Source organism: Neltuma alba, unplaced genomic scaffold (assembly GCF_004799145.2).
Source record: "Neltuma alba isolate B1F8T4 unplaced genomic scaffold, ASM479914v2 tig00010382_pilon, whole genome shotgun sequence".
NCBI lineage: Eukaryota > Viridiplantae > Streptophyta > Magnoliopsida > Fabales > Fabaceae > Neltuma > Neltuma alba.
The window spans coordinates 409889-481977 of record NW_021635286.1 but is presented as its reverse complement, the minus strand read 5'-3'; the positions used below and the strand labels follow the sequence as shown (position 1 = coordinate 481977).

Below are 72089 nucleotides of genomic sequence, written 5' to 3'. Positions count from 1 at the left end.
AGATTCTGACCATTAACGTTGAAAAATCATTATAAATCATATACTTGGCCATTTTTAACATATTAGCTATCAATTTGAAGCTCAGGATGTAATATTTCATCATACCAAATTTCATGATTTAATACATTTGGGAACATAATCAAAAAGTCACGTGAACTGGTCAGGGTCACTGTGCTTCCAGCACTGTTAGTTTAATATGTACATGACCAAACTATTATCACGAAATTTTGTGGCTAAACTCCACAAATCAACCTTCAATCTACAGCTTCCCCTTGGAGGATTCAGGTCCTAAAATGTTACATTATTTTTGGGGGATGAGATTTTTGAAAATCCCAATAGCAAATTAACCAACTATAACACCAAGCAATCATCATTATTATGCATGATCATATTAGCTACTATTGGTGAACAAACATGCTTATCATTTGGCAAACTTAAACATGCAAAGGCCAAAGCAAGATACTATAAAGAGCAGCCATATAACAATCAAGAAAGCTCAACCACAATAATAGTAATTAACCATACAATAATCAACAATGCTAGTTAGTGGTAGTAGCTAGGTTTAACTTACTACCTTGTTCCAAAAGTCTTAGCCTTTCTTCCTTCTCCTCTTTCCCTTGGCAAATATCAAACCCTAACCATGTGATCCAACAAAAATGGCAGCAAGAATCATTATCCAACCATGAAAAAGCAAGAACATACATCAAAATGATTCTTGAACTATAAAGTTCCCTCCTTTGTTCACTAGTTTTAGATTTGGTTCTCTTTAACCCTAAAAATCACTCCTTAACTTGTTCCTACATGGATTTTCATGTAGATTCCAAAAATGGGCTTAGATTTATGAAAATAAATTTGCTTCTTCCAGCCGCACCTTGACCGAACCACTAGAGGTTTTGACCCAAAATTTTCAGCTTTGCTTTTAAGCTTCCAACACTTGTTTCTTCTACTCTACCCTACACCATTCCTCATTTTAAGCATCATGGAAGCCTTAAAACAATGAAAAGCTCATCCTAGGGTCCAGTTCTTCACTTGGCCGAAAATAACTCTCACAAAAACAACCATGAAAAATGCTTTAAAATCACTTAAACTCACTTGCCAACACTAGGATCTAGCTTGTGTTGTTGTGTCTTAGCAAGTGTTATTATCAAAACTTCTTTTCCCTTTTTATTAATCAGTTTGGTCCACATTAAGAGAGGGAAGAGACAGATTTTAAACCATAAAAATGAAAGAAAACAAAGTAAGAACACCTCTAGTACCAAGATCTAACCTTGCAACTTGCTTGAATGACCAAAGGTGCTCCCTTCCTTCTTGTTTTCTCTCAAACTCTCTCTTTTTCTCCTATTTTCTCCCTTGCACGACTTGAACATCTGAAAATGGGGAGAGAAGAGCTTGATTAATGCTTCAAAATATCCCAACCACCTTCTTTAATGATAGTCCAAGTGTCATTACCCTATTAAGTCTTGATTCCTCTTTCCTAATTAACATAATTCCAAATGAAACTAATTACTAAAGTCAAGATCCTCTCCATTTATGGAATGACACTTGGCTAATTCAAATCTTCTCCTTCAAGAGCTTGACACTTGGCTCATTAGGATCCCTTGGATTTGCAAGACACCAATCTTGCTTTATCGGTATACTTTAGGCTCTGAGTTTAACTTCTTTTCTATAATTATAGTAACTTAGTCTCTGTAATTATTGTCTGTCAGATCCTTAATTTATTCTCCTCATTATTATCTTCCCAAATTGCCCTCTTTGTCCCAAAATTAATTTCCTAATATTTAAGTAAAAAGGAAAATTAATTTCCTTCTCTTTAGGGATTTTTCCACTTTTCACATTTATTTGGAAAAATCTTGGACACTTGAGGATTTCTATTTAATTCCATAATTCCTTATAATTCCTTGGGATCTCATAGGAATTTTCTTAGAATTTTATTCCTCTTAAAATATTTATTTGGAATTTTCCAAATAAAATCCCTCAATTAGCCTAAATCACCCTTAAATTCTCTTATAATTTCTCTAAGGGTAATTTGGTTATAAAACCAACTTTATAATTTCATATAACTCTCAAAGGATATTATCCCTATTTTCCTTAATTTTCCATGGCTTGAAAATATTTTTCCTTATTTACATTTGACCAATTTTCTTTAATTAGTCAATTTCCTATAATTGGCTTGGAAAATTACTGTAATTATTTTCCACCAAAATTCTTTGACTTTTTCTTATTATTTTTAATCCTCAATAATTTGAGAATATTTCTTATCTCTAATTATCATAATGCTGGATGTGACACATAGAACTTGAAATCACTCAATTTCAATTTTTCTACAATTAGTAATGAATTTTTGAAGTTTGCCATATTTTTGGGTTAAAATGAATAGTAATCCGTAAAAGAAAATTTTCAAACTTGTTTTTTCATAACTTGTAGTCTTCAAAAGTAATTCCAAATGCTTCCGCAAGGCAAGTTAATTGGTATAAACATAAGGTGTTACAAATTTCATTCTCATGCGTGCAAAATCACTCAAATAAAATGGCTGCCAGTTCATGGCCCAAATGGTAGAATTTCACAAAGCCATTCACCATTCTATAATCCTTGACCGAAAGCGTGAGTGTTTCTATGAAGCCATGCCGAATACTGAGGTAATGTGGGAATTTCATTCGCATGCGCGCCAAATCACTGAAATGAAATGGCTATCAGTTCGTGGCCCAAATAGTGGAATTTTGCAAAGCCATTAATCATTCTAGAATCCTTACATGAAAATGTGTTTTTTTTATGAAGCCACGTCGAATTCCGAGGCAATGCAAGAATTTCATTCTCATACGTGCGAAATCACTCAAATGAAATGGCTGTCAGTTGTAACATCCAGACTTTTAGGCCTAGAAGCATCAAAAGTAGCCTGAATTGGATAAGCTACTAGACCCTTTTTGAGCAGAAGTCCCAGAGATGAGAAAGGAAGTCAAAGCAGTTTCAGGGACTAAACTGCAAAGTAAAAGTTTTTCAGGGGCTTCAGTATAATCAAGGTCAGAGACTCCAGTAAAGTCTCGAAGGCCTAGAGAGAGAAAAGAGACTAGATATAGGCCAAAGGTTAAGTTAGAAGCCTCAAAGAGAGGATTATATGGAGTTAAGTCCAAGCAGGGACTAAACTGTAAATTCAAAAAGTTATGACTAACAGGGGTAAAAATGGAAGAGCGTACAGAAAATGCCAAGAAAATCCCATAAAATGGGAAATAATATTCTAAGACTCTTCTATGAAGAGAAAAGACGAAAATACCCTTGAGATAGCTTAGATGGAATTTATGAGGTTGTGGCCAGTAAAAAGTATACCATTTGAGGTAATTATTTAAAATAACAAGAGGCCTCAAAAATGTATATAACAATGAGATTAAATGGTTAGAAGGTTGTACTAATTTATAAAATTAGTCCCGTAACCAAAAGGCTAGTGGAGTGGCTTTAATAAATTAAAGAGCCGGTTTTGCCGATAAAAGGGTATTTTAGTAAATGAATGTTATGCAAGGCTTAAAGGAAGTCTTATGGCCTAAGAAAATTCATAGATACTCTCTAGAATTAAGGGGAATTTATGGATCTGATAGAAAATAATTATAGAGGCCAGAGTACTGTAATTATAGAAAAGAAGTTAAACCCGGAGTAAAAGTGCACCGATAAAGTGTTAATCAGAGTCTTGCACTTTACTTGGTCAACAAGTCGCCACTTGTCAAGCCTTTAATGGATGGTAATTAAAGCTTTCCAAGTGTCAAGCTAACAATGGAGAGGATCTTGACTTTGGAATGTAATTATATTATGAATTAAGTTAATTAAGAGAGAGGTTTCAAGAAGACTTAGACATTTGACACTTGGACTTTCATTAAATGTGGTAGATGAGATATTTTGAGAGCACTAAGGAGTTCATCTCTCCCATAAATCAGATGGAAATTTCGTCCAAGGCAAAGAGGAGAGGAAAAGAGAGGGTTTTGGAAGGAGAACCAAGGAAAGCTATCAACTTTGGTTATCAATCAAGGATGCAAGGTGAGATCTTAGTTCTAGATGTGTTCTTGTCTTGTTTTCCTTCTCTTTTAAGATCGAAAAATCTGTCTTCTCTCCCTTTTGATGGCTGGTCAAAATGGTTGATGAGTGGGGAAGGGAGTTTGGTTGTTAGATCTTGCTAGAACACCTCAAAGTATGGTAGATCCAAGTGGATCTATGTGAAAATTGGAAGAATTACGTACTGATTTGATGCCTATTTCGAATTAGTTACTGTCCATATCTGGTTATAAAATTTGGCATGCTTAAATTATACTCTGTGAGCTTTAAATCCATGGGTATAACACTTCATTTGGATATGTGTACGATTTATGGTGATTTTTCAAAGTTAGGGTTTGAAATATGGAAACAGTGTTGAACTTTTGAAAGAGTTTCGAGTTCTGTACAATTCCGGTACTATTCGGCATAGAATGGGTTCCTGAAACTATTTTTCCTTTCAATTTAACTTAAGGATATTTCAGTGAGACTTGGAAGCACTCAATTTGGATTTTTCTAGATTTAATTATGAATTTTCAAAGTTGAGGAAAAATTCTGGAGTTTCTGCGTGAACAGTACCCGCGAACCAAAATTTCCAGATTTGGTATTCTTGAATCTAAGGCCATCTAAAGTGGTCCTAATTGACAAGAAATGGATTTTAAGGATGGGAAATGATAAGATTTATATTAGAAAAGTTAGAAAGAAAACCCTAAGACTAAGAGAAAGAGTTGAGGTTCAAGAAAGCTAGTCTTGAACTTTATATAATCTAATGGTCCTAATGGATTGTGTGATCATTATAGTTATGTTTAGGACCTTTGGATCATCCAAGAGGATGTTTGGTGATGTTGACCGAATGTCCACATGGTTGGAAAGTCAAGGGAGTCAAAGAAAAAGTAAGAGGAAAGCTTGAGATGCAAGGTAGTGAACTTACCCTTTATGTGCTTGACATGGTATGCTCATGTGTTGGTTTATATTTGTTGTTTGAATGATGTTGTGATATGATGATTGTTGCTGGAAATGTTGTTTTTAATATGTTCTCGTGGCCATGCATTTTTATACCAAGCATAAAGCATAATGGCATGTCACTAGTTAACTTAAGTTTATGAAAAACTACATACCATACACTAGCATCCATCTTGTGCATGTATGTGGAAATGTTTGCTACTGAGATTCCTCCGAATCTCACCCCTTCGTAACCAACCATTTAGGTCAATCAATGATGTGCACTAATGGCATGAGAAGCAAGGAGAAGAAGTGGAGAATTATTGATGCTAATAATTGATACTAATATTCAATGTATAATTCTCCTATGTTATAATTATGTTGTGAATGCCATGTATTTAATTATAAAGCTTATGGCATGTATAGGAATGTATGAGCATGAATGGGAAAAAGTAAGCCCATGTTAGGTATGCCAAAGGGATAAAACGTAGGTCATGGAGCAGTTAGTTTCGAGCTTCAGTTTGACCTATCATATGAATGAGTTAAGCTACGAAATTTGGTATACTTATAGTGCACATCCCAAGCTTTGAAATGACTGGTGAATCACCTCATTTGGATGTGTATACGAAGAGATATGAATTTTCAAAGTTAAGGTGGAGAATCTGGAAAGTCCAGATTTTACCAAACAAATAGTAATCTTAATCCAATAAACTGTACGTTTTCAGTGAGGGTGAGTTCAGTTGAATATTTTTTCCTTAAAGAACATTGAAAGAGCTTTTTGTAGAATTTTGGAACACCTCCATACGATGTTTCTAGAATTAGTTATGATTTTTCAAAGTTGGACCTGTATTCTGAAAACTGGATAGTGAACAGTAATTTTCCGAAAATTAACGTCCCAGATTGAAAATTTTAAGTGTAAGACCATCCAACATGGTCTGGAATGGTTCTAAATGAATACTAAGGTACTATATAAGTAAGGTGTGACATTTTTGGTATCAGAGCAGAGGTTCTGGCATAGGAAGAAGAGAACTATCTACAAGAATTTAGAAAAGCCCAGTTTAGGTTAGAGCTAGTAGTGGAATACTAGCTAAGGTCCAACTAAGGTTATGCATTGGAGGTGAATGCTCTAGGGAAAATAAGTAATAAGGATCTTTAAATGAAGGTGGGATCCTCTGTTAGAAAGGTACAGATAAAATGATGATGAGAAGTTATACGCAGAGGAAGGTAGCCATTGTGTAAAGATAAAGAGACTTCCCTCTAAAGAAAAGGGGATAATGGCTCATAAGTCAGAGAGAGGTATGAGTCTAAACCCTAGACGAAAAGGGTCAAGTGGCAACCTAAGTTAGATACAGTTACTGTAGCCTTGACACAAGGTTAAGGCAGCACGATCAAAGTAGTTATCTTTGATTCCTAAATAGATATAAAAAGGTCAGAAGAGCTAAAGATCACTTTCTGCCGCCGGTAATCCCTGAGGATAAGGGAAAGCAAAAGTGCTAATAGCCTAGAGTTGTGAGCCAGACCCTTCCTTCATTGCTTGAAAGGAAGTAGTTGACTTAGTTGGGGATTACAGTGAGGCTAGGACATGGAAGTCCTTCAGGCAGCAGTGAAGGTTACGATGAACAAAGCTAAGTAAAACTAGCAGAAGTAAGAGAAAGTATGTTTTGTCATGATGAACCAAAGAAAGTGGTGGCGAATAAGAATTCTGGTCATGACGAATAGAGATAGTGACTCTCAAATACTGAGGTGGTATCTTGCACGACTTGATGGACTATAAGGTCCCTGAGAGTAAGACTGATAGAGCTCAGAGAGAGGGTTGTAGCCACTATTTAAAAGCTATCAGATTCCCCCTCAAGAGGAAGAGTAATGATGAGTTGAACAAGATAGTTAGGGGTTGAGTCTGTACACCGCTAAGAGGGTGTAGTGGCCACCTAAGCTGGGCAAACTCTTGAAGCCTCGTTAGAGATGGGGCACTATGATAGAGTAGCTTTCTCAAGTTCCTGAATAGATAAATAGGAACATGGAGATAGTGAAGTCAAGGTAGATAACCCTAGTGGAATTCTTAGGGATTAAAAAGAAGAGAAAGAGATGAGAATAAGATACATAGCTATGTGGGGAACTAGCATTATGAGGTCGGCATGTTCCTGATGATGTTAAGAGATACTCAGTCACTTAGGGTTAGGTTGAGAGGCACCCTTCATAGAGGATATGGTCTTGGCTACCAGTCTTCCTAGAGAAAGCAGGGAACTAGTCCTCGGAGTCAGAATTGACACTGCTCTAGATAGAGCAAGATACCCTATACGAGTAGGAAAGGGAAGCAGCCGAGGCAAGGCAAGTGGAGTTGACTTCACCCCAATGGAAGCATGACTAGCCAAGAATAAAGCTGGGGTTCAATGTCCCTGAGCTTAGCAGAGAAGGGCAAATAGAAAGAAAAAGAACCTCAAAAGTCCTCTCCCTATAACTTCTAGAAACAGCTGCGAACAGAAAAGAGGCTCCCTCTTGTAGGGATAAGATGTCCGGCTAGCATGCTATGGATATAGCAACCAGTAAAAGCTCACACTCCTTGCATTAAAATGTCAGACATTATGCATGTTAGAGTATGCTTGTACTGAAAAGTAAAGTAGAGGAAAGAGAAGTTGCATAAGTCCTCTCTCTGTACCGTTCTAAAGTAGTAAGAGACGGTAAGAGCAGCTGGAGGAGTAAGAGAACTCCTAAGACAGATTGGCTTAGGCCTAAAGAGACAAATAGGTGGCCTGGGGAATTGACAGGAGGTTTAAGAAATGGTATTGGTTCTTGGAACAGTTTTTGGGGAATTATTAGTATGGTGACCAACTGAGTGGAGATGACTTCACTTAGTCCTATGGTCTAAGTCTCCCAGAGATTGGTACCTATTTGGGAAGATGAGGACCAGGGATGAGTTGAGGATGTGGAAACCTCCTTCAGTTGTAAACCAGTACTGAGAGAGTACCCATGATTTCCTTCCAGATAACCTTATCATTAATTAAGCTGGATTCAATTTCCTTCTGATTAATAGAGGAAAGCCAAAGTTAGAGGAGTTAGAGCCATAAGACCTGAAAAAGAGACATTAGGCTAGTTCTAAATACAGGAAGAACCCATGTGATATAGAGACAGACTGAGTATTGACGGGTAAATTCTTAACATAAGACGAGAGACAAGAATGTAAGCTGAACAGACCTAACTAAAGATAGAATAAGAAGGGCCTAAGACAACAAGGTACTAGGGTTCGCGCCTATCAGCACTATTCAGTTAAGCGTGCTTAGGCGAAAGTAACCCAACAATAAGTAACCGTTGGGAAGTTCTTGTAGAGGTCCTGACTAAGGTATAAGCAGAGTATTGGTTCAAGCAAAGCCCGGTGTGAGAGAAAACCTAATTAGAAAAGTAACGGATGACTAGGATTGGTCCAATTGAGATTATGATAGTGAGGTGTTTTCTTCAAGGGAAATAGATATAGAAGAGAAGTAAGAAATGACAGAGAGTAACCTGAGAGATAGGTAGTCGCTGCTATGAGACTCCCCCTCAGGAGAGGAATGGTTGGGCTAAGAGAGCTTGACCAGGGAATGAGTCAAAGTTGAAAGACGTCTCTAGAGGGTAATGGCTAAGAGTATGGTAAGCCAATAAGGAATAGGAGTCTAGACCCTAATAGGGAAGCAGGGTGACAACCTAAGCCTTGGGTAATTAGTTAAAGGTGCCTGACTGGAAGGTCACACAGCGGAGATGTTTTAATGATCAATGCCTGCTGTGTAATATGGTCACTTTATGATTAGCATATGACCATAGAAGTAATGGGTAAAGGTACAGTAACCAGTAAGAGGTATAAGTCAATGCCCTAGTAAGGGAACTGAATGTCAACCTGTACCTTAAGTAATCAATATGACCTCGATAGAGGCATGGTAACAGAATGAGATGTGTTGAGGTTTGTTCAAATCCCTAAATAGAGGTAGAAATCCCTAAGGGATAATGAACTAAGAGGGACAGAGATTAGATGATAATAAATGAAAGGTCAATGATGACCTAGGTACCTGACCTAGATACCACACAGCAAGGTGATTAAATGTTCGCTGTGATGGATGAGGGTATGGTGATCAATACCTGACCATAAGAATAATTGGTCAAGAGGTAAAGAAAGTTAGAAAGAGTAAAGTGAGGCAAGATCCCTCTTGAGGATGGAGATAAAAGGAAATGAATAAGAACATGATAGTGGATGGTTGCATTGGGAACTAATAGACAAAGAGAGATAAGTAAGTTCCTTGTGATACCTAGAGCTCGATGATGCTTAGATATATGATAATGTTAAGGACTAAAACGATATTCTTTTATGTCTCTAAGGTATCCAAGAGTGTGCAACCATGGCAATTAGGCCATTAAGGAATCTAAGAAATGAGATTCCTATAGATAGATGCCACTGCTTATAAGATTGAGTAATCTAGTAGAGAGGCTCCCTTTGATAGGGATATGGTATTTGAGGAATGTACCCTAGCCAAGATTGCATATAAGGAAAGTCTTGACCATGAAGTAACTCTCTAAGATTGGGAAGTGGTTCTCCGAATCAGAGTGACGCTGCTCTAGTACGAGTAAGCTATCCTCTGAAGGAATGAAATAGAAAGCAAGTGGTTGAGTTGACGATGCTCCAGTTAAAGCAATCTGTCCTCCCACAGGAAAAGTAGAAGCAGCCGAGATAAGGCACAGGACGGACCTTACCCCAGAGAGAGAGAGTGAAATTGGTTAAGACAACAGAAGTGTGATATGCTAACAGGTGCTCCTCGAGCTTAACAGGGTACTACGAAATACTAAAGTATAACGAGAATGTGATGATATAAGTCCTCTCCCGATACTGTTTGAATTATTAAGAGACAGTAAGGACTACAGAGTCCTAAGACAAGGCAGGCCGGCATTGATGCAACGGCAAGTTAGTGGGCTCTAGAGATGAGCCAGTGCCTAGGGATTCGAAAGACACCAGAAAAGGAAAGTGGTCTAAGGAAGCTAAAACTAAGGTCTAAAGAAATATAGGAAGACTAAGAATGTCAGGAGTTGACAAAAAGGATTGAGTAAGGCCTAAGAAGACAATACTGATATCTGTGATCAGTCTTGGGGAATAATTAGTCAAGTTACTAGCTGAGTGGAGGTGACTTATTTTATTACTCAACTCTATGGTCTAGAGTCTTCTAGAGATCCTAAGATGGCTCAGATTGATGATAGTATTCTAGGGTCATAGTAGATCCTGAAGAGGCTTACGGTAGAGCGCAGTAGCTCCCGAGGTCATAGTAGACCAAGCCTAAGAGAAAATAGCTGAGCCATAAGGGTAAGAGTATAGTACCTCTTTGGGAAGACAATGACCAAAGATGAGTTTAAGATACTGAAATCTTCCACAGCGGTGGACTAATATAGAGAGAGTACCCTTGACTTGTTCTAGATACCTCTATTGTTGATTAGACTATGCTCAATTCTGTTCTAGTCAATGAAGAAAAGAAAGGAGATACGCCCTTAAAGTAAAGAGGAATGATAGGGTACCGAAAAGAATAGATAAATGCGGTATTAAGAGAACCCAAAATGTCATGGTATAGTAAAATACCATGAAGACAAGCACACTATCATGGTATTATTATGAAAGAATGAGCCTAAAGTATCGGAAAAATGTGAGCAGTGGTGACAAAATGCTTAAAAGCAAAGGCCATGCTCATATGAATGACAAAAAAAAAGTTTAGAACGACGAGTTATGTAAGTATGAAGCCAGGGTGGAAACATGGAAATGAGGTATAATGAAAAGTTGAAAAGGTCAGAGTTAAGTATAAGTAGGGATATTCTCCTCAGGTAACCTCTCATTAAGGGTAAGAATAGAGGTTTGACCCGAAATTTCGAGGACGAAATTTTTTTTTGAGAGGGGGAGAATTGTAACATCCAAACTTTTAGGCCTAGAAGCATCAAAAGTAGCCTAAATTGGATAAGCTACTAGACCCTTTTTGAGCAGAAGTCCCAGAGATGAGAAAGGAAGTCAAAGCAGTTTCAGGGACTAAACTGCAAAGTAAAAGTTTTTCAGGGGCTTCAGTATAATCAAGGTAAGAGATTCCAGTAAAGTCTCGAAGGCCTAGAGAGAGAAAAGAGACTAGATATAGGCCAAAGGTTAAGTTAGAAGCCTCAAAGAGAGGATTATATGGAGTTAAGTCCAAGCAGGGACTAAACTGTAAATTCAAAAAGTTATGACTAACAGGGGTAAAAATGGAAGAGTGTACAGAAAATTCCAAGAAAATCCCAGAAAATGGGAAATAATATTCTAAAACTCTTCTATGAAGAGAAAAGATGAAAATACCCTTGAGATAGCTTAGATGGAATTTATGAGGTTGTGGCCAGTAAAAAGTATACCATTTGAGGTAATTATTTAAAATAGTAAAAGACCTCAAAAATGTATATAAAAATGAGATTAAATGGTTAGAAGGTTTTACTAATTTATAAAATTAGTCCCGCAACCAAAAGGCCAGTGGAGTGGCTTTAATAAATTAAAGAGCCCGTTTTGTCGATAAAAGGGTATTTTAGTAAATGAATTTTATGCAAGGCTTAAAGGAAGTGTTATGGCCTAAGAAAATTCATAGATACTCTCTAGAATTAAAGGGAATTTATGGATTTGACAGAAAATAATTACAGAGGCCAGAGTACTGTATTATAGAAAAGAAGTTAAACCCGGAGTAAAAGTGCACTGATAAAGTGTTAATCAGAGTCTTGCACTTTACTTGGCCCACAAGTCGCCACTTGTCAAGCCTTTAATGGATGGTAATTAAAGTTTTCCAAGTGTCAAGCTACCAATGGAGAGGATCTTGACTTTGGAATGTAATTATATTATGAATTAAGTTAATTAAGAGAGAGGTTTCAAGAAGGCTTAGGCATTTGACACTTGGACTTTCATTAAATGTGGTAGATGAGATATTTTGAGAGCACTAAGGAGTTCATCTCTCCCATAAATCAGATGGAAATTTCGTCCAAGGCAAAGAGGAGAGGAAAAGAGAGGGTTTTGGAAGGAGAACCAAGGAAAGCTATCAACTTTGGTCATCAATCAAGGATGCAAGGTGAGATCTTAGTTCTAGATGTGTTCTTGTCTTGTTTTCCTTCTCTTTTAAGATCAAAAAATCTGTCTTCTCTCCCTTTTGATGGCTGGTTGAAATGGTTGATGAGTGGGGAAGGGAGTTTGGTTGTTAGATCTTGCTAGAACACCTCAAAGTATGGTAGATCCAAGTGGATCTATGTGAAAATTGGAAGAATTACGTACTGATTTGATGCCTATTTCGAATTAGTTACTGTCTATATCTGGTTCTAAAATTTGGGATGCTTAAATTATACTCTGTGAGCTTTAAATCCATGGGTATAACACTTCATTTGGATATGTGTACGATTTATGGTGATTTTTCAAAGTTAGGATTTGAAATATGGAAACAGTGTTGAACTTTTGAAAGAGTTTCGAGTTCCGTACAATTGTGGTACTGTTCAGCATAGAATTGGTTCCTGAAACTATTTTTCCTTTCAATTTAACTTAAGGATATTTCAGTGAGACTTGGAAGCACTCAATTTGGATTTTTCTAGATTTAATTATGAATTTTCAAAATTGAGGAAAAATTCTGGAGTTTCTGCGTGAACAGTACCCGCGAACCAAAATTTTCAGATTTGGTATTCTTGAATCTAAGGCCATCTAAAGTGGTCCTAATTGACAAGAAATGGATCTTAAAGATGGTAAATGATAAGATTTATATTAGAAAAGTTAGAAAGAAAACCCTAAGACTAAGAGAAAGGGTTGAGGTTCAAGAAAGCTAGTCTTGAACTTTATGTAATCTAATGGTCCTAATGGATTGTGTGATCATTATAGTTATGTTTAGGACCTTTGGATCATCCAAGAGGATGTTTGGTGATGTTGACCGAATGCCCACATGGTTAGAAAGTCAAGGGAGTCAAAGAAAAAGTAAGAGGAAAGCTTGAGGTGCAAGGTAGTGAACTTACCCTTTATGTGCTTGACATGGTATGCTCATGATGTTATGACATGATGATTGTTGCTGGAAATGTTGTTTTTAATATGTTCTCATGGCCATGCATTTTTATACCAAGCATAAAGCATGATGGCATGTCACTAGTTAACTTAAGTTTATGAAAAACTACATACCATACACTAGCATCCATCTTGTGCATGTATGTGGTAATGTTTGCTACTGAGATTCCCTCGAATCTCACCCCTTCGTAACCAACCATTTAGGTCAATCAATGATGTGCACTAATGGCATGAGAAGCAAGGAGAAGAAGTGGAGAATTATTGATGCTAATGATTGATACTAATATTCAATGTATAATTCTCCTATGTTATAATTATGTTGTGAATGCCATGTATTTAATTATAAAGCTTATGGCATGTATAGGAATGTATGAGCATGGATGGAAAAAAGTAAGCCCATGTTAGGTATGCCAAAGGGATAAAACGTAGGTCATGGAGCAGTTAGTTTCGAGCTTTATTTTGACCTATCATATGAATGAGTTAAGCTACGAAATTTGGTATACTTATAGTGCACATCCCAAGCTTTAAAATGAGTGGTGAATCACCTCATTTGGATGTGTATACGAAGAGATATGAATTTTCAAAGTTAAGGCGGAGAATCTGGAAAGTCCAGATTTTACCAAACAAATAGTAATCTTAATCCAATAAACTGTACGTTTTCAGTGAGGGTGAGTTCAGTTGAATATTTTTTCCTTAAAGAACATTGAAAGAGCTTTTTGTAGAATTTTGGAACACCTCCATACGATGTTTCTAGAATTAGTTATGATTTTTCAAAGTTGGACCTATATTCTGAAAACTGGACAGTGAACAGTAATTTTCTGAAAATTAACATCCCAGATTGAAATTTTTAAGTGTAAGACCATCCAACATGGTCTGGAATGGTTCTAAATGAATGCTAAGGTACTATATAAGTAAGATGTGACATCAGTTCATGGCCAAATGGTGGAATTTCACAAAGCCATTCATCATTCTTCAATCCTTGAGCACAATCGTGAGTTCTTCTGTGAAGCCGCGCCGAATTCTAAGGCAATGTGAGAATTTCATTCTCATGCATGCCAAATCACTGAAATGAAATGGCTATTAGTTCATGACCCAATTGGTGAAATTTCCTAAAGCCCCTCACCATTCTAGAATCCTTTAGCGAAAATGTAAGGTTTTTTGTGAAGCCACATCGAATTCTGAGGCAATATGGGAACGTCTGGCCCAACTGGTGGAATTTCACAAAGCCATTCACCATTCTAGAATACTTGAGCGATTTTTGTGAAGCCACTCTGAATTCCGAGGCAATATGAGAATTTCATTCCCATGCGTGCAAAATCAATTAAATGAAATGGCTTTCAGTTCATGGCCCAAGTCGTGGAATTTCCTAAAGCCATTGAAAGAGAGCCTTTCTTATCGTTCGCTTAGGGGTTCTCACTCAAAAATTTATCCAAGCTATGCAGTAATGCAAACTCGGGTCGTTTCTCTTTTGGGAGCCTTAGTTAGTTATCTAGGTTAGACTAAATGTTATGTAGAGTAATGAAAAATGGGGGTTTTTAGGTTTTAACATTTAATGAAATGCCAAAACTAAATGCAATTAAATCAAATCTAAGTTACTATGTTTTTGGATTTTTCTAAGATAGTAGTAATGTAGTGGAAATTAATGATATGTAATCTCTTGAACATGGCTTTGAAGCAATCATAGTTCAAAATAATTTTGGGAGTAAAAATCACCAAGTTTTCTAAATGAAAAACCTTAAAGAACTCTTTAAGTCTAGGATCTTAATCAATGGCACCCATTTCATAAGATCCTATTAAGCTCACTTAGTGTGTGTATTAAGATTAATTAATGCACTTGGTTAAATGCAAGCCTAGATTAACTCAACAATCACACAATACCATGCAAGAAAGAGAGTATCAAAAGAGTTGCATAGAAACATATATGTAACCACATATATTGAAGCTCAAATTCAACATAGGCTGAATAATGAGAGTCTCCTCTCATCATACCTAAAATAGGGTTTCTAACTCGAAAATTGTGTGCATGGGTCGGTTTCTGGGGATGGGTAGGTCAAAATTTCCCGAAATGGTCGGGTCTGAGATTTGCTGATACGAGAGGTTCGCCGCGGTGAAACATGGCAGAGAGCCTTGCTTCAACAGATGATTTTCGCCGCGGCGAATTCATATGTGTGCCGCGGTGAACTTAGGCAGAGGATCCTTTCCTGCTTCTTGTGCCTTGAGTTCTTCAATTCTGGTCCAAATATTTAGTGTCCTACAATAAAAAAGCAACAAATTGAAGTATCAATTGTCCTAGAAATCAATTGAATCCAATTAATAACCAATTATGACAATTTAATCCTCAAAATGACACTAACTTAAAGTAAGGACTCTAAATTTAAATTAAGCACAATTATCATTAAAAAGGGCCAGAAAATATCACAAAATCATGGATAATGAAATGAAAAGATAATAATATCTTGAGCTCAATCAAATTCCCCTACACTTAGACCTTTGTACTCCTGGACAAAGCTCAAGAATAATTCAAAGTGACACTAGCACAAAGAGAAACACTACCATGCTTAAAGATGAAAGCAGAAGATTAGAAAGAAACTCTCACAGGGTTGACATCAGTAAACAAGGATATGCTAAGAAAATGAGCACAATGGATAATTAACTCAGAAGATTGATCAAGAAAGATCTAACTCACGGATAAGTGTTTCACTCTTAACTCACTTGTTTTAGGGTTATTTCACTCCAAGTCTACTAAATCCAATTTCTACCATAGGCTTGTAATAATTCTACCTCTCTACCACAGGAAGCAAACTTTGTAAATCAAGAGGACTTTTAAGGTTTAGAACTTGAATGAAGGCCAAGTGAAATGAATGGGATGAGAATGAAAATGAAAATGAGTACAAGCGTACAAATTATTAAGACAGAATTAATCTAAATAAAAGCAAGGGAAGAAGCTACTTAGTTTTTATTCTATAATTTTTATATCTTTATCCTTTCTTTTCTTTACTCTTTTTTTTTTGCCTTTTTTTTAACAATAAATTACAAGATAATTGCATGCATGTACTCAAAATGAAGGCTCAAAGGGGTTCACAATGGTGAAATGATTGGGCTTGTGTTTGGGAAACGAGGGTTTGAAATCAAATGCCTCTATCAGATTTACAAAAATTAATTCACTAAGCTTCGATTAAGAATTAAAACAAGTTCTAGAGAAATATGAAATAAGTAGATTCACTCAATTTAATAACTTTAGGCCCAAAGATCCTTCCAACAAGGTTAAAATCTCAATTAATCAATCTCAAGGGTTAACATCAACATAGTCATGATTTCAAAGCATATCATCATTTACTATCTGTCAAAACATGAGAATAACTAGCCTAAGTTCATCCCTCATTTAAAAGCATGGAAAATTTTCTAAAAGCAATAGTACAATTTGAACTTTTCTGATAATTTTAAAAGGGATGCAGGAGTATAAAGAATCTAAGCCAGGAAAAATTTCTGGAAACCAGTTGAAATTGCAAAGAATTAATTATTTGAATAATATATTTTTTTCTTCTTCTTTTTTTTATTTTAAAGAAAGGTGATCGCCACGGCTAACTATTGAGGTTGCCGCGGCGAACTGAGGCAGAGACGAAATCTGGGGAAAGGGTTGGCTTTCGCCGTGGCGAAACATAAGTTGGCCGCGGCGAAAGTATCCCGAGAGAAAATTAACATGAAAGAAAGGGGGGCTTTGCCGCGGCGAAGGTTGGCAGAAACGAAAAATCCTGTGCAATTTCAACTCTTCAGCAACTAAACTCAAAATATTCACAATTCAACCACTTTATAAGTTCAAAAACACCTCAAAATCAAATAGATGCATGGATGCATGAGAAATATTTGCTAGAATCCACAATAAGTCCCTCCCCCACACTTAATCACAACATTGTCCTCAAGGTGAGAATCAATGACAGCAAATACCAGAAATGAAGCAGGGGGAAAATAAAGCAAAGATCATAACAAACCAATTAAGAAACATCCATCTAAACAAGTTCAAGACTAAGGAGCGCAATAAAGGTTCAGAAATATCCAGCCTCAAAACAACAGAAAAAGAACAAATGAAAACAACAGAAACACAGAGACGAAAAACTAAAGCTGCTACTCAGGATCATCTGCCCTGGATCCTGATGGTCCTGCACCGGATGTGCTTGCTCCGTCCATACCCATACTGCTCTGTGGCTCCTCCTCCTCAGCCGGTAAGGCAAAGTTCAACCGGTCTGCGATCAATACATCAATACGGCGGCGGTATCGACGATCTCGGTCATACAATGCATCACGATCCTTTTGCCGCTTAATCTCCCGGAGGAGTGTAACGAGTAATTGGTGAACTTCCTCAGACAGCTCATCAATGTCATCCGCAAGTGTGTCTAAGGTGACTGGCTGGGAAGGCTCAGGAGCATCTTGGCCTTCCTCGGCTGGCTCAGTAGCTGCCTGGCCTGCACTAACATCGTAAACAGGGTGGATAGGTGGGTGGGGTCCAAGAGTGGGCTGTTTGAGGCGCTTATACCGGAATAGAGGTGCAGGTTCGAAATAGCTGTCATTATCAAATGAAGGAACTCCGCACTTGCAGAAAATGTCAGAGACAAGGTGGGGAAAGATGATGCTATTGGTGAGTTTTTTGGTGTTGACGGAATCGTGGAGGGCGAATTGGATAATGTCAACTACATCGAAAGTTTTTCCGGTCATGAGGAGAAAAACAATAAGGGCTTGGTGTTTAGGAAGATTCTGGAGATGGGAAGTGGGCAAGATGTTATTGCAGACCAGGTGCAGCCATGGCCTCGCCTCAGGCCGAAAATCAAACGTTTCAAGTACAGCTCAGCAGTGCGGGGACGATGCCAAGTGGCACCATCCCGACATAGGGTCTGGACAATTTCATCATAAGGATAATGATCTCGATAATGTGAGTAATGGGAATGACGGACTTCAGGAAGCTGGTAGTGGTTGGCTATGTTAAAAGTAGTGAAGGAATAATTCACAAGGTGGTCACGGAAGGGAATGGATAGCATGCCATGAAGGCGGGCGTAGGTGTAAAAGTGGCGGACGAAGGTATCATTGCCTATTTCTCGTGGGCGAACCAATTCAAGCATTTGGGATTCCTGGAGTCTTTGGACAAAGGGGTGGTCTGATGGTTCAAGGGGAAAGGGTCTCTCCTTAAGGAGGGGGCGCTTGTCGACTAACTTATAGATGTCATCATAAGATACGGCTTCCTCAGAGTCAGAGTCAGACACGGGTAAGGGTTCAGGATTTTTAGTGCGAGGCATTTTCCTGTAGCAACAAACAATAAGAACACTAAACACAACACAAACAACCACAACCTAAACAACCCAGAAAAAACCAAAACTACAACCTAGACAGTAGCAAATGGTTAGTTAATGATTCATAGGTTTTTAGAGGACCAAAAGTTTTCAAAATTAAGTAAAGAGATTAAAGAAAAACACAATGTACTATGAATCATTAGATAACCTACAGCTACGTAACTACAAACTAACCACAAAAGAACCCAACCTAACAACAACACAAAGCTAGAATAACTAAGCAAACTAACAACTAAAAAGAATTAAACTAAAAGAAAGAACAAGGGAGGAAAGAAACATACCAAGAGGGGAGGGAGAGAGACGCATGGCGAAGCAGAGAAAGAGATAGAGGGAACGGAAAATTTGAAGAAGGGAGAAGAGAAAAGAAGGGGGGGCGACGGGTTAGAGGGAGATAAACAAGGAGGGGGAAGCTGATGTGTCACATCCAGAAATATGGTATTTGGGAAATAGGAATATTCATAAATAATTAAGGGTAAAAAATGACAAGGAGTAATAGAAGAATTTTGGGTGGAAAATAATTATTATAATTTTCCAAGCCAATTATGAAAAGTTTGACTAATTAAGGAAAATTGGTCAAGAGTAAATAGGGGAAAAATAATTCCAAGTCTCAGAAAATTAAGGAAAAATAAGGACAAGGTTCCTTGAGAATTATATGGAATTATAAAATTGGTTTTATGACCAATTTTCCCTTAGAGAAATTACAAAGGAATTTAAGGGCAATTTAAGCTAATTTAAGGTCCTTATTTGGAAAATTCCAAATAAATATATTTAAGAAGGATAAAATCCCAAGAAAATTCCTATGAAATCCCAAGGAATTATAAGAGATTATGAAATTAAAAGAAGACCCTCAAGTATCCAGGATTTTTTTCAATTCTTTGGAAAAGTGGAAAAATCACTAAAGAGAAGGAAAATAGTTTTCCTTTTTATTTAATTATTGGGAAATTAAATTTGAGACAAAGAGGGCAATTTGGGAAGATAAAAATAAGGAGAATAATTTATGGATCTGAGAGAAAATAATTACAGAGGCCAGAGCACTGTAATTATAGAAAAGAAGTTAAACCCGGAGTAAAAGTACACCGATAAAGTGTTGATTGGAGCCTTGCACTTTACTTGGCCCATAAGCTACCACTTGTCAAGCCTTTAATGGATGATAATTAGAGCTTTCCAAGTGTCAAGCTACCAATGGAGAGGATCTTGACTTTGGAATTTAATTACAATGTGAATTAAGTTAATTAAAGAGAAAATGTAAGACTAAGTAGGCTTATGACACTTGGCTCTTCATTAATTATGGTAGATGGGATATTTTGATAGCATTGATGAGCTCATCTCTCCCCTAAATCAGATGGGAATTTCGTGCAAGGCATGAAGAGAGGGAAAAGGAGAGAGTTTTGAGGAAAACCAAGAGAAAGGCATCAACTTTGGTCATACAATCAAGGTTCAAGGTGAGTTCTTGGCTTTAGATGTGTTCTTGCCTTGTTTTCTTTCTCTTTTATGGTTGAAAATATGTCTTCTCTCCCTCTTTTGATGCTGGCTGAACTGGTTGTTTAAGGGGAAAGGGAGTTTTGCTCATCACACTTGTTAAAATACTACAACACAAGCTAGATCATAGTGTTTGCAAGTGATTATAGTTGGTTTTGAAGCATTTTTCATGGTTACTTCCTTGAGTGTCATTTTCGGCCAAGACAAGATCTGAACCCTAGGATGTGTTTTTCAAAGTTTTGAGGCTTCCATTGTGTTCAAAATGAAAAATGGTGTAGGGTAAACCTAAAGAACAAGTGTTGGAAGCCATAGAAGCAAAGTTGCAATTTTTGAGTTTTAAACCCTAAGGGTTCGGTCAAGCTGAAACTGGAAGAGGAAAATTTATTTTGTTAAATCTAAGTAGATATTTGGAATCTACATGAAAAACCATGTAGGAAAGGGTCAAGAGGGAATTTTTAGGGTTTATGGAAAACAACTCTAAAAATTCAAGAAACAAAGATAGAGGCTTTGAGGGGTTTAGGAGCTTCTTGAGTTATGTGATTGATTTTTATGTGGAATGTTTAATAATACTTGCTGCCCTTTTTAGGGATTGCCATGTTAGGGTTTGGCATTTGTGGAAGCAAGAAAGAAGAACAAGAAAAATCAAAGAGCATTGGATTAAGGTAGTAAGATTTAATTAGCCTTAATGTTGAATGTTGCATTGATTGCTATGCAATTTCATGTGCTATTATGTGGTTGAACTAAATGATGATGATGATGATGATTGTGTAGCTATACTCCTTGCTTTATATGCCTTGGCTATTGCATGTTAGAGTGCTACATGTATGAGGTAAAGTAGTTCCCTATTAATAGCAAAAGGTTGAAATGCTTGTGATTGATGCATGTAATGTTTTGGTTGATTGATCTTGCTACTGGGATTTTCAAAAATCTCATCCCCTAAAAATAATGTAATATTTTAGGGCCTGAACTTCTCAAGAGCAAGCTGCAGAATGGAGGCTAATTATGGTGTCATACCATGAAATTTTCGTGGACATTTGGTTATGTATAATTATTAATGGTTGGTGCTGTAACCCTTAAGCAGGATGTTAGTTTAGAGCCACGGTTTATTTAGTTACTGAACGAATTTCTGCACAAAATTTGGTATGCTTATAGTTGACGTCCTGAACTTCTGATTGATAGGCAGCACGTTAAAAATGGACAAGTATACAATTTTTAATGATTTTTCAAAGTTGAGGTTCAGAATCTGGAATAAGGATTTTTGGCAAATGGACAGTGTTACCTTTCATAAAAACCTGACGCTTTTTCATAAGGAATTGGATCATGAGAGTATTTTTCCTTGAAAAAGGACTTAAATATATTTAAATATAATTTTGAACCACCCCATTTGGAATTTTTTGGAATAAGTTATGAATTTTTGAAGTTGGGCCAGAAAACTGGATTTTTACCCGATGAACAGTAAAAATCCGAAAATCAGCTTTTTTTATAAATTTTTAAGCCCAAGACCATCCAATGTGGTCTAAAATGGTTTTTATTAAACCCTAAGTGGATCCAATAGTAAGGTGTGACATGATGGGTATGGAGAAGGAAGGCAGAGGGAGCGCCGACTGCGGTTGAGGAAAAGGGAGAAGTCGAAGAGATTGAGCAGGGGAAGAAGGAGAGTCGAATAGGGGGGCTGACGGTTTTGAATATTTAGAGTGGGTAAAGGGGGTTTAATGGGGTGGGGGTGCGAAAAGACGGAAATGGGTTGAAGGAAAGAAGGATGGGTGACTCAGAACGGGGGCAAAACGGTAAAATCACACGGAAAATCAGGGAAAAACGAAACCGCTCAGCGTAGAAACGGCGGGTTCGCCGCAGCGAAGCATTGGTTCACCACGGCGAACAATGCCCAAACCGAAAAACAAAGGGGAAGAAGGACGTTTCACCGCGGCGATAGTACATGTTCGCCGTGGCGAATACTTCTTGAGAGGAACACACAGGGACTGGCGACCTTCGCCGCGGCGAAACATCACCGAGAGCAACACAAGAGAAAACGAACCACTTCGCCGCGGCGAAGCGTCACAGGAAGCACAGAACAGTACAGTAAACACTTAAACACAGAGAAACACAACACTAAACAACAGACGAAGCTGGATACTTCAAAAACTTTAAAGTCCAACAAAAGAGATCAGAAGGTGCTCAATAAATCCATGATTAAGCAGTACACCACAGACAAACTTTCTCAATCAATCTGAATCATATAATTCAATATAAGCACCAAATCATCAAGCACAAAACAAGATAAGATAGAGATCAAAACTTCCAGGGGGTCTTATTGAATTTAACAAATAACTATACTACTTTCCTACTGAAAAGGGTTTCTCCCCCACACTCATTCAACATACAATGCACTAAACATAGCAAGATTAATAATTAAGCAAAAACATGTAAATGAGTGAAGGAAAGAAACTACCAGGGATCTAAGGAGGCTTTTAGTTCTCATGGTAGAGCTTCAGTTGATGGCCATTAACTTTAAGCTTTACTCCAGTTTCCTCATTAAGAAGCTCCACCATTCCAAAATGATGCACCTTTGTGACTGTGTAAGGCCCATCCCAGCGGGTATTGAACTTTCCTTGCTTAAAAGTGAATCTGGCCTTAAACACCAGTACCTTGTCTCCCTCCTTGAAATTCTTCCATAGGAGACCTTTATCATGCACGAGTTTTGTCTTCTCCTTGTAAAGTCGAGAGCTCTCATAAGCCTCCAATCTCAACTCCTCTAACTCTTGCAGCTGCAACTTTCTCTCCATCCCAGAAGATTCCAAATTCATGTTACATTGTTTGACTGCCCAATATGCTTTATGCTTCAATTCTACAGGTAGGTGGCATGCTTTGCCAAAGACTAAGCGATAAGGAGACATTCCAATAGGTGACTTATAAGCAGTTCTATAGGCCCACAATGCTTCCTCTAATCTTAGGCTCCAATCTTTCTTGGATGGTTTGACTATCTTCTCCAGTACTTGTTTGACCTCTCGATTTGAAACTTCAGCTTGGCCATTGGTTTGGGGGTGATATGCACTGGAGACTTTGTGGGTGACACCAAATTTAGAAAACAAGTTATCTACTACCTTATTACAAAAATGTGTACCTCTATCACTCACCACAGCCCTTGGAATCCCAAACCTACAGAAAAAGTTGGACTTAAGGAACTTAGAGACCGCCTGGGCATCATCTTTCCTAGTAGGTACAGCCTCTATCCATTTGGAAACGTAATCAACAGCTAGAAGAATGTATATAAAACCAAAGGATGGAGGAAAGGGACCTATGAAATCAATTCCCCAAACATCAAAAATTTCACAAAAAAGTAAAGGTTGTTGAGGCATTTCGTGTCTTTTACCTAACCCTCCAAAATGTTGACATTTGTCACAAGACCGACAAAAGTCATAAGAATCTTTAAAAAGGGTTGGCCAATAAAAACCAGAATCTAGAATCTTTCTAGATGTTCTCCTTGCACTGAAATGACCACCACAAACCATTGAATGGCAAGCTGCAATGATAGACTCAAACTCTTCACTAGGCACACACTTTCTTATAACTTGGTCACTACATATCCGCCATAAGTGAGGGGCATCCCAAATGTAGTGTCTTGATTTGCTTCAAAGTTTTTGTGCCTGAAATTTAGACATAAAAGGAGGGGTGAGTCCAGTTATAAGATAATTAACAATATGCGCATACCAAGGCTCTTTAACAGCTAAGGCACATAATACTGAATCAGGAAAGGAATCATAGGTGAGTTCAGAAGAGTCTACTCCCCGTGTATCATCAGGTAGCCTACTTAAGTGATCGGCTACATGGTTCTCAGCCCCTGCTCGATCGTTTATTTCAATGTCAAATTCCTGAAGAAGTAATGTCCACCTAATCAATCTTGGCTTCAATTGTGGTTTCTTAAGAAGATAGTGAACAGCTACATGATCAGTGAAAACAGTCACATGAGAGTTTAACAAGTAAGGTCTAAACTTCTCTAAAGCGAAAACAACTGTAAATAGCTCTTTTTCTGTTGTTGTATAGTTGACTTGAGCTGCATCCAGTGTTTTCAAGGCATAGGCAATGACTCTTGAGAGCTTCTCCTCCCTCTGGCCTAACATAGCTCCTACAGCAAAATTAGAAGCGTCACATGAAATTTCAAAGGGCAGGGTCCAGTTGGGTGCAACAAGAATAGGAGGAGAAATAAGTTTAGACTTCAAATCATCAAAAGCAACTCTACAAGAATCATCAAAATCAAATTTCACATCTTTTTGTAAAAGCTTTGAGAGAGGTAAAGCAATCTTGCTAAAATCTTTTATAAACCGCCTATAGAATCCCGCATGACCCAAAAATGATCTAATATCTTTAACACAAGCAGGATAAGGCAAAGAAGATATAACCTCAATCTTAGCTTTATCAACTTCAATTCCCTTTTTAGAAATCAAATGCCCTAGCACTATCCCTTCATTGACCATAAAATGACACTTTTTAAAGTTTAAAATCAAATTCTTTTCAATGCATCTTTTTAAAACCTTTTCAAGACTAGCAAGACAATCATCAAAAGAACCACCATAAACAATAAAATCATCCATAAAGACTTCCATACATTCCTCTAATAATTCACAGAATATAGCCATCATACAACGTTGGAAAGTCCCTGGAGCATTACATAACCCAAAAGGCAACCTATGATAGGCGAAGGTATTAAAAGGGCATGTGAAAGTGGTTTTATCTTGGTCCTCCGGTGCAATAGGTACTTGAAAGTACCCAGAGAAACCATCTAGAAAACAGTAATGAGATTTGCCTGCAAGTCTCTCAAGCATCTGGTCTATGAAAGGAAGAGGAAAATGATCTTTTCGTGTGGCATCATTGAGTTTTCTATAATCTATGCACACACGCCAGGAATTCTGAACTCTTGTAGGAATAAGCTCATCCATATCATTTCTAACAACAGTAACCCCACTCTTTTTAGGCACTACATGTATTGGACTAACCCACTCACTATCAGATATGGGATAGATGATCCCAGCACTTAGAAGTTTGGTAATTTCCTTCTTAACCACATCAAGAATCAGGGGGTTTAGTCTTCTCTAGGGTTGTCTCACTGATTTTGAACCTTCACTAAGCAAGATTCTATGTGTGCAAATGGCTGGACTAATTCCAGGAATGTCCGCTAAAGTCCACCCAATAGCCCTCTTATGCTCTCTCAAAACAGTAAGGAGTCTTTCTTCCTCAACCTTAGACATGGAGTTAGCTATAATGACAGGTAATCGCTCATCAGACTCTAGAAAAGCATATTTCACAGTAGGGGGTAGGGGTTTCAACTCAAGAGTAGGTGGTTGCACAATAGAGGGAATCAGTTTATGAAGTTTAAGAGAGAAAAGATTGCTCCCCTTTCCTTCATCCAGTGAAAGTTCCTCAACCTTGCAGATAGCTTCCTCTCCAAGCGTTGAACCAACTTCTAGTTGAGCTACAGCAACGCCTTTGGAGGTCTACTATCATCATTCCTCCAGCCTAATCGAGGGTTTGATTTCCATCCCTCGTTGTAAGTGTTAGAGTAGGGGTCCCACTTTTGATTTGGGACGGCCTTGGAAGACTGCAGACACTTCCTCATAGCGACTTGGACAAACGCTAGAAATATGCATGACTGATCCACATGTTTCACAACTAGGCACTGTAATGTCCATAGGAGCAGATGGGTGATGCACACTCATATTCTTCAATTCAGCAGTGATAAAAGACAATTGAGATGTCACTTGGCTTCCCAAAGAATCTACTTTTGATTCCAAAGCGTCCATTCTTCTGCTGTGTACCGAAGCAGCTCCCATCTCATGTACTCCTCTAGTATCTCTCACACAATGTTGTTGATGATTCAGGGCCATCTTCTTTATCAAATCCCAAGCCTCCTCAGTAGTGGAGTCTATCAAAGACCCTCCCGATGCAGCATCCAACATACCCTTCTCTTGGTTCTTCAACCCATCATAGAAGTATTGCACCAGTTGTTCATCCAGAATTTGATGATGTGGGCATCTTAAAAGTAGGTCCTGGAATCTATTCCAGTAATCATAAAGGGATTCATCGTAGTCTTGCTTGGCAGAATAAATCTCCTTCCTCATTGATGAAGTATGAGAAGCCGGAAAGTATTTCTCCAAAAATGCCTTCCTTAAGTTCCCCCCAACTGTGGTATGCATCAGCTACATGTCTTGGAAGGCTCATGTACCATTCCCTAGCCTTGCCTTCCAAGGACAGATGAAAAACCTTCCATAGCACTTGGTCCAATGATGCTCCCACAGGCTTCATACTCTGACAAATCATGGAAAGAGATTGCAGATAGAGGTATGGGTCTTCTCCTGTCAAGCCATGAAATTTTGGAAGAGAGTTAATCAATAAACCTTTAATCTCAAAGTTAACTTCAAAATTTGGACAAGCCACAGTAAAAGGATCAAAATTTACATCAGAAGTTGTGGCTTCTTTAATTGTTCTTCTCCTAGGGTTTCCATTATTTTCTCCTACTCTCTCTTGTTCTCCATTCCCTCCATTCCCTCCATTCCTCACTTGGTTGGCATTGGGGTTAGGATGAGGTTGGTTTTGTGGTAATTCAGCCATTATCTCTTCGTCAGTAGGTTCACTCTCACTACTAGATAGGCTAGATTCCACAGAAATATTCTCTTGCTCAATCACCAACTCACTTGTCCCCTCAATTGTTTTCTCTTTTCTTATCTCTCTGAGTCTTCTCTCAATCTCAGGGTTATAGGGCACAAGTTTTGTTTTCCGTGGCATGCAAGATAAAAGTCACAAGAGAAAGAGCAAACAAAAATGACTTGCAGCACACAAAGTCAACTAAAAGCATGCAATGTGATGAATGCAAGTGTATGGTTAAGTATGCAGTGTATGGATGAGTATGAGTATGTATGGGTGGGTATAAGTATGTATGCACAGATAAAGAAGCAAAGTGTAAGTTTTAAAATTTCCAGAAAGGTTCGCTGCGACAAAATAAGATGTTGGCTGTGGCGAAAGTTGGCAGAGGTGACCAGGTATCTGATTGTAGGGAGTTGGCCGTGGCGAAAACAGAGGTTGGCCGCAGCGAAAGTATCCCGAGAGAAATCCTTCAGTTTTTCAAAGAGTTGGCCGTGGCGAAATAACAAGTTGGCCGCGGCGAAAGTATCCCGAGAGGATTCCCTCGGTAATTCAAACAGTTGGCCGCGGCGAAAGTTGACAGAATGCTTATCAGATACTGGACTCCACTGATGCAATGTGAGAGATGCTGAAAATCAAGAAAATCAGTATATTTGTTTGTATTTCCAAAAATTTTGATGCTATACAAGATGAAAACCTATACTATGAACAAATATGCAACTAAACTACCCTAAATGCTACCCAAAAAGATCAAAACTTCAATTGACAATCAAATAGCACAAGCTAACCTAGAGAACCAATTTCTTGGCTCCCCGGTAACAGCGCCACTTGAAAGAGAGCCTTTCTTATCGTTCGCTTAGGGGTTCTCACTCAAAAATTTATCCAAGCTATGCAGTAATGCAAACTCGGGTCGTTTCTCTTTTGGGAGCCTTAGTTAGTTATCTAGGTTAGACTAAATGTTATGCAGAGTAATGAAAAAGGGGGGTTTTTGGGTTTTTAACATTTAATGAAATGCCAAAACTAAATGCAATTAAATCAAATCTAAGTTACTATGTTTTTGGATTTTTCTAAGATAGTAGTAATGTAGTGGAAATTAATGATATGTAATCTCTTGAACATGGCTTTGAAGCAATCATAGTTCAAAATAATTTTGGGAGTAAAAATCACCAAGTTTTCTAAATGAAAAACCTTAAAGAACTCTTTAAGTCTAGGATCTTAATCAATGGCACCCATTTCATAAGATCCTATTAAGCTCACTTAGTGTGTGTATTAAGATTAATTAATGCACTTGGTTAAATGCAAGCCTAGATTAACTCAACAATCACACAATACCATGCAAGAAAGAGAGTATCAAAAGAGTTGCATAGAAACATATATGTAACCACATATATTGAAGCTCAAATTCAACATTAACTAATCCAATACACAAGATAATCATCCAGAATTGATTACAACCATAATCAAAATAGTTCAGCCCAAATTTATAAATCCTAAGACCTAGAAATTCATAAATAAAGAACTAGAACTTATGGATGAAGCTAACTCCCCTTTGAAGCTCTTGGAACTCATGCTTCTTCCACCATATTCAAGAGTTGAGAAGCTTAGCTCGTCATAACTCTTGAATCAGCTCCAACTAGGTATTGTTCTTCAGCCATGACAGTAGCAGATGGAAGAAATAGAAATGAGGATTAGGGTTTCTGAGGGAGAGATGAGAGAAGAAGATGATAGAAACGTAGGTGGAGGCTGAATAATGAGAGTCTCCTCTCATCATACCCAAAATAGGGTTTCTAACTCGAAAATTGTGTGCATGGGTTAGTTTCTGGGGATGGGTAGGTCAAAATTTCTCGAAATGGTCGGGTCTAAGATTTGCTGATACGAGAGGTTCGCCTCGGCGAAACATGGCAGAGAGCCTTGCTTCAACAGATGATTTTCGCTGCGGCGAATTCATATGTGTGCCGCGGCGAACTTAGGCAGAGGATCCTTTCCTGCTTCTTGTGCCTTGAGTTCTTCAATTCTGGCCCCAATCTTTAGTGTCCTATAATAAAAAAGCAACAAATTGAAGTATTAATTATCCTAGAAATCAATTGAATCCAATTAATAACCAATTATGACAATTTAATCCTCAAAATGACACTAACTTAAAGTAAGGACTCTAAATCTAAATTAAGCACAATTATCATTAAAAAGGGCCAGAAAATATCACAAAATCATGGATAATGAAATGAAAAGATAATAATATCTTGAGCTCAATCAGCCATTCACCATTCTGAAATCCTTGCGCGAAAACTTGAGTTTTTTCGTGAAGCCACGTCGATTCTGAGGTAATATGAGAATTTCATTCTCATGCGTGCGAAATCACTCAAATAAAATGGCTGCCAATTCATGGCCCAAATGATAGAATTTCACAAAGCCATTCACCATTCTATACTCCTTGAATGAAATAGTTAGTGTTTCTATGAAGCCATGCCGAATTCAGAGCTAATGTGAGAATTTCATTCTCATGTGCACCAAATCATTCTCATACCAAGAAGTGTTCAATATGGAGGTCTTGAAGCCCAAGAAATTCTCATCCAGTTAGAGGCCCAACTAGCCCTCCAAAGTGCTCAAAGTATTTATAGCTTCAGAATGCTTACATGGAGGATGATATCCTTTATTACTTGGATGATGACATGGACACATGCGGAGCTTGACGTTACATATGGAAGGCCACCCCGAAAGCCACCATGGCACGTGAGTCATTAGAGTGTAAACACTTGGACCTTAAGAAAAACAAGAGCGTGTTCTAAGAGCCCAAAAGGAGATTTGAAGCCAATTCCTATGTAATTAAAGGCCCAACACAATTATATGTACCTGGAGGAGTCCATTAGAGCTATAATCTTTTAAATTGAGGCACAAATGCATTGTGTTATGGACCATAGGAGTTCCAGAACGTGATTCAACCATATTCAAGCCCAAATGGGTATCTAAAAGGCCCATACATGCTTATGGACGTGAATAGCAATTATGAAGACCTATTTGGAAGATTCAAGAAGCATCAAGAGTGATCTTATATGATATTAAATAGGATTCTATTTGTTTTAATTAGTTTCCTATTTTACAGTTTCGTATTTTGTATTGATTGCTTCTTGAAGGCAAAGGCTTACTTATTTTGTATTGCATTAATGAGTAGAGAGTCAAATAATATCCTTCTCATTAATGAAGGGATCCTACTAGGTAGTGTGTGATCTAGATTATTCTATCTTGACTAGCAAGTTAGAGTATTCTAGAAAGTCTTTTGATTTTCCTAATTTTGTTATATTTTCGCATATATTTTTGATGCATTTTATTTACTTAGTGTTTTAGGCTCTAAAAACTTATATTGGGCTTTTAGGGCTTAGGTTATCAATTAGGGTTTTTATTTTAGGGTTTTCAAGAGTCTTAGTCTATAAATAATTCAGTATGTACTCTTTTTAGAGGGAGAAGATTTTGAATAATTAATAAAATGAGAATTTTATTTCTCTTTGTGTGAGCCTTGCTTGCATCCTTGTATTCTCGTGAGAATACTCAACAGTATCAAGGGATTGATCAACCTTGTGGTGTCTTCATGGCTAGGGTTGTAAGAGACAGGTTCTCTTAAGGTCTTACCTAGATCAACTTTCCGTTCATTACTTGATTCTAGCCGATCCGTACGTCCCTACATATCAACAAGTGGTTTGGTATTGTTTAGAAAAGATTTCATGGTTATGATTCAGCCACTTCAAGAACCCTAACAGAGAATGAGATTATCAAAGTTTTGAGGCTTCCATGATGTTTAAAAAGAAAAATGGTGTAGGATAAACCTAAAGAATAAGGGTTGGAACCATTAAAATCAAAGTTGCAATTTTGGAACCTAAACCCTAAAGCATTCGGTCGCTTTGAATCTACAAGAAGGAGTTTTATTTTCTTAAATCTAAATACATATTTGGAATCTACATGAAAAATCATGTAGAGATGAACCAAGAGAGGATTTTATGGGTTAAGGAAACAAAGCTCAAAAATTAAAGAACAAAGATTAAAGCTTCAAGGGCTAAGGAGTTACTTGAGTTTTGTTATTGATTTTTATATGATTGTGTTGGCAATTTTGCTGCCCCTTTTATGGATTGTTATGTTAGGGTTTGTTATTTGTGGAGGAAAGGAAGAAGATCAAAGAATCAAAGAGCTTTTGGATCAAGGTAGTAAGATTTAATTAACTTTAATGTTGATTATTGCATTAATTGCTATGTAATTTCATGTGTAATTATGTGGTTAAGCTAAATGATGATGATGATGATGATTGTGTATCTATACTCTTTGCTTTAAGTTCCTTGGTTATTGCATGTTAGAGTGCTACATGTATGAGGTTAAGTAGTTCTCTACTAATAGCAAAAGGTTGGAATGCTTGTAATTGATGCATGTGATGTTATTGTTAATTATTCTTGCTATTGGGATTTCATTGAAATCTCACCCTCCCAAAATAACCCAACATTTTAGGACCTAAATCATTCAAAGGGAAGCTGCAAATTCAAGGGTAAATGTGGTGGTGAATCATGGAAACAGTTATATTTTGGTTATGTATAAGTATGAATGTGGTGATGCTGTAACCCTAAGGAGGCTGTCAACTTGGAGTAGCATTTTGATTAAGCTTCTGAATGAATTTTTCTATGAAATTTGGCATGCTTAAAGATCACATCTCGAGCTTCAATTTAATAGGTAGCACTTTAAAAATGGACAACTGTGTGATTTTTGGTGATTTTTCTAGATTAAGGTATGAATTTTTTAAATTGGTACAGAAAACTGGATTTTACCATATGAATAGTAAAAATCCAAAACCAGCGTCCTCAACGTGATTTTTTAAGCTGAAAACCATCCAATGTGGTCTAAAATGGTTCTAAATGAACTCTAAATCAATTTGATAGTAAGGTGTGATATTTTTGGTATCAGAACGAAGGTTCTAGCATAGGATAGAATGCTTTGCTTAGATAATGTGTCAGTTGAAAGAAAAATTGACATATTTTGCAAGAATCAAGATGGAAAATACTATGGATTAGGATGCTAGGTCCAAAGGTTAAGTGAACTAGGGAGAGACACCCTATAAGGGAAAGCCTTTGAAGATAAAGAAGGAAGACCTAACTGAGTGGATGAAGGATCTCAGCCCAGGACACTCGTCCATAGGGTCTAACCTAAAAATGAATTTGGTGAAACACCATGGGTATGGTGTTCAGATAGGATCTATATTGGTTTCAAGCCAACCATTAAAAATTCATGAGTGCAATTTCTCTTAGCCTAGTCAACCTTTCCTTCCAGGCTCCTACCCAAGTGACATAGCTGACCCTAATACTGTACCACCAGTACCCTCAGTACCTGCAGTACCTATCCTTGTTCCAACAGAGCTTAAGATCCATAGTCAGGATCAGCTGAGAGAGAAGTTGGAATTCTTGGGTCATCATATCAAGAAAGATGAGGATCAACAAGACCTGAACATTTACCTAGATTACCTTCAGGGAGTGAAGGTGTTATATCAGACTCATGGACCAGGTAATCCTTATCTAGATACTGAAGACTGGATTTATACGATGACAAAAATGCTTCCATGCATACACACTCTTATGGGTGCATGAGTTCTATTGCCTGGATCAGATAGTGGGATTAGGTATTGAGGATTATATCCAGTGCCTCAAAAGCTTTGTTATGATTCACTACTTTTAGACAGTCAGATCCTCGTAACACTAACGTAGAACTTGTTTTGGTACAGCTAACCATAGTAGGTTAGTCTAGCGTGCTGGGTTATATGCTTGTTTTTCTTCTTGGCATGTATGTACTGAACTTGCTGCTTTTGCTAAATGTATGGATATTGCTTATGTATGCATGGTTGTTAAGTGAAATCCAAGCATGTTGTTCATTTCTTGTTCCTTTGTTATGCGTTCCATTCAGTTAGCGTAATGGTTAGAACCAAAAGAAATGCTTTGCTAGAGAGACCCTCAGTACACAACGCAAGGGTCCCTCCCGATCTACTACGGTTAATTTTGGATTGCTTAGAACAGCAATAAAAAGCTATTGAAGGGATGAGGGTGGCAGAAACTCACCATGAACAAGAAAGTGATGCCGCGATAGCTGCAGCGGTAGCAACGGCAGTAGCTAACCTCAATAGGAGGTAGCCAGAAAAAGAAATTTCCATAACTCAAGCATCAGAATAGCTGCCTAAACCAGTAATGCCAGCAGTAGACACTGACAGCATCTAGCAATGGGTGACTCATTTTTGTAAGCATAATCCGCCATCCTTTGATGGAGTGTTTGACGTCCAAGCGGCAGAGGACTGGATTAATCGCTTAGAAAAGACTTTCAAAATTTTGGACTATCTGAATGAGCAGAAAGTCCAAATGGCAATCTACAAGCTAGAAAAGGATGCCGACTATTAGTGGAAGAACACTGAACTCATTCTTGATGCTCGGAACATAAGAGTGACATGGGAAGTGTTCCTGGAGCATTTTTATGAAAAGTACTTCCTGCGGTCAGTCAGGGACAAAAGGGAAGTGGAATTCTTGACCCTAAAGTAGAAGGATAATGAGCTGTTTGACAAGTACCTGGCTAAGTTTATCCATCTCTCTTACTACTCTAGCTACCTTCGTTACTGAGACAATGAGAGGTGGACGACGGAGAAGATGGTCAGAGGACTGAAGCAGTCCTTAAGGGAAATGATTGCTCCTAGGCAGTTTGAGTACTTCAACAAGGCGGTTGAAGCCTGCTGAATCACAGAGAACAGCTTAAACCATAACCTGATCGTTAAGGTTACAGAGAAGGGAGATCAGGGCAGTACCTCTTTTAATTCCAACAAGAAGAGGAAAAAGCTATGAAACAACTGAAGAGGGAAAAAGGGAGACAAGCCACCAAAGGGCAAGGAATGTGCAAAGTGTGGCAAGAATCATGGTGACAGGCCATGTGTGGCTGGACAGAATGTTGCTAAACGTGCGGCAAGCCTAGATATTTTTAAGAGAATGCCCGCAGAACACAGAGAAGCCATGACCACGTACCCAAGGATGAGTGTTTGCCCTCACAGGGGAAGAAGCCCTAAAGTCTCTGCAAATGATCTAAGGTATGATCATTATTAACAACTCCCCAGTGATTGCAATATTTGATATGGGTGCTAGTCATTCTTTTATCTCGTATGTCTATATTAAAAGACTTGGCTTGGTTATTAATACTATTACATTGCATTAGATTGGATATGTATGCCTTCCATGAAATTGATATGGTAATTGGATTGGATTGGTTGTCGTTCCATAACGATAAGGACAAAACCCTGATCCTAACCCTAAGAGAAATAGAGATGAATCTGAAAGTTAGGTTAAACTTCATAACGGAAGCCAAGCAGGCAATGCTACGATGAACGAAGCTAGGTAAGGCTAGTAGAGGTTAAGAGAAAAGTGTGTTTCATCATGATGAACTAAGGGAATTGGTGGTAATGAATGAATACAGAAGTGACTACCAGAGGAGGTGGTAACGTTCATCACTACAACCAAGGATTATGGTCACGATGAACAAACACAATAACTCTCAGATGTTGAGGTGGTATCTCAACAAGACATAATGACTCTTAGAGGTCGTAGAGAGTAAGATTAGTAAAGGTTAGAAAGAGAGAGGTAGCCACTATTTAGAGTTATCAGATATTGCAATCACTGGGGAGTTGAACAAGACAGTTAGGAGTTGAGTCTGTACACCACTAAGAAGGTGTAGTAGCCACCTAAGTTGGACAAACTCTTACAGCCTCGTTAAGGCTGGGGCAACATGATAGAGTAGCTATCTCAAGTCCCGGAGTAGATGAATAGGAACTGGGAGATGGTGAAGTCGGGATGGAGAGCCCTAATGAAATTTCTTAAGGATCAAGAAGAAGAGAAAGAGACAATAGCTATGCAGGGAACTAGCTTAAGAGGTTGGCATGTTCCCGATGATGTGAAGAGATACTCAGTCACTTGGGGTTAGGTTGAGAGGCACCCTTTTTAGGGGATAAGGTCTTGGCCAGGAGTCTTCCTAGAGAAAGTGGGAATTGGTTCTCCAAGTTAGAATTGATGTTGCTCAAGATGGAGCAAGATACCTTATTCGAGTAGGAAAGGGAAGTAGCTGAGGCAAGGCAAGCAGAGTTGACCTTACCCAATGGAAGCATAACTAGCCAAGAATAAAGCTAAGGTTAAATGTCCCTGAGCTTAGCAGAGTACTAGAACACGTAGAAAGAAGAAGAACCTCATAAGTCCTCTCCCTATAACTTCCAGAATTAGTTGTGAACAAAAAGAGAGGATCCCTCTTATAGGGATAAGATGTCTGGATAGCACGTCACAAGCATGGCAACCAGTAAGAGCTTACACTCCTTGCATTGAAATGTCAAGCATTATGCATGTTAGAGTATGCTCATACTGAAAAGTGAAGTAGAGGAAAGAGAAGTTGCATAAGTCCTCTCTCTGTACCGTTCTAAAATAGTTAAGAGACAGTAAGAGCAGCTGGAGGAGTAAAAGAACTCCTAAGGTAGATTGGCTTAGGTACCTAAAGAGACAAATAGGTGGCCTGGAGAATTGACATGAGGCCTAAGAGAATGCTATTGGTTCTTGAAATAGTTTTAGGGAATTATCAGTTAGGTGACCAACTGAGTAAAGGTGACTTAGTCCTATGGTCTAAAGTCTCCCAAAGATCTTAATGTAGCTCAGACTAACGATAGTATTCTAGGGTTCTAGTGGATCCTGAAGAGGCTTACAGTAGAGCATAGTAGCTCCTGAGGTCATGGTGGACCAAGCCTAAAGGAAGTGGTTGAGCTATAAGAGTAAGAGCATAGTACCTCTTTGGGAAGATAAGGACCAGGGATAAGTTGGAGATATGGAAACCTCCTTCAGTTGTAAACCAGTACTCAGAGAGTACCCATGACTTGAAACATCATTCTTTTAACCCCTCAGAGTATGCGTTTGGAAGCGTTATAGTTCAAGAAGATAACAAAATAAGCCCGTAGATTGAAAATTTGCAACTGGTTCTTGGGTTACTGTTCACTGGTTAAATTCCAGATTTTTGGTCCAACTTTGAAAAATCATAACTAATTCTATAAAAATCATATTGAGGTGCTCTAAAATTCTAGTCAAAGCTCCTTCAATTCTCTATAGGAGAAAATATCAAACTGGACTTATCTCAAGCCAATTCATACAGTTTAATCCATGAAAATCACTGTTCATTTAGAAAATTCTGGAATTTCCAGTTTTCTTGGCTCAACTTTGGAAATTTGTATCTCTTAGTATACACATCCAATTAAGGTAATCTAGCTATCATTTTAAATCTTGGGATACATATAATACGTTTGCGAAGTTTCATGGCTTAACTCGTACATTTGATAGGTCAAACTGGAGCTGGAAGCTGACTACTCCAGGACCTACGTTTTATCCAGTAGACAATTCTTACTTTAATTCTTTTTATTACTTTAGCCCTAGCCTTTTTGGCTCAACTTTGGAAATTTGTATCTCTTAGTATACACATCCAATTAAGGTAATCTACCTATCATTTTAAAACTTGGGATGTGTATAATATCCTTCTTTTAACCCCTCAGAGAATATGTTTGGAAGCATTATAGTTCAAGCAGATAACAAAGCCCATAGATTGAATATTTGCAACTGGTTCTTGGGTTACTGTTCGCTGGTTAAATTCCAGATTTTCGGTCCAACTTTGAAAAATCATAACTAATTCTATAAAAATCGTATTGAGGTGCTCCAAAATTCTAGTCAAAGCTCTTTAAATTCTCTACAGAAAAAAAAATCAAACTAGACTTATCTCAAGCCAATTTGTACAATTTAATCCATAAAAATCACTGTTCATTTGGAAAATTTTGGAATTTCCAGTTTTCTTGGCTTAACTTTGGAAATTTATATCTCTTAGTATACACATCCAATTAAGTTAATCTACCTATCATTTTAAATCTTGGATGTGTATAATATGTTTGCCAAGTTTCATGGCTTAACTCGTACATTTGATAGGTCAAACTGGAGTTGGAAGCTGATTGCTCCAGGACCTACGTTTTATAAATTAGACAATTCTTGCTGTAATTCTTTTTATTACTTTGACATGCATAGCTTGGCCCTATCCTTTCCCATTCATTCTTGTACATTTTCATTCATGCCATAAATATTCTAAACAAATACATTGCATCATTGGCATCCATATACATAATTTACATAAACAAATCATATGAGGATCGTTGAACGATGTAACCTTTCATACAACCATATCACGTCCCTTTTGTCACATGACATTTTGGTCATGGATGAGGCATAGAGAACGTCATTCTCCTATTCATGACCGTTACTTTCTCTATCCCTGAGTAGTCTGAGTATAGAAACGGAACTACCTTTCCATTATAGTATGGCCATACATTTCTCAGACTCACTCATCGAGGGGCCCAGTAATATCTCTCTACGAATGTGAGGGACAAATTCCATCTTGACCATTCACATTCCTCCGCATGAAAAACCACTAAGCCTGAACATAGTCTTTATGATCACTCGATCAAAAGTAACTTTTGACTAGGTCAAAGCTGAGCGTTTCTCATGTAGGAATCCATGATGATCTCAGGTCAAAGGGCACAGTGACATGGTTTGTATATGAGAGAAGCTTATGACTTAGCCCATGTAGCTCTCTCATGGCGGGTCGGTCCAACACCTTCTACTCTTACGTGTGCCTATGACTTTGATTTATATCTCTATATATCTTCAAAGTCATACTGGTCTTATTTCATCTCTGCTCCCACATAGATGACCGACCAGGGACATTTAGGATAAACCATGAGTTATCCGAGGATAGTCATCACAGTAAACATGCAAATAATATGATAACATAATTAATAAATTCATAAATCAACAATGTTCATAGCATAATGATTGGCCCCTAGGGCACAATTTCCAACAGAACCCACAACCGATCTCAATATACGCACCCCAAGAACATAAACAAAGGTCTGGTGATCCACTTAAACCCTTGAACACGGGAGAACAAGGACCCGAAGTGTTGAAAGACGCCATAAGGTTGATCAAGCCTTGATAAGTCTGTTAGTTCAATAAAGAACCCTAGAGAGAACCCCTCTCAAGTCAGAAATTGCAAAATGCAAGTTTTTCATTCAAGTTCCAAATCTGCTCCAAAATGAGGGTTACAATATCTTATAGAGGATACATTCAGAAATCTGACCTAAAAAGCATTAAATGCAATCTAGAAAATCAAAATATAAATTCATAAGGACTTGATTTAGGTAACTTGGAAAATCAAAAGTCAAATCTGCCAACTAATTATGAATTTTCGCTCAAATGCATTTAATAAGATATAATTAGCATATCAAGCCCAAAATATGATTAATTAGGCCCAAATGAGTCTTCTCATGTGTTGTACTTGATCCAAGCTCCTTAAATTGAAGTCTCCAAGCCCAAGATATGATCAGCAGTTCCATTTTCAGCCCAAATAACATTAGTGACGTCGTCAGCATTTTTATCCAGATTTGATGCTCCAACAAATGCCATTTGCTTTGTCAAGGTGTCTTGCACTAGCCCACTCAAAGCTTCCTTAATTCTTTTAGCTCTTGCTCTTGTGATTGGTCTAGTTGGGATTTGCAATGGATCATTGGAAGTTGAGGAGTTAGCTTGCTGTATCGCATCATTCCCTCTCTCCTAAAAAGGATTCGACCTCGAATCATCACCTGCATCAAAAGGAGATAAATCAGCCACACTGAAAGTAGCACTAACATTATACTCACCAGGTAAATCAATTTTGTAAGCATTATCATTGATTCTTTCAAGCACTTGAAATGGACCATCTCCTCTTGGAGCTAATTTGGACTTTCTTTGAGCTAGAAATCTTTCTTTCCTTATATGCACCCACACCTAATCAACAGGTTCAAAGAGAACACACCTTCTTCCTTTGTTAACCGTGGATGCATATTGCTCATTTTTCTTTTCAATTTGTTATTTCACTTTTTGATTAAGTTGTTTCACTATTTCAGCTTTCTTTGTCCCATCAAGACTTGCCCTCTCATCAATAGGCAATGGTAATAAATTCAAGGGAGGTAGTGGATTAAAACCATACACTATTTCAAAAGGAGAATAATCAGTAGATGAATGCACACTCTTATTGTAAGCAAACTCAATGAATGACAAGCAATTTTCCCAATTCTTCAAGTTCTTTTGAATCACAGTTCTAAGCAATTGAGTTAACGTTCTATTAACTACTTCAGTTTGACCATCAGTTTATGGATGACAAGCAGTAGAAAACAATAATTTAGTACCTAGCTTACCCCATAAAACCCTCCAAAAATGACTCAAGAATTTTGTATCCCTATCAGAAATAATACTTTTAGGAACACCATGAAGTCTTACAATTTCCTTAAAGAACAAATTAGCAATATATGTGGCATCATCAATTTTATGGCAAGGAATGAAATGTGCCGTTTTAGAAAATCTATCAACAACCACAAATATGGAATCCGTACCTTTTCTTGACCTAGGTAAACCCAAAATAAAATCCATTGATATATCTACTTAAGGTTCACTAGGCACAGGTAATGGGGTGTACAAACCATGTGGCAAGACTCTAGATTTAGCCTTTTAACAAGTTATGCATTTAGCACAGATTCCTTCCACATCACATTTCATTTTAGGCCAAGAGAAATGTTCATGCAAAATATCTAAAGTCTTTTTCACACCAAAGTGACCCATTAATCTGTAGGGAATTGAAAGACGACGCGCAGCGGAAAAATCAACTCGAAATTATAAAACTTTCAATCCCTTTCCGGATCTACCGATCGCGTTTAAGTCAGGTAGTAAGAAGCATTACCTTTAGGCGTTCGATTCCCTGGTGACTCGATGATTCGGCCGTTCAGGATGCTTCTGCTCCCCTCCTTTGTCGTTCGAAGTCGACAACTCCGGTCGGCTTCCTCTACCGGTATCCACACGAGTAGCCCTCAGTCTCGAACGGCGTGCTAGCGCCTATGTCCGTCTAGGGTTTTAGGAATCCGTCCTCTCTCCTCTTCCTTAGGCCGTCTCTTATCTGTTGGTTCTCTCTCTCTTAAACCCTAGCTCCTCACATCAAATATATAGGATGCTATAGGTTTAATTAATAATATTTAATTTCGAAATTAACTCTAAATTAATTCCGAAATTAATACAATATCAAATATTGCCTAATCAGATAAGAGAACAATTAAATAAATATGGTTTAAATTAAATCCGTCTCACTGATTTAATTCACCTATTTATTTAATAAAGAGATGACGGAATTAATTTGTATATATTTAATTTATCCTTATAAATTAAATCTAACAATTAATATCTCTTATATTTATATATATATACGAATATATATATATATATACACGTCCACCCTATATTATTCATTGAATCTGGACATATCTTAGATTCAATGAATCTGGACATCATAACTCGTGTCGGGCTATTTTGTGTGCGACCCTGTAGGCCCATATGAAGTTGGCAGTGGGCCATTAACTATAATGACTCACAAGTCATAAGCGGTCTCTAGCAAGACATCATGACTACCCAAATCATATGAGGATCATTGAACGATGCAACCTTTCATACAACCATATCACGTCCCTTTTGTCTCACGACATTTTGGTCATGGATGAGGCATGGAGAACGTCATCCTTCTATTCATGACCGTTACTTTCCCGATCCCTGAGTAGTCTGAGTATAGAAATGGAACTACCTTTCCATTATAGTATGGCCATACATTTCTCAGACTCACTCATCGAGGGGCCCAGTAATGTCTCTCTACGAATGTGAGGGACAAATTCCATCTTGACCATTCACATTCCTCCGCATGAAAAACCACTAAGCCTGAACATAGTCTTTATGATCACTCGGTCAAAAGTGACTTTTGACTAGGTCAAAGCTAAGCGTTTCTTATGTAGGAATCCATGATGATCTCAGGTCAAAGGACACAGTGACATGGTTTGTATATGAGAGAGGCTTATGACTTAACCCATGCAGCTCTCTCATAGCGGGTCGGTCCAACACCTTGTACTCTTACATGTGCCTATGACTTTAATTTGTATCTCTATATATCTTTAAAGTCATACTGGTCTTTATTTCATCTTTGCTCCCACATAGATGACCGACCAGGGACATTTAGGATAAACCATGAGTTATCCAAGGATAGTTACCACAGTAAACATGCAAATAATATGATAACGTAATTAATAAATTCATAAATTAACAATGTTCAAAACATAATGATTGGCCCCTAGGGCACAATTTCCAACATAATCCTCCCCCATGTGCTTCTCTCACAAGCAATTCCCGCAAAGAACATTGAGGCACACACAATTTGTTTTCTTTAAACAAGTACCCATCAATCTTATAAAACTTTTCAAATGCTTTCTTTTCACAAGCAAGAAACACTTCAGCAAAATCAGCATCAGTGGCATACAATTCCTTGATATATTCAAAACCAAGTAATCTAGCATTTAAAGTAGTAAGAAGAGTATACCTTCTTGACAATGCATCAGCCACCACATTTTCTTTACCTTTCTTGTATTTGATGACATATGGAAATGTCTCAATAAATTCCAGCCACCTTGCATGTCTTTTGTTCAGCTTACCTTGACCCATAATGTACTTCAAAGCTTGATAATCAGTATGAATTACAAATTGTTTAGGCCAAAGGTAGTGTTGCCAATTCGCCAATGCTCTCTTAAGTGCATAGAGCTCCTTGTCATATGTTGGATACTTCAAGGCTGCTCCATTTACCTTTTCACTAAAATAAGCAATTGGCTTTCCTTCCTGCATCAAAACAGCTCCCATTCCAACTCCAGATGCATCACATTCAATCTCAAAAGTTTTGTTAAAGTCAGGCAATACTAACACGGGTGCAGAACACAATTTATCCTTAAGTCTAATGAATGCAACATCTTGTTCTTTGTCCCACTTGAAACCAACAGATTTTTTAATAACTTCAGTGAGTGGTGCAGCAAGTGTGTTAAAATCTTTCACAAAGCGCCTATAAAAACTAGCCAAACCATGAAAGCTTCTTGTCTCAGTTATGCTTTTAGGTGTTAGCCATTCTTTTATAGCTCTTATCTTTTCTTCATCAACTTCTATTCCTTTAGCACTTACCACAAAGCCAAGAAAAACAATTTTATCCATACAAAAATTGCACTTTTTCAGATTTGCAAACAATTTTTCCTTTCTCAAAACATCAAGCACAGATTGCAAATGATTCAAATGCTCATCAAGATTCTTGCTATAAATCAGAATGTCATCAAAATAAACCATAACAAATTTCCCAATGAAAGCACGTAAAACATGATTAATTAATCTCATGAAAGTGCTAGGTGCATTAGTTAACCCAAATGGCATAACTAACCATTCATATAAACCATGTTTTGTTTTGAAAGCAGTTTTCCATTCATCCCCTTCCCTCATTCTAATTTGATGGTATCCAGATTTCAAATCAATCTTAGAAAAGGCAATAGAACCATGCAATTCATCAAGCATATCATCTAATCTAGGAATGGGATGGTGATACTTTACAGTTATATTATTCACAACTTTGCAATCAATGCACATCCTCCAAGTTCCATCTTTCTTTGGGACCAAAAGTACTAGAATAGCACAAGGACTCAAGCTTTCTCTAACATATCCCCTTGCCATGAGCTCTTCCACTTGCTTTTGAAGTTCCTTTGTCTCTTCTGGATTACTTCTATAGGCTGGCCTATTAGGAATTGTTACTCCTGGAATGAAATCAATTTGATGCTCAATTCCAGGTGAAATCTCTTCTGGGAACACATCATCATATTCCTACAATAAAGAACTAACAACACTTGGAAAGGAAGAGTTAATGTCATTAGTATCCAAAAAGGATTCCTTGTAAACAAGGAGAAACAAATGTTGTTCAGCCAAAAAGGCACTCCTCACTTTACTTTCTTTTGCATAAAAACTCAATTTCTTCTTCTCTTTTCTCTCTTTATTTTTTTTCTGAAACTCTTTTTTTGAACTCTCAGCTTTTCTCTCCTTTTTACTCCTATTTCTTTTTTATGTCTCTCTCACATTTTTCATATCACTCTCTTTTTTATCTCTCTCTTTTTTCATCTTAAGTTGATCCTCATACACTTGTTTTGGGGTTAATGGTACAAGAGTAATGGGTCTGTTGTTCATTACAAAAGAATATCTATTTACAAGCCCATCTTTCTTTACCTTTCTATCAAATTCCCAAGGTCTTCCCAAAAGTATATGTCCAGCATGCATAGGAACAACATCACATATACTTCATCACAATACTTCCTAATTGAAAAAGAAACAAGAACTTGCTTATCAACTTTAATTTCCCCACATTCATTCAACCATTGCAGCTTATATGGTCTGGGGTGTCTAACAGTGGGCAAATTCAATTTCTCAACCATTGTAGTGCTTGCAACATTTGTAACACTCCCACCATCAATTATCAAACTACATACCTTGTTATTAATGAGGCAGCGAGTATGGAAAATATTTTCCCTTTGCTCATTCAACTCATCTTCCTTCACTTGACAATCCAAGGCTCTTCTAACCACAAGGCATTCTCCTTCCACAGCATACTCAATCCCATCATCACTAGCATCTTCAAGTTGATAGCATACCAAGAAGTGTTCAATATAGAGGTCTTAAAGTCCAAGAAATGCTCATCCAATTAGAGGCCCAACCAGCCCTCCAAAGTGCTCAAAGGATTTATAGCATCAGAATGCTTACATGGAGGATGATATGGATTATTGCTTGGACGATGACATGGACACATGCGGAGCTTGACGTGATATATGGAAGGCCACCCCGAAAGCCACCATGGCATGTGAGTCATTAGAGTGTAAACACTTGGACCTTAAGAAAGACAAGAGCACGTTCTAAGAGCCTAAAAGGAGATTTGAAGCCAATTCCTATTTAATTAAAGTCCCAACACAATCATATATACCTAGAGGAGTCCATTAGAGCTATAATCTTTTAAATTGGGGCCCAAATGCATTGTGTTATGGACCATAGGAGTTCCAGAACGTGATTCAACCATATTCAAGCCCAAATAGGTGTCTAAAAGGCCCATACATGCTTATGGACATGAATAGCAATTATGAAGATCTATTTGGAAGGTCCAAGAAGATTGAAGAAACATCAAGAGTGATCTTATATGATATTAAATAGGATTCTATTTATTTTAATTAGTTTCCTATTTACAGTTTCCTATTTTGTATTGATTGCTTTGAAGGCAAAGACTTACTTATTTTGCATGGCATTAATTAGTAGAGAGTCAGATAATATCCTTCTCATTAATGAAGGGATCCTACTAGGTGGTGTGTGATCTAGATTATTCTATCTTGACTAGCAAGTTAGAGTATTCTAGAAAGTCTTTTGATTTTCCTAATTTTGTTGTATTTTCGCATCTATTTTTGATGCATTTTATTTAGTTAGTGTCTTAGGCTCTAAAAACTTATATTGGGCTTTTAGGGCTTAGGTTATCAATTAGGATTTTCATATTAGGGTTTTCAAGAGTCTTGGTCTATAAATAATTCAGTATGTATTCTTTTTATGGAGATGATTTTGAATAATTAATAAAAATGAGAATTTTATTTCTCTTCGTGTGAGCTTTGCTTGCATCCTCGTATTCTCGTGAGAATACTTGACAGTATCAAGGGAGTGATCAACCTTGTGATGTCTTCATGGCTAGGGTTGTAAGAGACAGGTTCTCTTAAGGTCCTACCTCGATCATCCGTTTGATTCCTTGTGTTTGGGGTTACCAAAGGCAGGTTCTCTTGGGGTCTCATTCCATTCCTATACTTGATTCTAGCCGGTCCGTTCCCCCCCTCATATCAAGTAAGGTGTAACATTTTTGGTATCAGAGCAGAGGTTCTAGCATAGGATAGAACGCTCTGCTTAGATAATATGTCAGTTAAAGGAAAAATTGACATATTTTGCAGGAATCAAGATGGAAAATACTATGGATTGGGATGCTAGCTCCGAGGGTTCACTGAACCAGGGAGAGACACCCTACAGGGGTAAGGTTTTGATGATCACAAAGGAAGACCCAACTGAGTGGATGAGGGATGCTAGCCCAAGACACTCATCCATAGGGTCTAACCAAAAAACTGAATTTGGTGAGACTCCCTGGGTATGGTGTGCAGATGGGATCGATATTGGTTTCAAGCCAGCCATCGTATGTTTCTGGGTTCAACTTTTCTAAGCCTGGTCAACCTGTCTCCCCAAGCTCCCACCCAAATGACATAGCTAGCCCTAGTACTGTGCCACCAGTACCCCCGATACCCGTAGTGCCTATTCCAGTTCCACCTAAATCTGAGATCCGCTATCAAGATCAATTGAGAGAGAAGTTCAAAGTCTTGGCACGTCATATCCGTCAAGATGAGGACCAGCAAGACCCAAACATTTACCTAGACTACCTTCAGGGAGTGAAGGTGTTATATCAGACTCATGGACCGGGTAACCCTTATCTACATACTGAAGACTGGATTTATACGATGACGAAAATGCTTCCATACACACCCTTATGGGTGCATGAGTTCTGTCACCTGGATCAGATAGTGGGATTAGGTATTGAAGATTATATCCAGCACCTCAAAAGCTTTGTTATGATTCACTACTTTTAGACAGTAGGATCCTCGTAAAACTGACGTAAGACTTGTTTTGGTACAGCTAACCATAGTAGGTTAGACTGGCAATGCTTGGTTGTATGTCTATTGTAACACCTTATGTTTATACCAAATAACTCATCTTGCGGAAGCATTTGGAATCACTTTTGAAGGCTACAAATGATGAAAAATCAAGTTTGAAAATTTTCATTTACGGGTTACTATTCATTGTCACCTTAAAATGTGACAAACTTCGAAAATTCATAACTAATTGTAAAAAAAATTAAAACCGAGTGATTCCAAGTTCTACGAAAAGCTCTTTGGATAAAATTTTGAGAAAAAATAGTTTCTGCACTGATTGCCTTGGAATTCAAGCCCAATTTTCTTTGAAAAAGTTACTGTTCATTTGGTCATTTTCGGATTTTACTTGATTTTTGCCTAAATTTGGAAAGGCAAAACTTTCTGCTCGGTTATCAGAATCAGGCGAACTACCCCTCCTTTTAAAGAGAAAAATAAGATCTCTTTGCTCGCCAAATTTCAAAACCTAACTCACTCGTTTACTCAAATGGTCAATAGTCAAACTTTAATCCCTTTTAGTTGACTTTTTACCCCCTTTGGAAGGGTAACTTAACTTAATTGACCACTTAACATCATAGCATACTGTCCTTAGCTATATTAGCTATTTATAATCATGCTTGGACTATTCTACTCATGCTTGTATACCTCTAACCTTAATCATACTATTGGAAACATAAAGCATGCTTCATATTACATTCCTCCAAAATAGAAAGGTTCAAAGCCATATAAAGTTACTATGGCTTACTACCTCTTCAAGTAAGAGCCAACTCCTTTCCTTTGCCCTTGGATGTTGAAGGCCCTAGGGTTTGTTTAAATATTGGGGTAAGATTCTTGGGGAATCTTAGTAGCAATTGCATACATTATCAAGGTCACACAATACATTGTAAATCAAGCTACATGCATGCATACTTTAACTTTATGTTCATGCTATGGCAAGGACATATCATCATAAACATTCATGGCACTCAACATAGCATAAGCCAAGGCATAATTTGCATGGAGGCAACATCATATAACATAACATTCTCATCCACCTCATAGCATAACAGGTTAGCAAAACACATAGCCATAATCATACAAGGTAAGGTGACACTCTAATATAATGAATTGCAAAAGCTACCTTGATTGCTTTCCTTCCTCTTGAATTCTTTCCTCTTGATTAGATCCTTGTCCCTTTGTTGTGTATAGCCTATTAGGCAACCAATGACACAACATTAAGTATTATTATAACTTCATAACTTAACATAACCCCTTAAACCCCTTTTTCTTGATTTTTAGGGTTTATTTTTCTAGCTTTGATTCTTGAACTTTCTTGGGCTTTTCCTATATAATTTTTCATGTAGAATCCATTTATCATATTAGTTTTATGAAAATCCAATCCCTTCCCATTGACTTAGCTTGGCCGAACCATATATATATTTGTAGGGAAAAGGATTTTCAACCAAACAAACATGTAACCACTTAATCTTTAACCTTTAACCATGCTTAATCTTCATCTAAACCATTCCTTATCATTTTGATAAAATTTGGACAGCACTTCCCCTTAGAAAAATGACTTTCTATCATCATTAAAATAGCCTAAAACTAACATACTTGAAATGGAAGAGTTTTAGAAGCTTACCTTGCTTCCAAATGACTTTCTCTCACTAGAATTCTCCTCTTTCTCTCTCTACACGAAAATTTGCAAGAGGTTTCCTACTTGAAAGGTCTTGCATGAAATGAACATGTGAGGGGGTATTTATAGGCTTCATATTTCACTAATTCCACATATGCCCTTCTTGCATAAGACTTAATCTTAGCCCTCCAATTTTTACCTCTTTCCACATGTACAAATCTTAGGCTATGTAGCTTAGTATGTTGACACTTGGATGATGAGTCATTAGGGCTTATGTCATCTCTTCTTATCCATTAAGATTAATTAGGCTCTAATCAAGGTTTACTCTCTTAGTCCCTTGATTAACTTAGCTAATCAACCTTCTAGAAACTTTTGACTTTTCAAAAGTAGATGGTTGAATCCTAGCCATCCAATGAACTATGTTTGCCACATGTCACAATCCTACGAAAGATGACTTAACCCTAATCATCTTACTTAAACCTAATTAGGTTTTAACCTATCTTGATTTATTATTTTTTTTTCTTTTTTTTTCTTTTTTCTTTTCTTGGCCAATTTAGGCGTGACATGTGTCCTTGTCCATCTGTAGGAAATTTTATCACCCCTGTTGTCCAGATAGTCCACTAAGTCTTAATATAGTACTGGTTTATTTTATTTGATAGCTGAAAGATTCTAGTATCTCAAAATTCTTATATCAGCTCACCATTAATTATGTCTCAGTAAAGGGGTATTTCTTGATTAATTTTATAATTTTTCTCCCTCTATAACTCCTTAAATTGTCATTTCTGTAAAAACAGAAAATCTACCAATATTAATTTAGCTTTAAATTCAATTAAAGCTAACCTCCTCATTATTTAGGGTTGGAAATAATTTTATAAATTTCCATAATTCCTAAATGAATTTCCTTTAATTTTTCATAATTTTCTGAGATCTCTAAGTATTTTTAAGAATTAATATTGGCTAATTTTTTCTTAATTTAGCCAATATTAATAATTAAAATAATTTTTAATAATTATTTTCAACTTGTATTTACTTTCTAGACCTTCAATACCATTCTACAGCATTAATTCTATTTTCTATGATTTACTAGAAATTTTTAGGATTTCCAAACACTAATTACGATAATGCCCTTTGTAGACCAATCATTTTAAAAATGACAATTTGGTCCTTTTTCAGTTCTCACTTCAATTGTTGTGCTGTTTATCTATCTTTTATCTCACCTGGCCTTGGTCAGCCCTAAATCTTTCATTAATCATACTAAAGATATCAGGGTATGACATATTTCCCTATTTCTAGGTTAGAAATTTTGGGATGTTACATCTATTTTATTCGGCATGTATTTACTGAACTTGCTATTGTTACTTGATGTATGGATGTTACTTATGTATGCATGTTTGTTAAGTGAAATCCAAGCATGTTTATTTCTTATTCCTTTGTTATGTGTTCTATTTAGTTATCGCAATGGTTAGACCGAGAAGAAACGTTTCACTAGAGAGACCTTCAATTCACGACGCAAGGGTCCCTCCCCGATCCATTATAGTTAATTCTGGATCATTTGGAACAGCAACAAAAGACCATTGAGGACATAAGGGCAGCACAAGTTTGCCAGGAACAAGAAAGAGATGCCGCGATAGCTATAGCAGTAGCAGCGGCAGTGGTTAACCTCGATAGGAGGTAGCCAGAAGAAGTTTTCGCAACTCAAGCATCCGAACAGCTACCTAGATCGACAATGCCAACAGTAGACCCTGATAGCATCTAACAGTAGATGACTCATTTCTGCAAACACAACCCAACATCTTTCGATGGGGTGTTTGATGTCCAAGCGGCAGAAGATTAGATAAACTGCTTGGAGAAAATGTCACATCCAATAATATGTTAATTAGGAATAAGAATATTTCTAAACAATTAAGGGCCAAAAAGGATAAGGAGAAATAGAAGATTTATTATGGAAAATAATTATTATGATTTTCCAAGTCAATTATGTAAAGTTTGACTAATTAAGAAAAATTGGTAAAAAATAATTATGGAAAAATATTTTCAAGTCTCAGAAAATTAAGAAAAAATAAGGATAATATTCCTTGAGAATTATATGAGATTATATAATTGGTTTTATGACCAAATTACCCTTAGAGAAATTAAAAAGGAATTTAAGGTTAATTTAGGCTAAATTAAGACTTTTTATTTGGAAAATTCCAAATAAATATTTGGAAGGAGAATAAAATCCCAAGAAAATTTCTACGATGTCCCAAGAAATTATAAGAGATTATAGGATTAAAAGGAGACCCTCAGATACCCAAGATTTTTCCTAATTAGTTGGACAAGTGGAAAAATCAATAATGAGAAGGAAAATAGTTTTTCTTTTTATTTAATCAACAAAAAATTGAGTTTGAGCTAAAAAGGGCATTTTGGGAAGAGAAAAATAAGGAGAATAAATTATGAATTTGACATAAGATAATTACAGAGGCTAGAGTACTGTAATTATAGAAAAGAAATTAAATCCAGAGTAAAAGTGCACCGATCAAGTGTAAATTAGAGTCTTGCACTTTACTTAGTCCACAAGTTGCCGCTTGTCAAGTCCTTATTAGAGAGTAATTAAACTTTCCAAGTGTCAAGCCTCAAGTGGAGGAGAGTTTGACTTTTGAAAATTAATTACAATTGGAATTAAATAATTAAGAGAGAAGTTTCAAGAAGGAGTAGGGAAGTGACACTTGGCGAATCATTTATTGTTGGTGGTTGAGATATTTGTGCACTTAAATGAGCTCTTCCTCCACTATTTTTCTGATTATGGTTCGGCCAAGAGGAAGGAGAAGAGGAAAAGAGTGATCTTAAAGTGCAACCAAGGAGAAAACAACCATCTTGGATCAAGTAAGCTAGGAGTTAAGGTTAGTAGTTGATTCTATGTTGTTCTTTGCTTGATTCTCTTGAGTTTGATGGTTGGAAAATTTTGTTTATCCTTTTCTTAGGTGTTGGCCGAAATGCTCTTAGTGTAAGGGAGGGAGTTTGGTTGATAAATCTTGGTAGAACACCTTAAATCATGGTTTCAAGTGGTTTAAGTTGTTGTTTGGAAGTTTTTCATGATAAGAAACCTATATGTATGTTTCATCCAAATAGTGATTTTGCCCTAGGATGAGATTTTGCATGTTTTTATGCTTCTATTGGCTTTAAAATGAAGTTTTGTGTAGGGTAAACCTAAGCCATATGCATTGAAATGCATTAAAATGAAGTTGGACATTGAAGGGCCATAATCACTACCTCTAAGCCAAATCAAGATCAATAGGGAGGAGATGTGTTTTTAAAATTCCAAGTCCATATTTGGATTCTACATGAAAAATCATGTAGGAATGGGTCAAGAGAGAATTTTTAGGGTTAAGGAAACAAACTCTAAAAATTCAAAGAACAAAGATGAAAGCTTTAAGGGGTTTAGGAGTTACTTGAGCTTTGTTGTTAATTTTTATGTGAAATGGTTAGTAATCTTGCTGCCTTTTTTGTTATTTATCATGTTAGGGTTTGTTAATTGTGGAGAAGAGGAAGAAGGTCAAAGAATCAAAGAGTATTGGATTAAGATAGTGGGATTTAATTAGCCACTAATGTTAACTTTGCATTGTTATTTATGGCATAAATGCTTGCTATTGTATGGTTAAACTATGATGATTGTGATATGGTTGCTTCTTGCATGTTGAGGTTGCCTATTTATAATAAGATTAGTTCTCCTATGATAGCTAATGTGAAATGCTTTATAGTGATGGATGTTGATGTTTTGGTTTATTGATCTTGCTACTAGGATTTTATTGAAATCTCATCCCCCATATGTAACCTAACATTTTAGGGCTGAATCATCAAAAGGGAGGCTGCAAATCCAAGGATAAAATGGTGATGAACCATGAGGAAACCATTATAATTTGGCTATGTAAATGTATGATAATGGGATGCTGTAACCCCAAGCTGGACACCAACTTGGAGCTACATTTTTATTAAGTTTCCAAACGAATTTCTTTACGAAATTTGATATGGTTAAAGTTTACATCATAAGCTTCAAATCAATAGGTAGCACATTAAAAATAGGGTTTTTACCAAAATGACAAATTTGACTTTCACAAAAATCTAACACTTTCTCACAAGGAATTAATTTCCGAGATTATTTTTCCTTGAAATAGTATTGAAATAGCTTTCCACAGAATTTTGAACCACTCTATTTTGATTTTTCTAGATTAAGTTATGATTTCTGAAATTGGACCAGAAAACTGGATTTTTACCAAATGAACAGTAAAAATCTGAAAATCAGCATTTTTATGGAATTCTTAAGCCCAAGACAATCCAATATGGTCTAAAATGGTTTTAATTAAACTCTAAGTGACTTTAGTAGTAAGGTGTAACAGAAAATCTTTAAAGTTTTGAATTGTCCAACTGAGCAAAAAGCCCAAATGGCAATCTACAGGTTAGAGAATGATACTGACCACTGGTGGAAGAACACCGAACTCATCCTTAATGCTCGAAACACGAGAGTGACATGGGAAGTATTCCTGGAGCAGTTCTATGAGAAGCACTTTCTGAGGTCAGTCAAGGATGAAAGGAAAGCAGAATTCCTATCCCTGAAGCAAAAGGAGAATGAGTCCTTTGATGAACACCTATCCAAATTCATCCATCTCTCTCACTACTCTAGCTACCTCCATTACCGAGACGATAAGAGGTAGATGATAGAGAAGATGGTCAGAGGACTGAAGCAGTCCTTAAGGGAGATGATTGCTCCCAGGCAGTTTGAGCACTTCAACAAGGTGGTTAAAGCCTGCAAATCACAGAAAACAGCTTAAACCATCACCTGATGGTTAAGGTTACTCCCAAGTCGGAGAAGGGAGATTAGGGTGGCATCTCTTCTAATGCCAACAAGAAGAGGAAAAGGCCATGGAACAACCGAAAAGGGAAAAAGGGAGACAAACCACAAAAAGGCAAAGAATGTCTGACCTACGGCAAGAGTCACAGTGACAGACCATGTATGGCTAGACAAAATGTCTGCTACACCCGCAGAAAGCCCAGACACTTCTCTAGAGGATGCCCACAGAATGCAGAGAAGTTAAGACTACGTATCCAGGGTCGAGTGTTTGCTCTCACAGGGGAAGAAGCCCAAAAATCTTCAGAAATGATCCAAGGTACGATCATTATCAACAACTCCCCAGTGATTGTAATGTTTAATTCGGTGCTAGTCATTCTTTTATCTCGTATGTTTGTGCTGAAAGACTTGGCTTAGTTATGAAGACGTTGCCTTATGACACACGTTACATTGGATGCGTGCTTAAACTATATAGTTTGTTATAAGCACTGTTGTACTGCTTTAGATTTCATATGTATGCCCTTCTATGAGATTGATATGGTATCTTGGATTGAATTGGTTGTCATCCCTTAACATCCTACTGGATTGTAAGAATAAAGCCCTGATCTTACCCAAGAGAAATAGAGTTGAGTCCAGAAGTTAGGTTGAACTTCATAACGAAAGCCCAAGCGGGCAAATGTTTACAGAAAGGTTGTCAAGGATTCCTTGTATTCTTCTCGATGTAAGTAGAAGTTGAGGAAGGGATAAGAGAAATCCCAATTGTTAAGGAATTTTCGGAAGTGATTCTGATAAAGGTTACAAGATTACCTCCAGATAGGGAAATAGAATTCATGAAGGATATCATATCTGGAGCGAGACCAGCTCTAAAGCCCCTTACAAATGGCTCTAAACGAAATGGCGAAACTAAGGTAGCAGATAGAAGAATTTCTTGAGAAAAAAAGTTTCATTAGACCAAGCGTTTCACCATGGGGTGCTCCATTGTTATCGTCAAGAAAAAGGACGGTAGTCTAAAAGTATGCATAGACTACAGGGAGTTGAATAAAGTCACAGTTGAGAACAATTATTCGCCCTAGAATAAATGATTTGCTAGACCAGTTAATTGGTGCTAGTATGTTCTCTAAGATTGATTTGAGATCTGGCTACCACCAACTCAGGATTAAGCTTGACGATGTCCCTAAGACTGCGTTTAGAACTTGATATGAGCACTATGAGTTCTTCGTGATTCCTTTTGGAGTGATGAATGCACCTGCGATATGTATAAACTACATGAGCAGGATCTTTCACCCTTAATTAGATCAGTTCGTGGTGGTGTTCATTGATGACATCCTGGTATACTCCAAGTCTCTAGAAGAGCATGAAGATTAGTTGAGAATTGTCCGTAATACCCTGAAAGAGAAGCAGCTCTTTGCTAAACTTAGTAAATGTAAGTTTTGGCCACAGAAAGTCTGATTTCTCAGCCATGTGACTTCCCAAAAGGGAGTAGCCATCGACCTCAGCAAGATTGAGGTAGTACTCAACTAGGAGAGACCCAAGTCAGTGACTGAGATCAGAAGTTTTCTCAAACTGGCAAGGTATTACAAAAGATTCAGTAAGGACTTCTCTTGGATTACTCTTCTGCTGGCCAAGTTGACCAAGAAGAACCAGCTGTTCTTGTGGGACGAGAAGAGTAAGGCTAGTTTTCAGGAGCTAAAGAGGAAGCTCACCTTTACTCCCATACTTATACTCCCTGATCCTATGCAAACGTATGTGGTCTTCACGGACACTAGTAAGCAAGGACTAGGGTGTGTGCTCGTGTAGCAAGGGCGAGTAGTAGCCTATGCCTCACGCCAGCTTAAATCTCTCGAGGAGATTTACCAGACCCACGACCTGGAGTTGGTAGTAATAGTTTAAGCATTAAAGATATAGAGACTTTACCTGTACGGAGCAACGATAGAGTTGTTTGCAACCACAAGAGCCTCAAATACCTCTATGATCAGAGAGAACTGAATATGAGGCAATGTAGATGGGTGAATTTGCTCAGAGATTATGATCTCCAGATTAAGTACCATCCACGCAAAGCGAATGTGGTTGTCGATGCCTTAAGTAGGAAGGCAGTGCAGGTAGCATCACTAATGATCAAGGAGCAAAAGCTGATAGAAGATTTCAGAGATTGGAGTCCTCTATATCAGATACAGCTAGTAGAAGGAAATAGAGGTAGAACACAGTATACAGCTCTGCTCAGGGATCAGATCAAGGAAGCGTAGTCACAAGATCGGCTAGTAGAAATTTTCAAAGGAAAGTTGTCTCGGGGCGAGACTAGAGATTTTGAAATTTCTAAGGAGGGGCTATTAAAGTTTAAAAGAAAAAACTTATATTCCCCGAGTAGTCAACCTTAGGGAAAGGGCATTAGCAGAGGCCCACAAGAGCTTTTTTGATGGCTTGGAATGAAAAAGGATGTCATAGAATACATAGCAAAGTGTCTCACTTGCCAGAAAGTGAAGATGGAATATCAGAAATTAGCAGGAGAGCTGCAACCCTGGATATCCTGGAATGGAAGTAGGATAGTATATCCATGGATTTTATAGTAGGGTTACTAATGACAGCAGCTAAGCATGATACGATATGGGTCATAGTGGACTGTCTGACTAAGTCAACAAATTTTCTCGCCAAGAACGTTAAAGATTCTCTAGAAAAGTTAGCGAGACTTAATGTCAAGGAGATGGTTAGGCTGCATGGTGTCCCAAGCAGTATTGTTTCGAATCGAGACCCAAGATTTACTTCTAAGTTTTGGAGGTCCTTACAGAAAGAAATGAACACTACTCTCAGATTCAATACAGCCTACCACCCACAGACACATGGGTAGACAGAAAGAACGATTTAGACCCTAGAGGAGATGCTAAGAGCATGTGTGCTTATTTTGGCGATATTTGGGACACGTACTTACCGTTAGCCAAATTCGCCTATAATAATCGTTTCATTCGAGTATCTGAATGACGCCATATAAAGCATTTGACAGGAGGAAATATAGATCTCCCTTATGCTGGACAGAGCTTAGTGAAAGAAGTATTTATAGTTCTGACATAGTGGATCAGGCCTCCCAACAAGTGGAGGCCATTCGGCAAAGACTCTTAATGGTTTATAGACAGAAAAGCTACGCAGACACTAAAAGGAGACTGTTAGAATTTGAAGTTGGTGATCACAGTGTCGCCAACAACGGGAGTCAATCGATCCCTAAAGACTTAAGGAATTGAGTCCGAAGTATGTTGGACCATTTCAAATTTTGTCTAAAGCTGGACTAGTGGCTTATAAGTTGGCCCTTCCCCAGAATGTGAATCAAATTCATGATGTCTTCTGTAACACCTTACGTTTACGACCTTATATTGTGCCAAGTTAAGACACTCGGAAGCGCAAACTAAGGTTACCGGGTTGAAAAACCTGAATTTGAAAATTTCTTTTCCCGCATTACTATTCACCGTAACCTTAAACTTGGCATAACTTTGAAAAATCATAACTAATTCTAGAAAAATCGAAACGAGGTCGTTCCAAGTCTCACTCGAAGCTCTCAACATCATCTATCAAGAAAAATGACCTCAGGTTCCGCTTTAATCAGAAACGCATTCGTTTTCAATTTCGAGAAGTACTGTTCATTTGGTCATTTTTCTATTTTCCAGGATTTTTGCCTAACTTCGGAAAGGCATAACTTCTTACACAGAGCTCCGATTGTGACGCTTTACCACTTATTTTAAAGGGAAAAATAAGATCTATTCGCATACCAAATTTCAGGGAAAAAGTCAACCATTTGACCAGGGTCTTCGTTGGTCAAAGTTTGGTCAAATCTAGACCATTTTTATCCCCTTTTTCACTAATTTTGACAGCATTTCGTTTTTCACTATAATCATACCATAATCACTTATAAAGCTACTCTATCATTAATATACATTCCAAAAAGGGTATCATATCATGTATTTATGAACATAGTATGCTTACATGGCTTGAAAGAGAAAAGTTCAAAACCGTATAATACATTACATAATTCATAACTTCTTCAAGCCATGACTATTTCCTTTCCTTTCTCCTTAGCAGTAGTGGCACCTAGGATATCATGTTATAGGAGGAATGAGATTTCATAGAAATCCCAGTAGCATTGAACATACAACCATCAAGTCAACATGCATAAGATGTCATGCTACATGCAATAAGATAACATTTCTAGTCTTTATGCCATGCTATAATCATTCTGTATCCATGTCATCATATCATGGAGCATATAATCATTCTGGTCAAAACTCAATCATGCAAGAGCCAAGGCATACATTGCAAGGAGTTCACATCATCTGTACATAACATTCTCATGGCACATAAACACACATAGCAGATACATCAAATACAGATCAACAAAATAATTGCAGTTCACGCTACCTCAATTCCTTGCTTAACGTTTCCTCCTTGATCCCTTGCTGGAGATCCTCCTAGGTTTCCAGGAGAGTTGCCTATCAACCATACAGTAAGGGTATGGTAAATTCCATATCCAGTATACCATTCTTTCTCAATATAATGCTACCCTTGTATCTTTCAATTTATAATTTCTGTATACCTTTCCTAAACCTTTGACCTTGGTTTGACCAAGCCTTAATCCTCAATTAAGGTCTTGGAATTCTTCCTTAACCCATGATTAATCATGCTTCCTTGGTTAATCACTAACCCTTAGTCCTTAATCCAATACTTAATTAAGGTCCTCAAGTCACATAGTCATAATCCTTTAAGATTAAATCACTAATCCCTTTTTGGATTAACCATTAATCATTCTCTAATCAACATGATTAACCATTATTCATTCCTTAATTAACATGATTAATCATTTTCTAATCAATATGATTAATCATTAATCATTCTCTAATCAATATGATTAACCATTATTCATTCCTTAATTAACATGATTAATCATTTTCTAATCAATATGATTAATCATTAATCATTCTCTAATCAATATGATTAAGCTTTAATCAATACTTAATCAACATGATTACCCATAATTAATCATCCTTCAATTATCATAACTAATCACTAATTAATTAGGGTAGCTAACCTTAATCACTTACTAATCCTTAATCAAATAACATAATTAATCTTAGCTATCACTAAACCATAATTAATCAAGGTAATTAATCCTAATCTTCCTCAAATAAATAATCAACTAAAAATAATTAACACTTAGGGAGATAAACATACCTTAATTAGCGCTTAATCGGCGATTAGAGGTGATTAAGCTTGCTGTCTCTCTTTCTCTCTCTTCTTTCTTCCTTTCTCTCTCCTAGAACTCAAGAACACAAAATTCTCTCCCAACAAACACCTCTTGGCCGAATTCTTCATGAAAGGGGGGGTATTTATAGGCCTTGATATTTCAAAATGCCGAAAATGCCCTTCGGGAAAAAGATGCGATCTCGGCCGTTCATTTTTTTCTACTTTACACGTGGACAAATCTTAGGGCACTCACCATAAGAAAGTGACACATGTAGGGACACCTAATCACCATGTGATTTTCATGTGGAAAATAAATATTATTTTATTATTTTGTCTCTTATTTCCCTTTATGCCCTTGAACAATGTGGAAAATTCCAACTTTGTCCTCTCCTTCTAATTTTGGCCGAATTATTGCTCTTAATATTGGAAAAAATATGACTCATCCAATAATCAGTGCAATCCACTGATTATTTGTGTATTTCCGGCCCGATTTTCCAGCAATCCTGTCCAATTTACTGTCACAAAATTCCGATTTCAACACCTCATTAAATTCCCCTCATTCCAAGGGTAATCCATGATTTTTCTCAAGTTCTATCTCCCTCTATAATTTTCTAAATTTTATTCTGTCAAAAATCACTATTCTACCGATAATAATTCGGTAATAAATATCCTTTAAGCTAACCTTTGTACATCCAAAGGTGGGAAATAATTTTATAAATTAGGATAATATGTCACATAATTTATCCATATTTTTCCTTGAATTTTTGAGGCCTCTATATATTTTAAATAATGGAAATTGGCTAATTTTCCTTAATTAGCCAAAAATTCCAATAATTACATATAATTTCCTGACAAATTATTTTTAATCTCATATTCATCTTCTAAGCCTCAAACATTATTCTGTACCCTCCTTTCTATTTTTCATAATTTTTTGGGAATTTTTCAGGAAATTTGGACATTATTTCCAATACTGCCCTTTCTTAACTGATCTTTTCAGAAATGACCGTTACGTCCCTATCCTGATTTTTCCTCATAGCCTGGATCCTCTACCAGTCTACTATACTACTTGGCCTTAGTCAGTCACAAATCATTCATCAGTTAGAATAAAATTATCAGGGTGTGACATCTTCCATGTCTCCCAAATTGAAGAAGTATCATCCAGACCTGACACATGTCATAAGCTATGATGACATTGTGCTCCGAGACAACCTGTCTTTCGAGGTCAAACCAGAGTGGATCATTGATCAAAAGGTCAAACAATCAAGGAATAAGTAGATTCTGCTGGTGAAGGTTGTCTAGAAAGGTCTTACACAGGAAAAACCTATGTGGGAGAGGGAAACTGAGCTGAGAGAAAAGTATCCCGAACTTGTCCAATAAGCCACGCCCTAAATTTCAAGGACGAAATTTATTTAGGGGGAGAAATATCACATCCAGTAATATGGTATTTAGGGATAAGGAATATTCCTAAATAATCAAGGGCCAAAAGTGATAAGGAGAAATAGAAAATTTTTTATAGAAATATTTAATGGTGATTTTCTAAGTTAATTATAAAAGTTTGACTAATTAAGGAACATTAGTCAACAAGTAATAATGGAAAAATATTTCCAAGCCTCAGAAATTGAGAAAAATTAAGGATAATATTACTTGAGAATTATATGATGATGAATAATTGGTTTTATGACCAAATAGCCCTTTGAGAAATTTCAAAAGAATTTAAAGGCGATTTAAGCTAAATTGAAGCCTTTTGTTTGGAAAATTCCAAATAAATAATTTTAAGGAAAGAAAAATTTCAAGAAAATTCCTATGATGCCTCAAGGAATTATAAGAGATTATGGGATGAAAAGGAGTCCCTTAAATATTCAAGATATTCCATAATTCCCATGACAAGTAGAGAAGTCTCAATAAAAAGGAAAAATAGTTTTTCTTTTTATCTAATTAATGGGAATTTGAGATTGAGATAAAAGGGGCATTTTGGGAAGAGAAAAATGAGGAGAATAAATTATGGATCTAACAGAAAATAATTACAGAGGCCAGAGTACTGTAATTATATAAAAGAAATTAAACCCGAAGTAAAAGTGCACTGATAAAGTGAAGACTAGAGTCTTGCACTTTACTTGGCCCACAAGTTGCCACTTGTCAAGCCCTTAATGGATAGTAATTAAACTTTCCAAGTGTCAAGCCTTAAGTGGAGAAGATTTTGACTTTTGGAAATTAATTTCATTTGGATTAAGTTAATTAAGAGAGAGGTTACAAGAAGGAATAGGGAAATGACACTTGGCAAATCATTAATATTAGTTGTTGGGATATTTTGAGCCATTAAAGAAGAACTTCCTCCCCCTAAATTCAGATTGCATTTTGGCCTAGAGGGAAAAGAGAGAGAACAACAGTGATCTTATGAAGGGGTCAAGGAAAAGCAAGCATATTTGATCTTCCAACTAAGATTCAAGCTTGGTAAGTTGTTCTAAGATGTTCCTTGCTTTGTTTTCTTGAGTTGTATGGTTGGAAAATCATTTTTTGTCCCTTCTTGTTGCTAGTCAAAATGGATATAGTGTAGGGAAGGAGGTTTTGTTGTTAAACATAGCTAGGACACTATGATTCAAGGTGGTTTCAAGTGGTTTGGTGTTGTTTTGAAAAGTTTTTCATGGTTGAACTCCGAGAGGTATGGTTCAGCCACTTTCAAGACTGGAACATAGGATGAGTTTTTCAATGTTTTGATGCTTCCATTGTGTTCAAAATGGAAAATGGAATAGGGTAAACCTTAAGAACAAGTGTTGGAAGCATTAGAAGTTGTGATTTTTGAGAAATAAGCCCTAATGTTCGGCCAAACTGAATCTTGAGGAAGGAGATTTATTTTCTTAAATCCAAGTGTATATTTGGATTCTACATGAAAAATCATGTAGAAATTAACCAAGAATGAATTTTTAGGGTTTAAAGAAACAAAGCTCCAAAAATCAAAGTTTAAGGGATTAAAGGTTACTTGTGTTTAGCCTTTGATTCTTGCATGTTTTGGTTTGTAATGTTGCTGCCCCTTTTATGGTTTGTGATGTTAGGATTTGTTAATTGTGGAGAAGAGGAAGAAGGTCAAAGAATCAAGAGCATTTGGATCAAGGTAGTGGGATTTAATTAGCCACTAATGTTAACTTTGCATTGTTATTTATGGCATGAATGCTTGCTATTATATGGTTGAATTATGATGTTTGTGATATAGCTGCTCCTTGCATTTTGTTGCCTTGGCTATTGCATGTTGAGGTTGTCTATCATAAGAAGATTGGTTCTCCTATGATAGCTATTATTGAAGTGCTTTATAATAATGCACGTTGATGTTTTGGTTGATTGATCTTGCTACTGGGATTTCATTGAAATCTCATCCCCAATATGTGATTTAACATTTTAGGGGCTGAATCATCAAAAGAGAAGCTATAAATTCAAGGGTAATTGTGGTGGTGAACCATGAGGAAACAATTATATTTTGGTTATGTATAAGTATGTATGTGTGATGCTGTAACCCTAAGCAGGATGCCAACTTGGACCTACGTTTTGACTAAGTTCCCAAATGAATTTCTTTACAAAATTTGGTATTCTTAAATTTCATGTCATGAGCTTCAAATCAATAGGTAGCACATTAAAAATGGACAACTATGCAATTTTTCAAAGTTAAGGCTCAAATTCTGGAAAAAGAGTTGACTTTCACAAAAATCTGGCACTTTCTCATGATGAATTAATTTCCAAGATTATTTTTTCTTGAAAGAGAATTCAAAGAGCTTTCTACAGAATTTTGAACCACTCTATTTTGATTTTTCTACATTAAGTTATGAATTTTCAAAGTTAGACCAGAAATCTGGAAATTACCAATTAAACAATGAATTTCCGAAAATCGGTTTTTTTTTTTTTGGAATTTTAAGCCCAAGACCATTCAATGTGGTCTAAAATGACACTGAATCAACTTGATGTCGGACTAGAAGTAAGGTGTAACAATAACTCCTTGAATTCCTGTAGAATCATAAAATAATCCTTTCCCAAGACCATTATGACTAAAGAGATTAAGAAATTGGGGAGAAATGACTTGAGAAGAAGATGAGCTATTAATTGGTAAACCATCAACATTACACACATCATCCTCAAAGCTATGAGAAGGAGAAATTTTATGCTCATGTAATTCATTTAACGGTATTTCATGTTCATCACAGACTTCACTTACAACACTAGTAATTGGCTCATACTTCTTCACTGCATCATATTTATGTTCATCATTTTCAACATTTATATTCAAGCAAGATTCAATATGGTCAACATGATCATGCATATTACTATTAGAATTTTCAGCAGAAGAAGATGCATCATGATCAAGAATAAAATTAGTTACATTGCTAAATGCATTCTTTTGATGTTCAAGAACTAATTGCCATCTTTGATCAAAGCATTTTTCACACAGATAAGGTACTACACAAGAGTATGGCAAAGATGCATTTGATTGAGCATTTTCATCATTTCTAGTACTAGTCAAAGAAGCATGATCAAGCACATTGATGGTAGAATCATAGCACAAGAAAGTTGGGGCACAACAAATAACATTTTCATTCAAATAACAAGTACTACAAGCAAGTGATGTAACAGTAGATACATTACTGTCTATCTTATTTGTATGATCATTCATTTGCTTAGTAAATTCTTTAATCATTCTTGATATATCATTAAAAGATAAGTCTGAACTTGGCATATTTGAAGGCCTTAAATGTGACTCACATTGTGATTAACCCATCCAACTATTATTGTGAGTGTCAAAGTGAGGAGGATACCTGTAATTATCATTGAAACTTCCTTCTTCAGCTTTATCCAACCCCAAGCTAGGGTAGTTACCTGAGGTATGCCTAGTTAGATGACAGAACTTACATCTTGGGTCCTCATATGTAGAAGACATAGAATAATAAGAGTGAAATCTTCCATTATTTACACACCAATCCATAAGATACGTTCAATTTGAAATATAGATCACAGCACAAGTTGGTCAAGCATGTAAAATTATTTACTCAATATAGAATCACCAAACAAGTAATCAAATTCAGTAAATGTGAAGGATCTAAAAATTGTAGATTTAGCAAAATTTTCCCAGAATTTCAGAATTGGCAAGTTGCTACGGCAAAAGTTTAGTAATCAATAAAATTTCACACTCTAACCAAACTATTGATAACTTGGCAATGAATTTTCAGTAATTCTAACTTTAGTCACAGTTTTGCAAAAATCCAATGCAATGCAGTAGAAATTGATGTAGAAATAATATCAAGGATCCAACTAAAGACACAAGCAAACTTAATCAGCGAAATAAAGCAAAGCCTGATGATAGAACCCCATCTTTATATGGTTTTCTCGAGTGTTTTTTGATGTTTTGCAACACGTTTCCCCTCATTATGCATGCACTTATAGCTTTTTGATTACATTGGTTCATGCATTGCATTTTGTTGTTTAAGGGGTAAAAAAGGTCAATTCTCCTTCCTTAATTGTAATTGCCTTGATCTGTAATTTGTTAGTATTTACAAAGCTCTCTTCTTGTGATTTTCAGGCAATTAGAGAAGGACTTAAGACCCAAGATAAAGCATTGATGGAGCCACGATGTTACAAGGACCAAAACACAAGAGTTTAGAGTATTCTGCCTCTCCAGGTCGTGACATGGATTTCTGAGGTCGCGACCTAGATGCCCTTTTAATGAAACTACGCGTTTTGGACCTGAGTAAAGATGAAAGCTCTCTGTCTTCCCAGGTTGTGACATGAAACTTCTGAGGTCATGACCTGGGCCCCCTAAGTCGTGACCTGACACTCCTGAGGTTGCGACCTGAGTGCGTTAAATGAAGATATGCATTTTGGAATAGGTTTCTGAGCTTATACACCTAAAAGGGGTAGCCACCACGAACAGGGAGTCTCCCATTTTGCATATTTGCAAGGATAGTAGCCTCCTCCATTCTCTCTTAAGCCTCCATTGATCCTACACCTAAAACCTTCATTTTTCTTCATCTCTTCATCATTTTCTACATTTCTAAACTGATTAAACCACTTCAACCACCTTCTTCTCCATTTTTCCAACCCCATTTTTAGCATCAACCATGGTTGTTCATTACTAGAGCGATTACGATCGGTTTGAATACATGAGAGGCTAAACCCTTAGTCTTTTGGTGATGGAGGACGAAGCTTGAGCTCAAGGACCTAATAGGGGAGTTATCGGTCTAAACTTGTGTTTGATTCTGTGTTAGAGATTTCTAGATTTAGGGATTTCTGCATCTCTTTTATACTTGATTTATGATTGTAAATCTTTTGTTTAGACTATTGAATGTATTTGGATTGGATAGTGTTAATGTTGGTTCATTGATATATATATCAGTTTTGAATCCTTGTGTTCATTTAATTATCAGTGATCATTGGTGATTAATCTGTGTGCTTGGTATTCAATGATTGTCCATTGACTTTCTGAGGACATTTGCATCATCCGTTCATCTACACTCTAAGTGGTTTCTAACAATGTTTTGAGAGATGTTAATTAACTTTGATTAAGTGAGTTTTCATTAATTAAGACATTAGACCCAAGTGATTACTTGGGGTTTGCTTCAGACTTAGAGATTTTTTTTAAAACTCCCAATCATTTTAAAGAGTAGTGATAGCTGAGTTTCCATCATCAAGAGATTGTTTCACCATAATTTCCTTTTAATCTAAAACATTTCTTCATTCAATTAAAATAACAAAAACATTTAATTCTCTACACTTTTCATTTATTGCACCACCTTAAACAGTTGAAACCCCCCCTTTTTCTTTACCCAAATTATCATGTTTTTGATTACCAATTTAGACTAGGTTGTTTTCCAATAAAGCGCTTCTTGAGAAGAACGATTGGTTACACCTTATAGTACATTATCTGGTGCAATCATAAATTTTGATGACTCGGAAGGCGACATCTCAGTCCAATCACCTGACTACTCAAAAACCTAAAAAACAAAATGGAATGAGAAATAGTTTATACAAAAATATTTGTGTATTTTGTATTTATCCTTTCTGAAAAATGGAAAACGGTAAATGTTGTAAGAAAATGATTATTAAGTATGCAAAAACTTAAAGGTCCAGCTTCAAGCATAGCAAAATTTACTCTCAAACATCAGTCAAACAGACCCAAAGTGACAGAATCACCAACCTAGAATCAGAAGCATGACAGTCTAGAGGCTAGAATTCAAGCAAAAATACACAAAGCACTGTAAAACAAATTAAATTGACACTTAACTAACTAAAACCCCAAGCAACTGTGCCTCCCCGGCAACGGTGCCAAAGTGGCGCTGTTGCTTGGGAGCCTTATTTGTTGAGATTCCCTAGCAATCCACTAGTTTGCCCAAAGGTTTAAAAAAAAAGAAGAAGAAAAAGTTGAAAAATATATAAAACACAGCATAAAAATAAAATTAGTTCTGTAGCATTTCTGGTTTTTGATCGTTGTGCATACTGCTTGGGTTTAGTAATTGTGTCAAATTTTGTATTGAGCATTTGTGACTAGATTCTGTACCTCCTTTAGGTTGATCACTATCTGTTGAACTTGGATTGCCTTGAAACCTTCTTTCTTATGCTGATCCTAGTCACAAAGATAATTTTGAAATTGAACTGGTTAAGTGCTCAAATTGCCACTATGATAAATCATTTTGAAGTTAATCAGGTGCTTACTAATTATTTGAGGTAATTTTGGTGACCAACATTCTGATATTTGAATTTTGCTATGGAGTGTTTTGCTTGCTGAAGCTGTTGCATGCCATTGTTGTTTCTTATGCATCTAACATTGAGTTACTTTACTTTCTTTGAAATTCCAGTTGCTGGTTTGAGCTTGGATTGTTAGTAGAGCCTAGTCTAATTGTCTGGTGCATATAACTGTTCTGTGTCTAACACTATCAGGAATCATTATGAACTTACGAAGGTAACTCTCTACATTTTGGTGCTGTCATTATGACTTGATAGGCTTATAAATTGAATATAGCATGACAAAAATTTTGTTTGCTGGAATTGTGTGATTTCTCTGAATTTTAGCTGCTAATGCATTCGTTCATTTCAATTTTCCTTGTTTTGTACCCTTGAATTGCTTTGCTTACTAATCTGACTTTTGGGGTGAATCTGATTTAAGCTGTCAGTCTCTGAATTCATTAGAACATTGGTTAATCTTGCACTTGTATCGAACCAAACTTACTAGAATTTCTGAACCTAAGTGGTCAGATTAGTTTCAAATTTTAGTACATACATATTTCACTTAAAAGTCAAGTTGTCAAGGGTTGTATCAATTTTGGTCTGCTGTGAAATTGATTAAATTCCTTGTTATGGCAGCTTGCCTTTTGATTGTGCACTACTTAAATCACTCAATTACTACATTACTGAGTGTCTTTGCGTAGTCCTACTCTTTGATTTTGAGCTGTAAATTGAAATATACATTATGGATTGGTGCTGGAATAACATGAGTTTGATTCTTATTCTTCTAACCGAACTCACACTTTTCTTGAATATGGTGTGAACTCAATTGATTCCATACTTTGTGTGCATTGCTATTCTAGAATGCATGTTTGCAATGATTAACCCCTTAGGATCTATTGTGCAGAAGTGGCTAGAAACATTCAAAGTGCTTCTTCACAAAAAGGCCAAATAGAAATAGATTCCCATTCTAATTCCCACTTTGAACCTAATCCTTATGAATCTCCATCCCAATTGTGTGCACTAAGTCAAGGTCCTTCTAATGATGAGTTCAAAAGGGCAATGCAAGGGGTGAACAAGCAATTAAATAACCTTACTGGTCAGATTGACAATACTATTTTTGCTTTCACTAATTGGAATAAAAATCTGGATAATAGGATTAAATCCTTGACAAGTAAGATGGAGACCTTAGAGGGACAAAATGGGAGTGTAGAAAAAGAAATAACCATGGACATGATATTGAGAAAACTCCAAGAGCTAAACCATAGTTTGGATAGTTTGAAAAATGAGAAATGCTCTTCATTTCACACTTCCTCTCCCACACCTACTGCACCTGCACAAGTTAAAGAAGTAGAACGATTATTTCCTTTGTTTAATGAATTTCCTCTTTCTACTGAGATTGATCATTCAGGTGCCACTATAATTTGTAATATTTCTACTTATTCCTGTAATAATTCACATGTTGATACACTAGAACATAATACCTCTTTTAGTAATGGGCCTAATGATGATGCTACTATCCTTAATGAGCTTGAGAAAGGTTCTTGTAGTGTTTTGACAGATTCTAAAGGTGCATTTGAAGATAAAACCCATGTCAATCTTGTAAGGAAGATTGAGGCAACTATGAAAGCAATTTTTAAACAGCCAACAAGAATCAAGCTAGTTGGGTTCAAAACAAGAAACAGAAGGCATAGACTAAAGAGGTTGAAACAAAAGCCATTACACATCATGCCAACAATCCAAGAAAGTGAGGAAGAGGAATAATCACTATCCATGGAGTTAGTTGGTAATTCTCTTGAACCTACTGGTTCTCATACTTGTGAATCCATGAGTGATGTCATTTCTCTTGAGCATGAATTTTCCATAGCTACCCATGACATGAGTGATGATAAGTCTAATCATGAGCTTTCTTCTAATTCTAAGGATACTAATAGAGATACTTTAGACCATAAGGTGGCTGAAATTGAATTTTTTAATAATAATGTGATAAAATCTGATTTACTTGGGTATGACCCAATTTCCTTTTCTTCTTTTCTCTTCTCCCCTTGTTCATGTAAGAGTGATGTGTTGCATTGATTGCTTGTCAATTGATGGCCTCCTTTCCACCTCATATGCATTTTATTTTTACTTTTCTAATTCTTGTAGTGCTCTTATTTCTTCTTTTTCTAGTCATGACGGTCTTAGGAAAGGCTTGTTTGATGATTTTGCAGGACTGTATGAAGAGAAGGAGACTGTACAGCAAGCTAAAAATGATGGTACATTGCAAACAAAGTCCCTACTTGTCCAGTTTGAGGATTCCCAAGCATTCTGCCCTATCAAAGAAGAAAAGCCTAGATTTGAGAATCATGAACCTAAAGGCCACTTTATTGACTCTATTAGCTTTCATCCTTCTTTTACATGTCATGATAATAATGATTGTGCGCATGAATATGATATTTCATTCATTGATGAGTTAACTACTGAATCTGCACTCATAATTGAAAATTCCTTACATAGAAAAGACATTGATCTGCTTAGGCATACTAGAGTTAGTCTTGAGAGTTTCACATTCTTACAACATTGATCTTATGTTCAAAAGTCATTCTATCCTATATTTTCATGTGACCTCACACCGGACATTAAGAAATTGTGTGGTATTGAATATGATCTCTTTAAATTTTCTTTTGGTTCAAGTGATAGTGTCTCTAATCTTAGGGTCCTAGGCACATTAATGGTTCTATGCATAAGACCCTCTCATGTGACTTACCAAGAGATATACTTGAACATGAGCCCCTTTATTTGGTTTATATGATTTCTCATGATTCTATTAATGTTGTTTGGGTTAAGGTGCAATTTTAACAACAAAGTTTACCCTAAGGAGCACTAGGCACCATAAAGTTTATTTGAGTGCAAAGATATATATGAAGTTGTCAAAAGGGAGCATCTAGCACTATGCTGTTAACGTCCGTCAGTTTACCGTTAGAGGGGCCCAGAAAGTAAGTTTTAAGGTGCATTTTTAACAACAAAGTTTGCATCAAGGGGCATTAGGCACCATGAAATTTACTTGGGTGCAAAAATATACATGAACTTTGTAAAAGGAAAAAAATAACAAAAATTCTTCAACTTCCATAAACATCCATTAATTTTATTCTTTTGGGTCTCACCAAATGCTATATTTTCTCTCTATAAATTTCTACTTCCAAGCCGATCCATCTTTCTATCATCATAGTCAACACGCACACTCTCTCTGTCATGTCGTTTTCTAAGCCTCCAAGCCTTTTATATGTATTTAAGCAAAACACATCTTTCCCTTCTAGGATATGAGGTTCATTACTTGCACCCGAGTACTACCTCCAGTCCTTAATATAGGATACAATAGACTAATTTGAGGAGATTAAAATAAATAAGTAAATTACTTTAAATATTATATTATTTATTTATGGAGAGAAAATTGCACCTTAACCCATGTTGTTTTTGGTCTTTTATAGCAGAAACTTGATGGCCTTGGATTCCAAGGGAGCCAACAGCAACCATATATCTTGGGATTGCCTCCAATTGATCCTGAGCCACCACCAAAGAAGGATAGTGAGAAAGACCAAGTCACATTGCTAAATTTTATTATTCTCATCCGGGAAGAGAATTTTTGTTTCCAGAACCTAAAGGGATTTTGATTCTACGGTTGTCCCTTTCCTTCCCTTAATTTCTTGATTTACTTGAGATATTATTTGTTGGATTTACTATTTAACATAAGTGTGGAGGAGGGGACTAATCTAATAGAAAAAGTTAATTGATATGGCTTAGGTTTGGTTCACTCTTCTTGTTTCCTTCAATTCCGCAAAGTCCATTTTCCTTACTCTATCATTTCTTTTACATTGAGGAAAATATTTGTCTCAAGTGTGGGGGGAGTGTGAAATATTCTGATTGTTTTCCTTGCTGTCATGGAGTTTAATTAAACCTTGAACACATTCTTTTGAATACTGTTAAAGCTTGTTCAGGTGTAAATTTCTTGTTTAATCAATTTATTTTTGAAAAATGTGCATCATGAATTAATTTTCTCATGCATTAAGTTCAATTCTCATGCAATTTATCCTTAGTAAGGGGATGAAGTTGAGTAAACCAGTTGGAAGGAAATTTTGGGCCTTAATGCGTTCCTAAATTGTGTGTGATGCCATGTAGTTTGGTAACTTCCTAGAACTTGTCTCAATCCTTAATTCAAGACCATGAGCTCTTGGAATTGTGAAGATGACAAGGGTATTTCATTCAAAACCTTTTTTGACCTAAATAGCAACCTATACACATCAAATCCATTGCTTAAACCCTTTGAGCCCTTCACTATTCTTTTGATTTCATCCATGATTGATGATCCTGCACATAAGTGAGTGAAGGATTTACAAAAAGGATGAGCTGAATTGAATCTGAGTTGGTTGTTTTCCTTTTAATGGTTGTATATTCATTGATAATGATCTGTTCATGACTGGGACTGATTATGATCCCTTTTACTCTTGCTACTAGATTGCTACTATATAGAAAAAATATATTTTTGAAAAAAAAAGAAGAGAAAAAAGAAAGGATCTTGAAATTAAAAAAAGGGAAGAAATAAGATACAAAAAAAAGGAAAAAAAAGAAAAAAACATAATTGAAAAAAAATGGAGAAATAAAAGTTGATCGAGTGGCAAGAGTGAAGGAGTCCTTTCACATTAATTGTTATATTCATTTAGCTATATTGAATAACAAAATCTGATTTGTGCATAAGACTCTGAGCCTTAGATATAACTATGATTCATGTGCAGTGTTTTATTGATCATTGGCATTCACTTCCATTCCATCATTTGGCGTTTCCGATATTATAACCCTTGCAAAGACCCTTTGATTCACAAGACCTAGTAGCATATAAGTAGTGGAGATGTAGAATGGTTACAAGCTTATGGTGAAGCCTAAACTAGATGGTTTTGAGAGAAATAACCTTCATCAATGAGAGTGAGAGAAACACTTAACCTTGTGAGGAATCTCATCTTCTATTTGCTTTCGTTGGTTGAATTGCATGATGACGATTGATCTTTTAGTATGGAATTGTTTTGGATTGATGGCATTTGAAGGAATGATTGATAAACACAAGTAGTTCATTCTTGAGCATGATTTAGCATTCTTCATTAGCAATATGTTTGGGATTCAATCTTATTCCATTGTTTTTCCTAGAGTGTGATGAACCATATTTTGATCAACTAAATAATGTGATTTCCCATTGAATTTAAATGCTTTCATGTGGAATTAACTTTAGATTTCCAATATTTGATAAGAAATGATGCTGTGAGAATTTGATGTATCATTACAGGATTGAAAGGAATTTTCTCTAATTCTGGAAGTATTGGTGAAGAATGGACAAAATCTGGAAAGATGTAGCCAAAAATCTTGAATTAGGAGTTAAAACGCAGGGTTTTGAATTTGGTTAAGAGCTAGAATCATGTGTGGTCTAGTGTAGCATTCTGTGAGGAAAAACTCTAAGTAAAACGCATAGCTCCATGGCCAGTAAGTTTCAAGAGAGTGACACATGTCTTGGGCTTTAGTAAAACGTACAGCTGAAGGCAGAGAAGTTTCACATGTCAAAATACAACATTACAAGCCTTCAAATGGTGGATAATGAGGTCAGAAGGCGGAGGGAAAATTTAAAAACAGAACTGGACGTCCAGAAGCTTCAGAAAAATGGATCTGATACTGAATTCTAGCATTCTCATTCATTCTTTTCTTTTCTTCACTTCTCTAGATTCTCTCAACTTCCAGATTCATCTTCTTAATCTTCTTCTCTTCTGTTGCATTTTGCCATGGAGATTCAGAGGAGACTTGGCCAGATTTCCTCCATCAACATGAGCAACTAAGCCATTGATTCCTGAGGAGCTGTCATGGATCCAGAGCACTGATTGTCAAGGAGATTTTGTTTTTCTTGAGTTTGTATTTGTGTTTCAGATTTGGATCTTGTTATAAATCTTTGTTTCAAATTCAGATATATAACTCATATTAGAGATTTCATTAGGTTCTGCTACTTCTAAGTTGTGATGTGTTTAGAGGTTATAATTTCCTTTTTCTGAGTAGCTTCAATTCAGTTTCTGATTTGGTTAAGTCTGGAACTTAATTGTTGTGATAAATCTAAGGTGAATTGGTTAATCTTCATCTTGGAAATTATCTAATTACATCATTAGAGTTGATTGCAGACCTACTGTTTGATGAATTGCCTAAGAGAAATAGAAATCTAATTTTAGGTTGCAAGGAAGGTGAAATCACAGATCCAAGGGAATTCACTTCATTGATATCTCTTTCAAACTCTTTTCTTTATCTTATTCTTCTCTCATTCCTTTTGAAAATTAGTTTTCATAAATAACAATTCATGACAGAAACCAATTCCAGAAGCTACCTCCTTCTCTATTATTTTAATTTGTAACTTCTAACTAGTTTAATTCCAGAAGACATTAAGGCTCCTTAAGATTGACCTCTAGTTGACTCATCTCCTACCTAATCTAGAGTATTAAATTTGACCTTTGAACGACAAGAGATCAGAGTACAAAAAGCTAGTATGGGGGAATTTGATAAACTCTTATTTTACTATAGATTTTGATATTGTTTTTAGGGGGTTTTATCATATTATTATGCATTAATTGAATATTTTGAGTGGAATTAGAAAGGAAAATCATTTTTGGAATTTGTGGATAAATTACTTTAATATGCTTATATTTTCCAAAATTTCATTATTGAAATTGTTAATGCTTTCCATTTAAAATTCCATTTTCAGGTTGAGGACTAAAGAAGAATAAAGGAAGCATTGGAGGGTAATTTGGGCAACACATAACCAAAGAGCAAAAATGCACCGTTTAGAGCTTCAGAAGAGGGGACCTCCATTTCACACCGTTACTCACCATCCAAATTGGGGATTTCTTCGATTACCATCCCAAACCCACCGAATCCATTCATCTCATATATCTATCCCTCTTATTTGCTCCATCTTCATCTTGCTCTCTCCATCACTCTCATGATCTTCGTCTCTCCATCACCACTGTCTCACGCTCTCCTTCAACCTCACCATGGCCGATCATTCCGTAGACCTCAGTGAAGCTGCCACAGTAATAAGAAGCTAGTTGTCCTTAGTTCTCCTGAAAGTTGGATCCAAGCCTGAGCCCTTGCACCGTAGAGGGAGTTCTATATGATTCTTTTGTTTCGATTTGACTTTGTATTTTGTAGTGTGTGAGTTATACATTCATTTTATCATTTCCAATCTGATAGTGCTATGCTTGTCGTGGAAGTTTTGAATCTGAATTAGAGTCTTGTGTTTAGCGATTCTGTATGCATGAACTATGTTCAAGGATCATATCCTCTATATTGGAGTAGAATTGATTTTAATTCTTGGAATCAAGTTGAGTCAGGTTTTGAAATTGATTTGAATTATGTTTGAGGTGATTTGCGATGGCTATCACCGAAGAGGATTTAGTTTTGCTAACACTAATTCTCTTGCCAAACAAGTAACTTGCTAACACAGTCTTATACGATGTTTGAGTTGAATAGTTATAAGTTCTTGTTAGTTGGTAGACTGATCAGTGAATCAATTCCAATGATGACTTTGGTTGATT

The 72089-nt window shown here is 36.7% G+C and overlaps 1 protein-coding gene across 1 annotated transcript; it reads left to right on the top strand.

Moving 5' to 3' along the window:
• The first annotated feature begins 51178 nt into the window (after positions 1–51178).
• LOC114756294 (uncharacterized) lies at positions 51179–53825 on the top strand. The gene is made up of 3 exons (XM_028945222.1): positions 51179–51444; positions 53154–53347; positions 53440–53825. Exons 1-3 carry the CDS (start codon positions 51179–51181, stop codon positions 53823–53825), a joined length of 846 nt encoding a protein of 281 aa, XP_028801055.1.
• The last annotated feature ends 18264 nt before the right edge of the window (positions 53826–72089 follow it).

Bases quoted from the DNA above. Each gene is read 5' to 3' on its own strand.
- LOC114756294 (XM_028945222.1), top strand. From the start codon at position 51,179: ATGGCAATCTACAGGTTAGAGAATGATACTGACCACTGGTGGAAGAAC. The intron at 51,445-53,153 runs GTAGATGATAGA...CAAACTGGCAAG, and splicing joins CATTACCGAGACGATAAGAG to GTATTACAAAAGATTCAGTA. The intron at 53,348-53,439 runs GTAAGCAAGGAC...GAGATTTACCAG, and splicing joins TGTGGTCTTCACGGACACTA to ACCCACGACCTGGAGTTGGT.